This window comes from Mesoplodon bidens, assembly GCF_964165515.1.
Source record: "Mesoplodon bidens genome assembly, chromosome: 4".
NCBI classification, from domain to species: Eukaryota; Metazoa; Chordata; class Mammalia; order Artiodactyla; family Ziphiidae; genus Mesoplodon; species Mesoplodon bidens.
In genome coordinates, this window is record NC_138160.1 from 172,156,613 (window position 1) to 172,220,455 (window position 63,843).

At 40.4% G+C, this 63,843-nt stretch overlaps 2 protein-coding genes across 2 annotated transcripts; one reads left to right on the forward strand and one right to left on the reverse strand.

The window, feature by feature from the left end:
- Positions 1 to 10,086: 10,086 nt before the first annotated feature.
- Positions 10,087 to 11,612, reverse strand: OR11L1 (olfactory receptor family 11 subfamily L member 1; the record flags this gene model as incomplete). The annotated part of the gene is given in 3 exon segments (XM_081232681.1): positions 10,087 to 10,752; positions 10,756 to 11,061; positions 11,607 to 11,612. Coding segments are annotated over 3 exon segments (978 nt in total).
- A 9,328-nt stretch (positions 11,613 to 20,940) lies between these two features.
- Positions 20,941 to 34,918, forward strand: TRIM58 (tripartite motif containing 58; the record flags this gene model as incomplete). Its single annotated transcript, XM_081231965.1, has 6 exons — positions 20,941 to 21,363; positions 24,381 to 24,476; positions 27,820 to 28,050; positions 29,939 to 29,961; positions 30,058 to 30,158; positions 34,173 to 34,918. The coding sequence occupies 6 exons, from the start codon at positions 20,941 to 20,943 to the stop codon at positions 34,760 to 34,762; spliced, it is 1,464 nt and encodes a 487-aa protein (XP_081088091.1). The 3' UTR covers positions 34,763 to 34,918.
- Positions 34,919 to 63,843: the final 28,925 nt, after the last annotated feature.

Below are 63,843 nucleotides of genomic sequence, written 5' to 3' on the forward strand. Positions count from 1 at the left end.
AGAACAAAAAATTTCAAAATTTGTTTGGAAAAACGAAAGACCCCGAATAGCCAAAGCAATCTGGAGAACGAAAAACAGAGCTGGAGGAATCTGGCTCCCTGACTTCAGACTATACTACAAAGCTACTGTAATCAAGACAGTGTGGTACTGGCACAAAAACAGAAAGATAGATCAATGGAACAGGATAGAAAGCCCAGAGATAAACCCACACACATATGGCCAACTTATCTTTGATAAAGGAGGCAGGAATGTACAGTGGAGAAAGGACAGCCTCTTCAATAAGTGGTGCTGGGAAAACTGGACAGGAACATGTAAAAGTATGAGATTAGATCATTCCCTAACACCATACACAAAAATAAGCTGAAAATGGATTAAAGACCTAAATGTAAGGCCAGAAACTATCAAACTCTTAGAGGAAAACACAGGCAGAACACTCTATGACATAAATCACAGCAAGATCCTTTTGGACCCACCTCCTAGAGAAATGGAAATCAAAACAAAGATAAACAAATGGGACCTAATGAAACTTCAAAGCTTTTGCACAGCAAAGGAAACCATAAACAAGACCAAAAGACAACCCTCAGAATGGGAGAAAATATTTGCAAATGAAGCAACTGACAAAGGATTAATCTCCAAAATTTATAAACAGCTCATGCAGCTCAATAGCAAAAAAACAAACAACCCAATCCAAAAATGGGCAGAGGACTTAAATAGACATTTCTCCAAAGAAGATATACAGACTGCCAACAAACACATGAAAGCATGCTCAACGTCATTAATCATTAGAGAAATGCAAATCAAAACTACAATGAGATATCATCTCACACTGGTCAGAATGGCAATCATCAAGAAATCTAGAAACAGTAAATGCTGGAGAGGGTGTGGAGAAAAGGGAACACTCTTGCACTGCTGGTGGGAATGTGAATTGGTACAGCCACTATGGAGAACAGTATGGAGGTTCCTTAAAAAACTACAAATAGAACTACCATACGACCCAGCAATCCCACTACTAGGCATATACCCTGAGAAAACCATAATTCAAAAAGAGGCATGTACCAAAATGTTCATTGCAGCTCTATTCACAATAGCCCAGAGATGGAAACAACCTAAGTGTCCATCATCGGATGAATGGATAAAGAAGATGTGGCACATATATCCAATGGAATATTACTCAGCCATAAAAAGAAATGAAACTGAGCTATTTGTAATGAGGTGGATAGACCTAGAGTCTGTCATACAGAGTGAAGTAAGTCAGAAAGAGAAAGACAAATACCATATGCTAACACATATATATGGAATTTAAGAAAAAAAATGTCATGAAGAACCTAGGGGTAAAACAGGAATAAAGACACAGACCTAATTGAGAATGGACTTGAAGATATGGGGAGGAGGCAGGGTAAGCTGTGACAAAGCAAGAGAGAGGCATGGACATATATACAGTACCAAACGTAAGGTAGAGATATAGTGGGAAACAGCCGCATAGCACAGGGAGATCAGCTCGGTGCTTTGTGACTGCCTGGAGGGGTGGGATAGGGAGGGTGGGAGGGAGGGAGATGCAAGAGGGAAGGGATGTGGGAACAGATGTATATGTATGACTGATTCACTTTGTTATAAAGCAGAAACTAATAATAAAAAAAATGAAGATGTGGTACATATATACAATGGAATATTATTCAGCCATAAAAAGAATGAAATAATGCTATTTGCTACAACGTCGTGGATGGACCTAGAGATTATCATGCTAAGTGAAGTAAGTCAGAAGAGAAAGACAAACATATGAGCTCACTTATATGTGAAATCTAAAATACGACACAAATGAACTTGTCTACGAAACAAAAACAGACTCACGGACATAGAGAACAGACTGACACGGGTTTGGGTCTCTCAGGGCCTTCGCTGTTTTATCAGTTTATCAAGCCTCTCATGAACCATGCTTTTAAAGAGTCTGAAGAGTTGCTACGATACAATTTGATTTTACAACACTATCCCCCAAATTTAAAAACAATCTCAAAAGCAAGCCAATCCCCACTCCTAGAAGAGTGAAACTAGGCACAATTTTGTTCCCAGAATCCAGTACAGAATTGGACCAAAGAACATAGCAGAAACTCAATGCATTTGAGAGAAAGAGGAAGTCTCTTTGGTTTTCGCCTCACTATGATGTCCATTAGTCTATGCCATTTATGTGAAATTTCTGACCTACGAACTTCAAACCAGGAGGAATCTTTTAGCCTGATGTTGACTTGTCACTATGAATTTGCCATGTGCAGTGCACAGCCCTGAGCATCTATCACACGTGGACTCTTGCGTTATCCTTCCTCTTTGATGACCTTGTGCTTCACACTGCAGTACTGAACTGATTATGGGTTGTGTCTAGTGACATTTCACCTCCAGTTCTGATGCGTAGATTTGACAGTCGTATGCCACCATGGCCATTTTCACTGCCTCCTGCTATGGAACTGCCTAGACCAAAGGCAGCTGCCTTTAAGAGAACATTTTTTTCCCTAACATAATTGACAAATCCAGTGTCAGCTTGGGTCCACATGTAAGGGAGTCACTTGAGCCTATGGTAGACCATATGTGTCAATGCCGACAAGTTCTATAAAACATGTTTTCCTTACATTTGAGTCTTTGTCTCAGTCAAGCCTGCTTGGGAAAAACTGTACCTGAAGGGTAAGGCAAGGTGGGCAGCTGCCTGAGACTTTTCTGCCCTGTAAACTCTTGCACACTCTCAAGTCAAGTGCCAGGTAAAGGTCTCTGTATACTAAAGACCCTCCAGGTGCCTTATTCATTCCGCTCCAGGTATTGCTCAGTCACCTGCAACTCCCTAACACCCCTTTTCTTTAGGTCAGACCTTTACTTAAGTGGCTCTAAAGAAACAGCCACTTTCCCACACCAGAAGCTGCAGTCATCAGCCAAAATCAAAGTATCTTATGGCTGGTATAGTGGGTTGGATGGTGACCCCCAAAAGGATATATCCATGTCCTCATCCTTGACGTTTACCTCATTTGAAAAAAAATGTTTTTGCAAATGTCATTAAGGATCTTGAGATGGGATTTCCATCCTATATTATCTGGATGGGTCCGAAATACAGTGACAATTGTCCTTATTATACAAGAAGGGCAGAGGGACATTTGAGACAGACAAAAGAGAAGATACAGACACAGAAAGGGAGTGATGTGAAGACAGAGACAAAAACTGAGTGATGTGGCCTCAAGCCAAGGAAGCTGGCAACCACCAGAAGCTGAAAGACGCAAAGGATAGAATCTCCCCTAAAGCATCTGTAGGGAGAGCAGCCTTGATGACCCTTAGATATCAGACTTCTGGCCTCTACAACTGTGAGATAGTAAATTTCTATTGTGTTAAGCCTCCAAGTTTGTGGTAGTCTGTTACAACAAGCACGGGAGAATAATACAGCATGTCTTCAACCTTTTCTAGCCTTCAGCAGTTTACTGCACAAACTTAAATATTTTCAAACAATCAAAGGTCCCAACATTCCACCATACATTAAAGACCAAGGCACTGGACTACCTTCCTTGGCAGTACCAAAATATTTTCCACATGGACATTTTCCTCTCCAAAATGTCTTCTCCTTTCTTTTTATTTCTCAGTGTTCCCAGGTAATGCACCAAATGTTAGGGTCTTTTAATTACCTTTCAGCAACTACAATGCCTTAATTCCATTTGGTTTGGCATAAATTAGGAACTAAGAGAAAAGATGGAGGGCCGAATATTCCTGTTACTGTTGATAACCCTGGCTTGAGAATCCAGTTTGAATGAAATGATCACATAACTGAACCCCAGAAATGAGCAGATTTACTAACTAGTAATACACAGAATGAGAGAAACAGAAGACACTCACTCACACTCTCAAGGGAGAGAACAGAATTAGTCAAGGCAAGCATGCTCACTTAATTCTTTTCAAGCTTTCTATATAAGTCACTTGATCACCCTGGGGAAGAGTCAGTAAAGAAGCAGCACTGAAATGACCCTAAGAGCTCTCTTGACAGGACTGAAACATCAGGAGCAGGAAAGGAACATTCCCTCGCTCCCCACCACCACCACCCCCAGCAGTAAAAAACGATCATCCACATTGACAATGTAAAAGAAATCAGAAACTACTCTAACTCTGATTTACTCTTAGCATACCAATAGCTAATCAGGAGCCTTGTGCAAAAGCATCTTGATTGGGCTTCCCTGGTGGCGCAGTGGTTGAGAGTCCGCCTGCCGATTCAGGGGACACGGGTTCGTGCCCCGGTCCGGGAAGATCCCACATGCTGTGAAGCGGCTAGGCCCGTGAGCCATGGCCACTGAGCCTGTGCGTCTGGAGCCTGTGCTCCGCAACGGGAGAGGCCACAGCAGTGAGAGGCCCGCGTACCGCAAAAAAAAAAAAAAAAATCTTGATTAGTTGCTAATAAAACTCTTTAGAAGCAGAACCCTCCACATGTCTCAAAGGGAAGATGCAGACCTGTATGCTTCAGGATTTTCTCACCAAAACCCCACACAATTTCTTTCCTATTCCAGCCAAGTATGGCCTAGCCCTACCCTCATCCCTGTTTTTCTTGGTGTAGTAATAAAGAAACATAGATGGAAGTAAAGAAGAGATATCAGGTAGAAAGATATAAAATAGTGGGGAAAATAATATAAGTCAAGTCAAGTACCACCACCATTTACTAGAAGTGAACTTTCAGCACCAACATTAATATTTTTTCCTGTTATATCTGTAAATGATAATAATTAATATGTACATAACAATTTTCAATTTAATCAGGTCTCATTTTTATAACTAACTACTTCACAACAAGTAACATGCTAAGGCAACATCAATAGATGAAAAAAGGTAGTCCATGGCCCCAAGGAATGTTGCCCAGGAGAAGACAGAGATATGTAAGAAATACAATTACAATACAGTGTAGCGAGTGCAGCAGTCAGGCATGCAGAAGTGCAAGGGTAGCAAAAAGGAGCGTGTGATCACAACATTAAAAAGAAGACTGCACAAAAGACGTAATATGTAAACTGAGGTTTGAAAAATGAAGTGGGTTTCCCAGGTGCCCCATAGGGAGAAAGGAATTCTTGGAGGAGGGAAAAGCATAAAAGAAGACAGTGAGTTTTTCATATAATCCAGAAGTGAAGTAGGCAATGGCAGGAGAAATGATTGGACACAGGCGTCATGAATACTTGCGTGTCTGCATTTTAGCAAGTCCATTCTAAGGGAAACTTTGAGGATCAGCTCGGGGGTGGGGGGCTGCGGGGGGACAGAACTAGTCATTCCTGCCAGAAACACTGGAACCAGTTTCTACCAACCCACCAAAAACACGACTTCAAAGGCAACATGGTATCACAGAAAGGGCTTGGTTTTTTGTTTGTTTGTTTTTAGTTCATTAGGCCTCACTTAAAATTCTGATTCCACAATGCACTTGCTTTGGGATCTTGAACAACACTCATAACCTCTGCAAGTTTCAGTGTAGTAAGTTTATGTGATTACCTTCATCTGTAATATCCCTGCATTGCAATCTTAATGGAAACTCAAGTTCAGGTCAAAGACAAGTTTCTCTGTGACTTTTCCTCTGAATTGATTCAAAAGCCGTCTCTCCCATCCTCATTTGGCTTCTCTTATGGGATCTCATAAGAACTTCTATGACCTCTTTGGTTTTTTGTTGTTGTTGTTGTTGTCTGTTTGTTTGTTTTTTAATGGAAGTATAGTTGATTTACAATGTTGTGTTACTTTCAGGTGTACAGCACAGTGATTCCTTTTTCACATTCTTTTCCCTTGTAAGTTATTACAAAATATTGAGTAGAGTTCCCTGTGCCATAGAGGAGATCCTTGTTGTGTCTATTCTATGCCTTCTTTGAATGACCGTAGCACTTGTTGTCTGTATCATTTTTATGTCTGTGGTTGCTTTGTGACTGAAAATGAAAATTTTCTATTTGTTCATGTCCTGGCCCTTCCTTAAAACTGTGTTCATTTATCTATTTCCTATTTATTGACACATCTTAGACACCGTGTTAACTGCTGGTTCTACATGTTAGTAAAATATAGACCTTCCTGCTCAAAAGGTCACAGTATTTGTGGGAAAACAAAAAAATGAACAACCTATATCTCAAAGAGCTTTGTACTTCCCAAAGAGAACACACCTAGTAGGTACAATAAATACATGTATCATCGTAAATGTATAAATAGTTAATGGGATTAAAAACTAGAGATAACTGCTTTTCGATTCTGAGGAAATGATGATTATATTTCACCAGGAGCTCAATACCACTCTGAGAATGAGGGCTTAACCCCCGACCTGACTCACTGCATCACTTTCCTATATAAAAATACACAAGTCTGTACATATGCTCTAGAAAAAGGCTTATCTGGCATGAATTTCAGATAGCAAGAAGAAAACTTCAAGAGGTTCAGAGAAGCATCCAGAAGCTCACATGATTATCTGGCACTAATACAACTTTCTTGACAGGAAAATAGAGCTGTAAATCTCACAAAATTAGATGATCTTTGAAGAATTTCAAAACCTCTTGCTATTAATTGGAAATCCTAGAAGAATAGCTTCTTTGAAAATGGACTGATAATATGCTTTACAGCTTAATATTCAGCAGCCTAGCTTTTGGCTAAGTGAGCTTCAGGAAAGAAGGAAACTTGTGGTTTAGCTCCATTTACTTTGGAACCTCTGGTTCCAAACATCTACTTCTGTGCTCAGTCATCTTATCATCTGTCAAATGGAGGCAACTCTAAGTTACAGAGATGTTGCACAGTTTCACGTGTCATTGTCTTCATTTGTTTCAGAATACCAATAACATCTAAGCTACTACTGAAAGAGTGCAATGTTACTTGGGGTCATCTAGTGCAGCTCTGTCAAAGTAAAGAAAAGGAAAGGGGCCTACAATAACTATAATTTTCCCAAGAGGACACAATTATTTTATGGTAAATCTGGGACAAGAACCCTGATCTCTTTGATCCCATTCCATTGTTCTTTCACTGGGTTCTGAACAACCCAGAGAAATAAAGAGAAATAAAACTCCTCTGTGCTATGCCACTGGTACAGGACATGGCAAGATTGGAATTGGAGCACTACATATTAAGAGGTAACTGGGAAATTCTTCAAACTAATTGAGATATACACCAGGTACACAGAAAACAGTATGTTTTCTGAAGATGATTCTGTGGCATGAACAGAACTGGTAACTGAAGGTGTGTGTGTGCTGCAGTTCCAAAGAGGATGGGTGAATTCTTGTTCTGGCACCTTGAAGACTCCACCCCAATATACACATTAAAATAAAATTAACATTTGAACTGTGTCATATTTAATTTCAGCAAAATATTCATTTAAGTTGCCACTTACTTTTTAACTTGATTTTTAATTTCTAAAAGTCTTTCCAAACACAAAACAGAGGTTGCAAAATGGTATATGGGAAGCTGCAGAGATGAAATAAGCATATTTCATTCAGCAGAAAGATGAATATCCAAACAACTTCTTCATAGCTGAAAGTGTCCAAATCCACTGTCTTCATTTTGTAGTCAAGGCTTCCGGAAAAAGATGCTAATGGATTCCTAATTACCCAAATGTCCCATATCTGTTTCAGTAAGTATCATTATATATTATGGAAATTTTTCTCAGTGACAGAGAAAGATATCCTGGCTGAACATCCCTCTGCCCATGACACAGAGATGATGGCCTCCAGCTACCTTGAAGGCGTTGGAGCCCACTTTATCCATCACTAATATTAATGGAGAACAAAACTTCATATTCCGTTTGCTCTGTATTTGTTACATCACTTCTTCCCTTCATTAAAATGGATGGCCCATAATTCAGCCTGTAGTGTGTGTATCATTGGAAACGGAACAAATTTTTGTTGGTTTTGTTAATGTCATAGGTTTCTAGGGAGGGTCTACTCAATAACTAAGTCTAGTTTCACAGTTACAAATAAATTATAATGTAACTTTGAATAAATTAAGTTCATCATAAAGGAAAGATACTGAGAGTTGCTACTACCCCTTCACTGAGGGGCTCTTCTAAAGCACTAAATAAAGTAACAGAGGTGTATATGCATGCATATATTCTCAATGATATTTGTACACACTTAAAAAGAACTCTACAGAATGCATTATAAAACTCTTGATGCTGTGTGCCCCTAGTTCCCAGCTCTCTCATTCAAACTACTTAAATGGGGCTTCCCTGGTGGCGCAGTGGTTGGGAGTCTGCCTGCTGATGCAGGGGACACGGGTTCGTGCCCCAGTCCGGGAGGATCCCACATGCCGCGGAGCGGCTGGGCCCGTGAGCCATGGCCGCTGAGCCTGCGCGTCCGGAGCCTGTGCTCTGCAACGGGAGAGGCCACAGCAGTGAGAGGCCTGCGTACCAAAAAAAAATATATATATATATATATATATATATATATATATATATATATATATATATATATATATATATATATATATATATATATATATATATCATGTCTTTCCAAATGGATACCCTTTGATAATCAATGATTTTTTTTAGTGTAGAATCCAAAAACCCTACAGGGCTTTGAATGACCTACATGGACTAGCTCCTGCCTTTCTCTCCAGACTCATCTATTTCCTCCATCACCAGCTTCCCCTGGTTGCTTCTGCCATTTATGCCATGTTCTCTGCATGGACCACTATTTCCATTCTTATCCTTCTCATCCTGGAACTGTAGATTAAAGTGCTACATAAACATAGAATGCTTTGCTATTGATGCTAAATGCTAAATGATGCTAAATGAATGCTAAATGATGTTTTAGACCTTATTGTTCTATATTAATGTATAAGCTTACACTTTATTTCATAGCAATCATCACAAATATAAAGAAATCAAACATTCCTTTGATGACTCATTACATATTTCTCTCTCCCTCAAGACTATAGGCTCCCTTAAGGCAAAGTCTTCCCTGGCCATTTCCTGAGTAACCCAGACTGCAGCAAGGAGATTGGCATATATCAAGGGACTGAAAATATTTGTGGAATTAGTGAATAGAATAGTGGGCAGGATTAGTAGAGGTCTTCTAAATATTGATTGACTTAAAATATAAAAGTGTTTTAAGCCTTTTAATATAGAGACTTTGACTCCTAGAGCTCACGAGAACATATAATACTTTGGACTTTTCTTTCCCTTCACTTTTTTCCCTTCTCGTCCCTCTTCTTCCCTTCCCTTCTCTCTTCCTCCCTCCCTTCCTTCCTTCCTTCCCTTCTTTCTTTTGTCTTTTTCCTTCTCTTTCTCCTTACACCAGTTACTTCCCCTCCACCTATCTTCTCTCCCTGTCCCCCTTCCTTCTTTCTTTTCTTTCTTAGAATTGACAAAACAAACAAACAAACAAAAAAACCCTCCAAGTGACTATACTAAATCTTTGGCACTTCAAAAATCCTTCTTTGTTTTTTCCTGTCACTAAAAGATAATTCTGGTCAACACATATTTCACTTATCTTTTCTTTTTCTTTTTTTTTCTTTTTTTTGCGGTACGCGGGTCTCTCCCGTTGCGGAGCACAGGCTCCGGACGCGCGGGCTCAGCGGCCATGGCTCAGGGGCCCAGCCGCTCCGCGGCATGTGGGATCTTCCTGGACCAGGGCATGAACCTGTGTCCCCTGCATCGGCAGGCGGACTCTCAACCACTGCGCCACCAGGGAAGCCCTATCTTTTCTTTTTTTCATTCATTCATTCCACAGATATTTAACAAGCACTGAGAACACCAGGAATTGAGACTACAAGACAAGTCTCCTAACAGTACTTAAAAGATATATAATTTTCTGTACATAGGCTTTATGAACTCAAGAGTAATCCTTTCATAGAATCTGAAAATACTGTGTATGTAAACATCATGCCCTGGAATTATAAAGTCAGATTCCCATCAGAAGATGAAAGTGTCCAGGTCAAAGTTGTCTCCAAAATGTTTTGATAGAGGCAATTTATCTTCTGAGCAGTTGTTGGCAAGGGTCCATAAAGAAGCTGTTTTATTATGGCCTGTGGAATTTAAAGTAATGTCAGTGATGGCATTTAGGTTTGAAGGCTCTGAACCTGCCCCTCATTTATCCCTGAACTTAATCCACTCTGTATTCTGTGTGTTGATTTTCTTTATCCAGTAAAGAAACCTGCCTTCACTCTTACTCCATAGATGCCACAAGTCCTTCTCACGGCTTTTCTAACAGCGGCTTTGAAGTCTTTGTTTCTCAAGCTGTAGATAACAGGGTTCAGCAGTGGGGTGACCACAGTATAGAAGACAGAAATAATCTTGTTGATTTCTGGTGACACGTGGAGACTGGGGCAAACATACATGGATACTGTGGTTCCACAGTAGATAGTGACAACAGCCAAATGGGAGCCACATGTAGCAAAGGTCTTCACTCGGCCAGAGGCTGAAGGAATTCTCACTATGGAGGGCACAATAAAAACACAGGACACAAGTGTAAGAAAAAAGCAAATGCATAGCACAGCAGTTGACAGGGTAAAGATGACCATCTCGGTGATATAAACATTGGAACATGAGGGCTGCATGAGGGGAGGGAGGTCACAGAAGAAATGATTGATCTGGTCGGGCCCACAAAAATCCAACTTGGAAATCATCAAGGAGGGCAAGAATCCTGTGCTGATCCCTGTCAACCAGGAGATTGCCACCAACTTGGTGCATATCTCAGGACTCATCAGGAAAGAGTAGTGCAGTGGGCTACAGATGGCCAGATACCAGCCACAAGCCATCATGGCCAGAAGAAAGCACTTGGTAACCCTGAAGAACACAAAGAATTAGAGCTGTGCTATACAGTCAGGGAAGGAGATGGCTTGGTCCTGGGAGAGCAGGTTGGCTAGGAGAAGGGGCACAATTATGGATGTATACCAGATCTCCAGAAAGGAGAAGTGTTTGAGGAATGTGTACATAGGTGAGCGCAGCCACTGGTCCTGGCTCACCCCTGTAATAATGACAATATTCCCTGTGACTGTGAGGAAGTAGATGAACAAGAAAATGGCAAAGAGCAACGTCCACCACTCAAGAACATTCTGGAATCCTAGCAGCTGAAACTCAGTAACAATGGACACATTTTGGGACTCCGTTGCCTGTAGAGGAGAAAAACATTCTGGAAAAGCACTGTACATAAGGCATAAAAATATAACTAATGATGTTTGGAACTTCAGAGACTAATTTTTTAAAATTAGTTCAGATCTTTATGTACTGCATTTTAGAGGAGCAAATGTATAATTCCAACTTGCTTTTAAAAAATACATTTTGATATCAGAAGCTGAATATGGATATTAGGTTTTGGAAAGAACTTCAGCAAATTCCATTTGTTGGATTCTCTGACCTCTACAAGTGGTCTTAGGTCCAAAGACAGAGGCCAAAAAGGACTCCGATTGAAAGCAAACTTAGAAACCAAGAGTAACAACAAAGTTTTAAAAAAAGTCAAGCACATAAGGGAGCAAATACCTTCCTTTCCTCATAATTGGCTTCTTTGAAAAAGAAGTCAGATGCAGCATAAATCCTAAGATATCTTGGGAAAGCTTATTCATTCTCCCCTCAAACAATATTTAAGGATAACCTGCTCTTCGCATGCATGTGTTTGCATGTGCGTGTATGTGAAGCCCTGTGCTGAGATAACCTGTACCTCCATCGTTGTACTTTCTTGCCCAGTTAGATACCATGCTCAGCCATTCTGATCACTCACTCCTTCCTGTATACATTCAACAATAAATCTTTCCTTTGCTTTCATTTAAGTCATTGTCAAACCCATTTCTGGTTAGTCAACCTCCATCTGCCCTACATGAACTTCCATCCAGTAAAGGAGGTAACAGACAGCAATGTAGCCATTTTAAAATTCACAACCAGTAAATTCCAGTGTTTCCTTACTGCTTGGAGCAACCATTCTACATTTCCTTCATCTAATCACTTTCCATTCTTCTCAATGATTGTTTCATAATGTTCTTCTCATTTCAAACTTCCAACACTTCCTTGCTGTGTATCTATACCCTCAGCAAAATATCTATTGTACTATTAAACAGCAACAACAAATCCAGAAAAACAAAACTGAAATCCTCCAATGGGAATATCCAGACCCTCAGGCTACTAATATCCCCAACTACTTACCATTAGTTCCTGTGCATCTATTTGTCCAGGTTAAGGGAAATCCCTCCACATGTGCTTCCGGTGTTACACCCTCTCACATAGTTGAAGGTATTGCAGGTACTACACCCTCCTATGCCCCTGAATAAATAATGGGCCCCTCTCTGTTGCATCATTTCCTCAGCATGTCAACAGGCTGGCTCACTCCCTTTTAAAATGACACAACAGAGAAAAAAAAGGTCTTGTTGTTATTCTGTTCTTCTGCATTTTTCTGCTCATTTTTACTCCTTCCCTTCTTGAAAGTGTTCTGTCTCCTAGCTGCCTGTATTCCCACTTGAATCCACTGAATTATGTTTTCCCTCTCCACTACACCAAAATCACTCTGCTGGACCATTGCCTTTCAATCATCCATCCTCATTCCTAATCGTCCTGATTTGTTGTCAGCATTGCACAGTTGATTCCTCCCTCTTCCTGGATCTACTCTTGTCAATCAACGTGCATGACTACATGCTCTTTGAGTTCAACTGCAGGCTTGTCTTTTCACATTTTATCCATTTCTTCTTCTAGCAGCTCTACATCCTCCAACCTGCATATGTATGACCTCGGGGCTGAATACCTCTCAATCTACCTCACTTCCCTCATGGTTTCATGCAGTCTTTTGACTTTAAATGTCATCACTTGGCTTTCAACACCCTAAAGTGTGAATCAAACTTGAATATAAGACTCATGTAAACAACTCCCTATTTGAAATGCATACTGACACATTTAATCAGCATCTGAAACAACACAAACTATCCTGCATTCCTGCCTCACCCACCAGCCTCCCCTTAGCAAGTCTCTTCCTATGTCATTGGGTCCCTCCATCCTCCCACTTGCTCAGGCCAGAAACCTGGAATTTGATTCTTGTTTCTCTCACACCCAGTATCTGATTTCTTACGCAAATTGCCTGGCTCCACCTGAAAATATATCCAGAAGCTGATCACCATTTAACAACAACATTGCATCCTCCCTGGAAAAAAAAAAAGTTCCAACTCCTCTCACCTGGATTGTTCAATAGTCTCCTTGCAGCCCCTCCACATCCATCTGCCCTTCTTCAGTAAATACTCAGTAAAGCAGCTGGAATGAAGCTTTTAGAACAGAGCATGCCATTCCTCTGCTTAAAGCCCACTGCAACACCCAGCTTACACAAGGACTATAAATGTACTGTGAAATCTTCCTGATAAGTAAATAAAACAATGTGGCCAAACAATCAGCTTCTTCATGTCACAAATCCACTGTTCTGCTAATTCATTGTTTTTATTTTAGTTCTCTATTTTTGCTATGTTCTGTTTTCTCCTCTTGTACTTGGGTAAAATCACTGGGAATCTTATCTTCACTTGACAATGAAAAATCCAGAGAGAGTAAAAATGGTATTTTAGCAAAATCTATGCATTTGTTACCATATACTGAACTGTATGGTATGAAATTTCTTAAAGCTTTAGAAAGGGAAATATTGCCAAAGCCTTCAGTTTACCAGGCCCTACTTATTCTCTCTATGCACTGCCTCCCCAATCTCTTTCTCTATGTTCCTCCTTGCTCATTCTGCTCCAGACACTCTGTCTTCCTTAGTATTGTTCAAACTACACAGGTCTTGCCTCCTTTTCTATTCAACACATCCTAGTTTCCTGGGATATTGTCCCTGCACATTTCTAAATGGTTCATATATCATGTTCTTCCATTCTGCTTAGATACCACCTTCTCCATGATGCCTTCCCTGACTACTCTACCATCATTCTGGGAGCCTATGACATCAATTCAAGATAAATGTGTTGTGTGTATCCTGGTTCAAAGACAGAATATTCCAACAGTTCTGACTTGAAGCCATTGAATGAACAACTAAAGGATACTAGAATATTATTATTTAATAATAAAGATTGGGCTTCCCTGGTGGCGCAGTGGTTGAGAGTCCGCCTGCCGATGCAGGGGACACGGGTTCGTGCCCCGGTCTGGGAGGATCCCACATGCCGCAGAGCGGCTAGGCCCGTGAGCCATGGCTGCTGAGCCTGCGCGTCCGGAGCCTGTGCTCTGCAAGGGGGGAGGCCACAGCAGTGAGAGGCCCGCCTACCGCAAAAAAAAAAAGATTGATTCATCCTTTAAGCTCAAAGTAATTAAGGTAATTCTAACATTTGGAAATAATCAGTATTTAATTATTTCAATAGGTGGTGAGTTCCTCATTACAGAAAGTATTTAAGAAAAGTTGTTTCCTTGTGCACTTGAATTGCATTGTGGGAGGGATTCTGATTGATTGTTTGTTGATTGATTGATTGATTTGTTCAGAAAGAGAGATATGATGGAAGATTTCCTGAGACACAGCAATGCTCACAAATTCTCTTAGTAAAGTTACAAAGCCATTTTGGAAAATGATCCTTTTTTGCCTGCCTTTCTCTCATTTTTTGGTATGTATATTACCATGGGACTCAATCTAAAATAAACAATGAATAGATTAAAAAAAATTAAACATGGAGAACAATAAGGACCTAGTTTGGGAGCCCACAGGGAAAGCAAAACAGCATTGTATCATGAGACCAATTTATAAGGCATTTGGCCCAGTTTCCTAGTCATCTAAAATCTCTCCTATAATGCACATTCAAGTGCACAAGGAAACCAAACTCTACTAATCACCATTCTTTGCTTAAATACTTTCAGAAATAAGAAACTCACCTAATGAAATACTGATTATTTACTAATTATTTCCAAATGGTAGAATTACCTTAATTACATTGAGCTAAAAAAGAATTCTGATTCCTAAAATGCTGTGCTGAGTTTACTTCAGCACTAGAAAAACCAGTGTAACCTCAGATCTAATGCTGTAGCTTTATTATGCAAATTATATACATATGAAATTATGTGAAAATAAATATAATCTAGAATGTTATTGTCCTTATATGCAGTCTTTCCGGGAGTCAACTAAATGGCCTTTGGCATCTCAAGATTTCTTTTTTGGTTACTTTTTAGCTATTACAGTTGTATATGCTAAACAATTTAGGCAAGATAATTTAATTTGTTTCCAAGTAGATAGAGCATCAGCAAAGGCTAAAATTGCCTTGCCACAACAACCAAAATAACAGAATTTGTGTCATCAACACTAAAACACACGCCATTTGGATTTCCTTCTGAGAAATTTCGAGCCTCTCCACATGAACCTCCCCTACCTGTCAGTCTCCCCAGCATGAAGAGCCCTAAATCATGGATCCAGGATCTGCTTTGCTCTCTTGTAACCCAAATGCGGACTGTGCTTTTTTCTTGAGAGCAGGAATTTGCCGTATTTTGCTGGCGTTGGATGCTGCGTAAAGCAGACTTCTCCTTTCAATAACTCTGTGTTCTTGAGGACTTGGCTCTTCCAAGAATCCTGTCCCCCAGACATTCTTCTGTAATTTGTCAATCAAATAGTAAACAATGGAACCAACCTTCTGAGATTCAACTCTTCCCACTGAGGCTTAGGTGTCGGTAACACTCGGGATAGATGCAATTCTTACATTCTTTTGGAAGTATAATTTTAAAATTTAGCTTAAGGTCACTCCCAATGATATTTAACTAAAAATTAAATCAAATTAAATCAAATTAAGAAGTATCTTTTTTAAATCTAGCAAGCATGTAATTAGTGTGAGTGGCTACCCTGAGGACTGAATGTATGACAGCTGTTTTTTGTTGAATGGTATTTCTCCAACAAGCTTTAATTACAGGTGAGACTAAATTTTAAAAAATCATGACTGCAAATTCATTCATTCATTCAATTAAAGCAATCTGTACCCAAGCTCATTCTGAGTGTTAATCTGTCGATCTAACACAAAAATGTAATTTGAGAATTAGGAGATGAATTGGAAAAGAAAAAGTTCTTAACCCATCCATAATATAGCAGGATTAAAAAAAAAATTCAAGTGTATGGAAGTCTGTCTAATTAAGAAGACCAAATTTATTAATATTTCTAGTTAAATGAAGTTTGTCTTTTAATTTAAAATAAAATATTAAACGATTGAACAAATTAAACAAATTAAAGTTGCATTTATTTTGGATAGTTTTTGATGATCCATTTAGTCAGCAAATATGCATTTAGCACCTACTATGTGCTTGGGGCTCATCCATGCATTGGGATTCACCAGTGAATCACACAAACACTATAGCCTGATGAGGTAGGCTGGCATAATTCCTTATTTACTGATGTTTGATTTAATTAATATAATTAAAAATATATTCAAGATAATATGATTTCAAAATAATATGATTCATATATATATATTTTAGAAAACTTGGAGAAGAAAATACAGACAAAAATATATCTTTTTAAATGTTGATTGTACTGTCTCCCAGAATTAAACGTCTCATATCTTACCTTCCAAACTTTTTTGTGTGTGTCCCACATGTGGGGTAGTATAACTGCATTACTACTTATAGCCTATATCTTGGCATATGTGCAGGTAATTTTTTTAGCCTGTATCTTGTCCTTTTTTTTCAGATAATTTTACAGCTAATTTGCATCATAGGTCTTTTCTTGTGCTGTTGAATTTTGGAAAAATAATTAAATACCATTTATGGACTGCATGATAGTCCACTCTTTAGGGTAGGGTTTTTATATCTGATCCTAAATCCAGATCTTGTAATTCCTACATGTTTGCAGAAAGAATATGAGAGTTCTGATAGGACCTGCAGAGCACACCAGAAGCATCATCGAACACAAGACCTAGAACTAGAGGTAAGACAGGGCCCATTTCTACAAACCTGCATTTGCTCACATCTCGAATTTCTCACATTTAATATATGGATGTGGTTTACAACACCTCCTTCAGAGAGTGTTACAAACCTCACACAGGGCCTTGCATGTATTAATTTATTCCAGAAGCTATAGTGGCCCCTTACTCTATGCAGGCCCAGAGTGAAGGTACTTTGGAGTAAAATACGAATAAGATAACATTCTTGTCCTTGAACCCATCAAATCACTTAAAAAATTCTTAACATAAATTAATTTTGAATATAACATTACTGAATAAATCTACTTTTATTAACATGTACATGTGCTGATTGGAGCTCATATGCATGGGAAACAGGCCAAGGGCCAGCATTTTTCCCACTGCACTGATCAGTGTCTTAGAGACTTTCAGTGATCACTCACAGTCACAAGGAGACTTCTCTGCCCCAAACTTTCTCTGAATCCCCTCCATAGAAGCACCCCTTACATAGCCAGTGAAAGCTGAAGCTGTGTCTACAGAGGACAACCTTAAGCTCAGTGAATTATCAATATAGACTCAGGGGAACAGGAACAATAAAAATGCAGGATACAGCTGCTGAAATGGAAACCAACAGATAATGGAATACTACTCAGCCATAAAAAAGAATGAAATAATGCCGTTTATAGCAACATGGATGGACCTGGAAATTATCAGGCTAAGTAAGTCAGACAGAGAAAAACAAATACCATATGATATCACTTATACATAGAATCTAAAGTATATACAAATGAACTTATTTACAAAACAGAGATAGACTCACAGACATAGATAAACTTATGGTTATCCAAGGGGAAAGATGGAAAAAATTAGGAGTTTGAGGCTGGCAGATACAAACTACTACATATAAAATAGATAAACAATGTCTTACTGTACAGCACAGGGAACTATATTCAATATCCTGGAATAAACCATAATGGAAAATAATATAAAAAAGAATACATATGTATATACATATACATATATAGACACACATATGTATGTATAACTGAATCACTTTGCTGTACACCAGAAACTAACACAGCACTGTAAATCAACCATACTTCAATTAAAAAACAATAAAAAAGAGGAAAAACTGAGAAAAAAAACAACAACCAATAGAGATATTTTTAAAAACCACAAGCAGGAAGGAAAGTGCTGTGTCAGTTGCTTTTGAGGTTTGTGCTGGCTGTTTTTTTGTTGTTTTCATTACAGAGTGGGCTGAGCTTGGGGCTAGGAGATTATACATTCCCGAAGCTGAGGCAAAGGTGTGGTCAAGAGATCTGAGAACCTTGTTGAAAAAGATTCAGGCTAGGAAAGAAAATACGGATATCCTGGAGAGATGGTTCAGGAGCCCAAAGCCACGAAGTCAAAGTAGTTAGGAAAGGTGAGCAGGGAGGAATGGTCAGAGGAGGAGAATCCTGTAGTGTCAGAGAAGGCAGAACACACGTGAAGTGGAGTACTAGAGAAGGATGATGGCAAGGACTGAGGATATTAACTAAAAGATTTAGAACTATGCGATCTGCAAATGAATCAGAGAAAGGAGTCAGGGTAAGGATCCAGGAGTGGGTGCACCAAAATGTGGTTAAGATGTGTTTTATTCACCCCAGAAGAATGATCATGAGAAAACACAAATTTAATTTAGACCAATCCTATTAAATAAGAAAGTCTTCAGGAAGGCATTTCACATAGCATTTGTAAATACTGTGACATCTACTTATAATCCAGTCCACCACTTACCTGCACAAATGCACTGTAAGGAAAATTTGTTTTTTTAAGAACAATGGTACAGAGGTCATTCCTAGCCCCCCAGTGCTAGAGACAAAGCCGAGCTTAAATTCAGTGACCCTAGAACCAGTCAGGGAAGAAGTGCCATCTGATGTCAGCTCACCCACTCCATCTCACCCTCCTGAAAACCACTTTGACCCCCACATCCAAGGTCAGTGACCTTCCCTTAGCCTTTTAGGCACTAGGAAATCTGCATTCAAGTGAGCTGAGCTATTAATTCCTCCATACATTTGAGCAATAGGATGCTTTATTATGTCTCCAAATAACATAGAAATGTGTTCTAGCATCTTCAAGAGTCACAGCAATATAAGTCAAAGTCATATATGTAAAATGTAGAAAAATATGGATCTTACATTTGACATAATATAGTCACTGAAATGTTATCCCCCTTTAGCCTCTAGGATAAACTGTACTGATTCTGTTCATTCATTCCCACACTCACTTATTCAACAAGTATTCATTGGGTGTCTTTTGTGTCAGTTACTCTTCAAGTTACTAGGGATATAATATTGAAGAAAATAGAAAAAAAATGTCTCCTGCTTACATTCTAATTATCCATTTATTTAGCTATTTCTTCTCTTTTTCTTTAATTACATATAAATACTACATGCCAGAACCTGTATCAAATGTGTGACATCTATTAGCTTATTCAATCCTCTGAACAGCCCTGTAGGAGTGGCATTAACAATGTCCTCATATTTTAAAGGAAGTTTGGTACAGAAACTTGTCTAAAGCCCCTTATCTAGCAAGTGGCACAGTCTTCAGCCTGGGACCAGGGTCTGCTTTTCTATTGTTGAGACTTTTGCCCTTTTCCTTTCTTTTCTAAATTCACATCTTTGATGTTCTGCTCATAACTGTCTCTTCTTGTTCTCAAAGAATCTCTCTGTTTTAATTATCCACCTAACCTTTAGGTAGGCAACTTCAAAACCCTTTAGACCCTGCCCTCCACCAAAGCTCCAGGCCAAGCCCTGGGCCTTAGAATAAGGACCCACAAACCACACAGGAGCTGCAAGGACAAGAGTCATCTCTCCCTGCCTCCCACTGGGACCTTATCTTCTGCCGCTCATCCTCACCTCGAACACATACCAGCCTGCTTGGCTGCCTCATGTCCTGGGGCAAACCTGCTCCCTCCAGCAGCAGTTCATCTTGTGTACCCTGTGCCCTCTGACTGTTCTGCTTGATAGAGTCCCCTTCCTATGATCCGCCTGTAGTCACCCTTCAGTTATTAACTCAGAGACTCCCAAGGGCCCAACTCCAACCCCACAGGCTAGTTCAAAAGCCCTGTTATATTCTTGCAGCACTGGTGAGTGTCCTTTCTCCCAGGTATTAGTTTATACTTGTATGAGTTCTCCTGATGCATCTTAAGGTTCCCTTGAGAGCTGGGTCATTTGTCTCTTTCTTACCCTTGTGTCCGAGACTTGCAGTTTGTGCTGAGGAACACATATCAAAGGATTGAAGGATTTGCTACAGGCATGCCATGCCCATCATTGCTTCAAACTCAACAAAATGAAAATTACATTTTGTGCAGATGACAGACACTTTCCACATTTGTCTACTTTCTGGCTGACATAATGACCTCACCATATTCATCCCAAGTAGGGATCACATCCTTTCTGTCAAATTATCTCTCTTCTTCTATATCTTTCTCAGCCTTCACCACCTCACAGGTGCCACATATGCTTGAATTATTTCTTATAACCAATGCCTTAACCTACAGCTTTACCACCTCCAAGATATGCTTTGCAACAATCATAACATGTGTACAGTCATTATAGGACTCACTGCACTGGGCCAGGTATTTATTTAAATGCTTTGCATTGTTGTTGGGCTATAGACCCATCATTATTATACACACATTTTTTTTGGATCTCCCTATCAACCCATCTACCCAAATTTTTTATCATGGGCTAATTAACAGGCGGTAGAAAAAATAAAGTTTGGAAAAAAAAAACTTTAAGAAATCATTATGCCGTATAAGGATAAGAAGGTCATGGGGTAGTTAAGAAAATAATGGAGCTAAGCAATTCTCCAAATTTACTGACAGTGAAAACATGAGAATTCGGGTTCCAATAAGGTATACTATGAGGGATTCCGTTAGAAATGATCAGTTTCCTAGGAGGCTAGGGTAACTAGAATGTTAATTGTATCCTTGTGGTTGAGGGTGCCTGAGTTACAACTTTTCCCTGGGAGTAGCTCATCTGGACTCTGGCCAGCGGATAAAACCCATCTTGGGTCTGTTTCTCATGAGGCTGTGGGTTCTTCCCTTCTGCGCCAGACCACCAGGGGAGATAGCGCAGGCAGCTGGGGAAGGGAGCTCTGCTATCAGCAGGGCCAGGCGAGGCCCAGCCGGCCATGGCCTCGGGGGGGCCCGGGGAGCGGCTGTGCGAGGAGGCCAGGTGCCCAGTGTGCCTGGATTTCCTGCAGAAACCGGTCAGTGTGGACTGCGGCCACAGCTTCTGCCTCAGATGCATCTCCGAGTTCTGCGAGAAGTCCGACAGTGCACAGAGCGGCCTCTATGCCTGTCCACAGTGCCGGGGTCCCTTCAGGCTGGAGAGCTTCCGCCCCAACAGGCAGCTGGCCAGCCTGGTGGACAGCGTGCGGCAGCTGGGGCTCGGCACGGGGCCCTCGGGGGCGCGCCTGTGTGTGAGGCACGGCGAGGAGCTGAGCCGCTTCTGTGAGGAGGACCAGGAGGTTCTGTGCTGGGTCTGTGACACCACCCCAGAGCACAGGAGCCACCGCACAACACCGCTGCAGGAGGCCGCCAGGTGCTACCAGGTGAGAGGTGTTACCACGGCACGTGGAGGGCCACGATTCCTGGGTCTGGAAATGCTGATGTGTAACAGAGGAGCCGACTGAGTCAGAGGTGTGAAGAGTGCCTTGCTAGGGACAGAGGCAAATGCTACCATCTGATCTGAATGACCTGTGCCCTCCACACCAACCACCCTCCTGGCTCACATTCACCTTGGGGTCTCCATGCCTTTGCTCCGTGCACACCCCGCCTTTTGGGACCCCTGTTCAGGAGCTCAGACATACCATTATTTTAGGTTGCCCTCCTCTCCCATGAAATTCTCCCTGGACATTTAATTTCATGCTCGTCTTAATTTTCCTGATGTTGATAATCTGGGTTCCACAGCTAAAGCTCTGGTGTAGAGGGCTGTGTTGTCCAATGGGCTCTTAGTTACAGGTGCATGTAGTTATTGGAAACACTTCCGAATAACTATCATTTGTATAATGTCTTGCTTTTGCATAGTGTTTATCTCTATGTTAATTAATATTGTCACCAAAACAACCTTCATTTAAAAAAAATTTTATTTTTTATTGGAGTATGGTTGATTTACAATGTTGTGTTAGTTTCAGGTGTACAGCAAAGTGATTCAGTTATATATATATACATATATCCATTCTTTTTCAGATTCTTTTCCTATGTAGGTTATTACAGAATATTGAGTAGAGTTCCCTGTGCTATACAGTAGGTCCTTGTTGATTATCTATTTTATATGTAGCAGTGTGTATATGTTAATCCCAGACTCCTAATTTATCCCCCCCCCCGACTTTTCCACTTTGGTAACCATAAATTTGTTTTTGAAGTCTGTGAGCCTATTTCTGTTTTGTAAATACGTTCATTTGTATCATTTTTTTAGATTCCACATATAAGTGATATCATATGATATTTGTCTTTCTCTGTCTGACTTACTTCACTTAGTATGATAATCTCTAGGTCCATCCATGTTGCTGTAAATGGCATTGTTTCATTCTTTTTTATGGCTGAGTAATATCCCATTGTATATATGTACGACATCTTCTTTATCCATTCATCTGTCAATGGACATTTAGGTTGTTTCCATGTCTTGGCTATTGTAAAAGTGCTGCAGTGAACATTGGGGTGCATAAAGCAACCTTCATGTTTGAACATTTGCTAAGAATAGTGTCTGGATGGGCACAGGGCTCTGATCACCTTTAAAGCCTGCCAATGCATGTTACTCTGAAGTAGAAATCCAGTAGCTAAGCACACAGGCCCTTATGTAGTCAACACATATTTGTGGACTTATGATGTGAGCATCCTCAATGAAAAGGTGACTCATATTGGACTACCTGGCCCACAAAAGTGGCATCTGTGAAACCCTATGAATAAGATTCTCCCTGCTGGTGCTCATCAAAAGTTTTTAGACATATTCTGAACACATTTAAATTGTCAATATCTGAAACGGCTGCTAGCACAAAGGGGGTTAAAAATCATCTTAAATCTACTGACCTTTACCTGAAGTACTATCACAATGAAATAAAGTGCAAATATCAACTTTCTAAAATGATACTAATTCATTTAATTAACAAATTATTATTAATGATATATAATTTATAATATTTTGTATATTTATATTATGTATTATAATTTATAATAATAAAATAATTAGTAATAATAATAATTATTATTATTTTAACTTTGATTGCTCTAAATGAAGGTTTATGATTTTTTTCCCTCAACTTCCATCTGGACCTACCAAGAAATATCTTTCTTAGTGTTTCTTCTTGATTTTGGTTGTCTTCTGCAAAATTCAGTTGCTAGCTACTTTCTAGCTAGACTTTTGAAATATATTCCTGCCTTTTTTTCCTTTAATCCATAAGGTACTATATTGCATGGATAATGTCATATTTCTAAGGAAGTTTTCTCTATTTCAGTAGCTCTTCAACTAAATACCAAATAAATATCTTCTAAACTCCTTAGCCTATCAATCAAGACATTCTAAGGCCCTAAGTTTTCTTACTATAGCTCTTGTCTAAACCAATCATTCGATCCAGCAAAACTAGCCAATCACTCTTGTCCCCAAACATGCCCTGGTAAGCTGTGACAAAGCGAAAGAGAGGCATGGACATATATACGGTACCAAACGTAAGGTAGATAGATAGTGGGAAACAGCCGCATAGCACAGGGAGATCAGCTCGGTGCTTTGTGACCGCCTGGAGGGGTGGGATAGGGAGGGTGGGAGGGAGGAAGACGCAAGAGGGAAGGGATGTGGGAACAGATGTATATGTATGACTGATTCACTTTGTTATAAACCAGAAACTAAAAAACAAAAAACAAAAAAATACATGTGTTTACCTCTAGCAGGGTCCTAGGGTTGAAAGAGATTTACTTTTCATTAAATTATTTTTCTACCCCTTGTAAGATTTATGACATTCTGTATTTCTTTTTCATTTAGTAAATATTAACTTACAAGTTTTCTTCTGCCAAATATAATAAATACACTTCTGATTATAAAGTAATAAATAACTTTAAGCTGTTGAAATAAATAGATATAAGGAATAGCATCACTTTTCAACCAAGAATTAGTACATGAGATTTTATTGAATATATTTTCATTGGTCTCTGCCTAGTTTTTATATATTCATCATAAGCATTTTTATTTTTCAAACTTGGTGCAAAGTTGCATGAAGTATACTTATTTTAATTTTCTTTATACTTGTATTTGTTGTCATTAAATATTCTGCAACGCCGTATTTTAATTCCATCCTGTGAAAAAAAAATTTTCTCACTCCCGTATTTTTAACACTTTGGTTAATTACAGTTTTACTATTTAAAGTACAATGAACACACTTTTAGATACATCTTTGATTCCATCTGGCATCAACATTTAAAAACATATTTATGTTTAACAGTTATTCACGAGGTCGAACATTTTTATATGTTTTCTAGGGCCTGTTTTAGCTGATCTTTGTATTTCCCCCCATACCCAGTCAATATTAAGAACTGAATGAGGGTATCTGTAATGGCTGCAGCATATCTTCCCAAACAGGTAAAGCTTCAGATGGCCCAGGAACATGTGAGGAAAGAGATGGAGGAAGCCTTGACTCAGGAGGCCAGTGTGGGAAAGAAAACTGTCATTTGGAAGGTGAGAGAATATTGGGGTTCAGGAGGCTAGCCTATTTGAAGGATCCAAATTTGGGTCACTAAATCATTCTTCCACCAGCACTCCAGCACTTTTGTTCCATCTACATAGGTACTCAAGAAAAAAATCTCAGTTTCACCCTGGATCACCTCATCCCCTCAAATTATATTGTACAGTTGTGTTCTTTTTATCTCTGTTAATATTACCCCAATCCAAGTTGTAAATAAATTTTACTGATCTTGATCTTACTCACTCAGTTGACTTTACTCATCTTAACTCACTGCATCACCTAGAACAGAGTTTTGTACTGTCAGTGCTAGTTTAAAAAATATATATTTGTTAGATGAATGAAATAGTAAATATTTCACATCACTTATACATATGAAATACAGGTTAATAGTCATCATCTTACATATAGAAAGACAGTCTGAATTTTCAGTCTTTTTCAGTCATCCATAAATATTTTTTCTCTTTATCATACCTCATCAGCTCTCTTTTTAATTAATTAATTAATTTATTTATTTATGGCTGTGTTGGGTCTTCGTTGTTGTGCACGGGCTTTCTCTAGTTGTGGCGAGTGGGGGCTACTCTTTGTTGCGGTGTGCAGGCTTCTCATTGCGGTGGCTTCTCTTGTTGTGGAGCATGGGCTCTAGGCATGCAGGCCTCAGTAGTTGTGGCACACGGGCTCAGTAGTTGTGGCTCGCGGGCTCTAGAGCACAGGCTCAGTAGTTGAGGCGCATGAGCTTAGTTGCTCCACGGCATGTGAGATCTTCCCGGACCAGGGCTCAAACCCATGTCTCCTGCATTGGCAGGTGGATTCTTAACCACTGCATCACCAGGGAAGCCTCTCACGAGCTCTTTTTTTCTCTTACCTATTTATACATACACACACACAGACATACACAGAGTGATTCTGAACCTGGTGCAGTGTTGCCGTCCAAGAGATATTTTGTAATATCTGTAGATGTTTTTGGTTGTCACAACTGGGAGAGGGTGGGTGCTCATGTGTAGAGGCCAGAAATGCTGCTAGACACCCTATAATGCACAAGACAGTCACCTTTCCCCCAAAAAAATCACAGCAAAGAATCACCTGGTCTAATGTCAATAGGGTCAGTATTGAGAAGCTGTATATAGAAATTACATAGGTGTTTTTATTTATATAATATGTTTTATAATATATATAGAACCTATTTTATAAAATATTTCTCTTCTCTGTCCTTCTCCAAGGAACCCTTTTATTTTTATACTTCTTTCTTCTTTTCTCAAAAATTTTGTCTTGTGCTCTGTTTTCTGACAATATTTTCATAAGGATTATTTTTGCTATATTTTTGTTCTGTGATAAGTCTTATCTTTTCCCCTAGTTATGTATATTATATGTAAAGTTCATTGACAGTGATGTTTATTGATAATTTTTATTCTTTTCATGCTAACAATCCAAGTCAATTGTTTTTGTGTGTGTGTGTGTGTGGTACGCGGCCTCTCACTGCTGTGCCCTCTCCCTTGCGGAGCACAGGCTCCGGACGCACAGGCTCAGCGACCATGGCTCACGGGCCCAGCCGCTCCGTGGCATGTGGGATCTTCCCAGACTGGGGCACAAACCCGCATCCCCTGCATCGGCAGGCAGACTCTCAACCACTGCACCACCAGGGGAGCCCAAGTCAATTGTTTTTAATCCTGACCTGACCACAAATTTACAAAATCAGAAATTCCATATCTGAGATATGGGTTCCTTCATTTTTTGAACCCTCCGCTGATTATTCTAAAGTAGAGATGATTCTAAGATCCCTGTCCTAGGCCAAATAAACTAGCATGATTTTTACCTTTGAGAATGTATCTATGTGAGCCAAAAGCAACTAGTATGGGCTTAATAAAATAAATGCTAAATTCTGTGAAAACCCTTAGCCTTTCTGTATCTATAGATATAATTGTAGTACTCAGAAGGATGATATGAGAGAACAGTGAATTGCAACTAAAACCCTTCAAGACCATGTTATCTCTCATGACCCAAATATAATTCCACTTTTTTTCAATGACTGAGTTATTAGCACCACTCCTCAATAGCACAGCCTCCAACATGGAGAATGGGGGAGAAATTCAATTAGTTGTACCTTTCAGATCAGAATATGGAATTCACAGTTGGTTGACTTTAAAGAGGTCAGAATTATATGAATCTCGTTGTTTAGAAAGTGGCAGAAGGAGGTAGAAATGGGAAATTGGAGGAAAGAGTTGTGTCTTATGAAATTTCAGGAAAATCATTATTAGAATTCTTTTAAAGGCACTAGCTTGTGTTCTTAAATTGAACCAAAATGGTATAATGTTTAATAATGGACCAGAGGATTCAACATGTGGAGAGACTATGGGAGGGCAATTTGCCTCTTATTCTTAGTTTAAAGCTACATTTCCACACACCAGTCTCCAGAGAATAACATTTAGATATATTAATGCTGTATCAAAATGTGTTCCTTAGGTCTATTAAAAAATTATAGAGGTGAGATTTGGGTAGAAATCAAGATGAATTCCCTGAACCTTTGCAATAAGTGACCTGAGAATAACTTATTTCTTTCTTGGCTCTGCAGAGAATGTTAGCCTTATAGTTTCATGGTTACCACATTATTGAGGAATATTTTCTAATCTCTATAAACATTTTCTTATTCACATTTACAAATCCAGGTCTCTCTAATCTCTCTTCATAATTCAGTTATTTCCACTCATTCCAGTGACTAATAGTAAATTTTAGCTTCTATTGAGCAACTACTCTGTGTTAGTCACTGTGCTCAACAGTTTGATATTTAATTCTAATTCCCAGGCCCTTCTTCCCCCCACCACCTCCCCCCCCTTTTTTTTTTTTGCGGTACGCGGGCCTCTCACTGTTGTGGCCTCTCCCATTGCGGAGCACAGGCTCCGGACGCGCAGGCTCAGCGGCCATGGCTCATGGGCCCAGCCGCTCCACGGCATGTGGGATCTTCCCGGACCGGGGCACGAACCCACGTCCGCTGCATCGGCAGGCGGACTCTCAACCACTGCACCACCAGGGAAGCCCTCCCCCATTTTATATATGGTACTGAAACGTGAATATGAAAGTGCCTTGTCCTCAAGTCCATGGAAATGGGATCCCAAATCCAACAGTATTTCTCAAACTCTAAGTTTGAAAACTCTAGCAGGCCACTTCTCATGAGTATTCTGTGGCTTCTGCATGTTGTTAAAATGCAGTGGGTCCGTTCATAGAGTTATGAAGATGAGATCACTCCAGACATTGCCTTCTCCAGCTTCGTCATCCTATCCGTGAAGGTGGAAGCCAAATGCTCTGCCCCTACTGCTGATCATTTGATGCACTGTGTCACTCCAGGAGAAAGTGGCAACGCAGAGGCAACGCTTCAGGTTGGAGTTTGAAAAGTATCGTGGCTTACTAGCCCTGGAGGAGCAACTGCAGCTTAGAAGACTGGAGGAGGAGGAGCGAGCCACCCTGCAGAGACTGCGGGAGACCAAGAACCGGCTGGTTCAGCAGAGCAGGGCCTTGAAGGATCTGGCAGAGGAGCTGGAGGAGAGGTGCCAGCGCCCAGCCCTGGGTCTGCTGGAGGTGGGGCTGGGTGCCTGGGAGGGGAGGGATGGGCAGACCTGAGAACAAGGCGACAAATAGCAGCTTTCAGAGACAAACAGCTTAAGCATTTATGATCTTTAGGAAAAGGGCACCCTAGAATTTACTTGGAAAGCATCTTAATTCTTAATCCTAGTATCAGAATCTGAAGGGATCCTAGAGAATCATATAAAATAGTTCATACTTAAGACAAAACTTAAATATTTTTAAAACTAAAATCAATTTAATGATTTACATATGACTAAACAGAAAAAGGCCGATCTATAACCTCAAAATCGGTCAATGATGATATTGCTGTATTTCAGGCCAATCTAAAAAGTCTTGTTAACCCATTTAAATGTCAATAGCCAAAAGTATGAGTAATATTTTTAATTGTCCACCTTGAAATTTGCATGTTAATGTTTAAGACAAATGCTAATTTTCTAGCCCGTATTGCATGACTATTCCAGGTGGAGTAGGGAGAGATTACCTGGACTCCATGCCGCTTGCCCACGCTATATTTGAGATTATAGAGCAAAGATACAAATAACAGGGAAAAGGAAATATTTCCTTTTAATCCTCCTTGAAAGCATTAAGTCCCCAGTGAATTGAGAAAGTCATCGTTGTTGCTGGATGCATGCTATCATGATAGAACTCATTGCAATAGAAATGTTCCGGGCACGCTTCATTGTACCTCATCCCCAGTGCCTCATTTAGGGATTTCTGAACTAAGTAATTCCTATCCTCATACAAGTACTGTGATAAATCGCACTGGTTACAGAGTGGGGGGCCATTAAATGAATGCATTTACAAAACATTTTTATTTAATTTGTCCCATTTTGTCTTCAATATACCTATATATCAGTAAAACTTGTGTTGTTGTTATTAGTACTGTTATTATTTTTATTAGTATTGCTATGCCCACTTCCTAGTGAGCAAACTGTCAGAAAGGAATAAATTTTCTAAATTTCAGATAGTAAATAAACACAAGAACTCTGGCATTTTCAATAATATTCATTGTCTCATCTTACCATATCTCAAAACACAATGTATATAAAGTTATCATTTATTAGCACTGAAGAAATGTTAAAATGTCTTATAATATAAATCTTAGGGAGAATATATTCTCAAATAATTTAGTTTCATTTTTATACCCTCTTTTCCGTTTCTTTCTCAGTACCAGTAAGCTATATTTCACCTGCAATGGCCAAAAACAAGGCCTGTCATTCCGATGAAAAGTAAAGCTAATCATTTCCCTGTTTTTATGCCCTGTCAAAATTAATCTGACAGGTGGCTATTTTTTAGAGGGAGAGGGGAAATGCAATGCAGGTGATTTATTTAATAATCTACTTTGAGATAAAATGTTGCTAGATATTAATGACTTCTATTTTTATCCACTTAGGTAATTTAGACATGGTATGTCGGTTCAAAGAATGAGGAATTTAGGGTTTTCTTAAAAGGACATTGAGAGCAACATTTTATGTCTAACCTTTCACTGTTACTCAAATAAATTCTGCAGATACTTAGAATCTGTTTTTACCCTAATTGCATTCACAGAATGTAACTCTTTACTAAAATATCCAAATGTCAGAATTATCAATTCAGAAAATAGTTAAACCAATAGATATTATAGGAATTAACCTAAACTTTGTATGGTCTGATTTTATTTTAATAGAGGCAAACTGATTATATTATTTTAAATTCATGAGAAAACTCAACAACAGCCTGTTTTTATCTTTTATTAAGAGAGAGTCATGTTTCTTATAGTTTTACCTTAATAGTTAATGATTTCCAATAATTCCTAAAGAGATGTTCATGGTGTGTCCCCAGTCTATCAAAAGCAGTTCAGAGGTCTAACTCACACTTACTTGTGTTTCTCTTTCACTTTCAGGGTGCGGGAGGAGCCTTGAGCCGGTATGTTTACTTTCTGAATCAAAGAATGGGTTGGGAGAGGCTGGGGAGGTTGGTGGATAACCCTACTGAGAACTATGGGTTCTGTGCTCTTCTCAGAAGTAAGAGTGTCACACGGCTGGATCCGGAGACCATCCCCATGGAGCTGAAGACAATGTGTCGCATCCCTGGGATGAGGGAAATGTTGAGAAAGTTCCAAGGTAGGCTGCATTTTAGAGCTCGAGGAACTATGACACCTGGAATTTGGCTCTTATTGCAATTTGTTACTGTACCAGTCAGGCTATAGTAACAAACAGAACCCAAAGTTTAGTGGCTAAAATCAGAAAGGTTTTATTTCAAGATCATGTTTTAGGTTGATTACTAGATTGTGGAGGCTTTAATTTCACATAGTCTCAGCCTGGGAACCCGTGCAGACAGAGCCCCACCTCCTTCCTGTTGCTGGTAGCCATGGAAAAGGGCAAGATTATGATGAATCATGCACTACTCCGAAGTGGCACACATGGCTTTCCTGAAGATTTTATTGATAGAAGTGAGTCACACGTTTATGCCAAACTATAAGGGAGGAAGGGAGAGAACACCGTGCTCCAAAAAAAAAAAAAAAAAAAAGAATGTTGGGATACTTCTGAATAGTCTGAAAGAATATCAGAGTCACTGATACCCATATAAGCTACATTTGGTTAGAATGGTGGGCTTGAAAGTGATATTAGCTGTGATATAAGTAACATTAGTTGTAATCAATCTCCATTTCCTTGTTTATAAAATGCTAAAAAATTGTATTGTTTGGAGGACAAAATGAAACATATTTGAAAACAAAAAATCATCAATATATGAAAGCATTGCAGTGTATCAAATAATATAAGGTTTGGATTATTTTATTATCTGGCAATTTGATGAATTTCTTAAATTAGATAGTTAATAAAGCCAAAAATATTCGGTCAGTTATATTTAAGTACTCTCTGTAGGCTCTGTGGTGTTACAATTAGTTTGTTTGGTCCTATTATGTTGTTTTTTAAAACAGTAACGGTTCAATACTTTTAATTTCTTTTTTATATTCAATTTATACCAAGTAATGAAAACAGACAGTGGCTAAATAGTGGCTTTATTACTTACAGGGAAACCACTTTGTCCCATGATGAGAAAGCCCATCTTATCAGTCCTGTTCAATGATTTAATCAGTGTTCTGATGGGCAGAGTAATATGTACTAACTGCATGAAATGTTGCAAGTTACTACTCTCATAATCAGTGTCTCCATATTCCCACTTATTTTTACTGAATTAACTAATCAATTCCACAAATATTGTATATTTTATGACAGCCACTCTTCTAAACATTAGCATATAAAATTGAACAATAACATCAACTTACAAATCTACAGCTTCATGTTGCATATATTTGCTTAAATTATGCAAAATACACAGAATGTTAGGAGATGATACAGAATATTGAAAAAAAGAATAAATTAAGGGTGGCCAGAAGTTCTGGGGTTAGGGCATCTAATTTGGAATTTGATCATCAAGGAAGACGTCACTCAGTAGGGGATAACTCAGCAAATATCTGATCTGGAGGAAAGCATTCCAGGCATCAGAAATGAGTGCCAAGATGGAAATATGGAAGATGCATTCCAGGAGCTATGAGGAGTTCTGTGCGGCTGTGGTGGAGTGAGTGAGGGGAGAGCTGGGGAGGCCAAGAAAAGTCCAAGGAGCACAGGACCCAACAGGCAGGCCACTGTGAGCAATGCTTTACCTCCAAGTGAAATAGAACATCAGTTAAAAGCTGTAAATGGAGGAATAGGATGATTGGATTAATGTTTTGTGGCGATCACTCTGTGTGCTTTATTGAGAATAAATTACAGAGGGGAAAGTCTTGATGTGGGAAAGCCAGTTAGGATCCTTTGTAATAATTCATTCAGAGACGATTGTCCATTGGACAAGGGTAGTAGTACTGGAGGTGCAGAGAAATGGACAGAATCTTGGTATTTTGAAGGCAAAGCTGGCAAGATCTGCTGTTGGACTAGATATGAGGTGTCAGAGAAGGAGAAAAGTCGTGAATGATTCCAAGGTTTAAGTCTCCAGAATTGGGTAATGAAATTGCTGTTTACATTGACAGGTAAACTGCAGGAGAGGCAGAAAAATGGAAATGGGTTTTAGACACATCAATGCTGTGATGAATGTTAAATATCCAAAAGTTGATGTCAGGTAGACAGATGAATTTACAAATATGGAGTTCCAGGAGAAAAGTCTAGGCTAGATATATATATTTAGAATTAGTAAGCATGTGAATGGAATTTAATTAATGCAATGTGTCTGCCAGCCCCAGAACACATCAGAAGTGCTCTGAGAAAGAGGCAAGAGGTCCCAATCCTGAGACCACTGGCTTCTCAAGTAGCAGTGATGGAGGAGAAGAGGAGAAAACAGCAAAGGAGACCAAGAAGGGGAGGCCAGTGGAGAGGGAGGGAAAGCATGATGACTAGTGTCTTTGGGAAAGAGAAGTGAAGTTTCCCAGGACAAAAGGATTCTCAACAGTGTTGAGTGCTACAGAAAAGTCATTTAAGGTGAACTTTAAGGACTGATCATTTATCAGTGCCTGGGGCACTGGGAAGAAGGAGTCGTTTGCTTAAGATATTATTCTGTCTTGGTGAGCAACTGAGTTGAAGAAAGAAGAGGTAGGGAGAGGAACTGGAGATAGTTGTATTAACAACTATTTCACAGATTTATTTTCTTATAAATGGAGCAAATAAGCGTGCTGGAGTGGGAATGATGCATGATGACATGACATCTGTTAAATAGGCCTAACACAATTCCACGGAGACCCACTTTTCAATTCCCATTATTTATGACAGGAAAATCATATAATTTGGGAAAATCGCATAATCTCCTGGACTCTGAGTCTCCTCATCTACAATATGAGGATGATAGTGGCACCCTTTTGTTATCTCCAGGAGTTATTAGTGGTTCCATGGGATAGTATAGATGATGTACTACTTATGTGACCCATTCAGCTTTGAGTATCAATAAAAGATAGCTAGAAGTGGTTTAGAGGCAAATAAGAAAAACAGTCAGCATATTAGTATTTGTTATTCGTATATAAAAAATTAAAATATGATTAATGAAATTTACTATTTTTTAATGTTTACCAAAAAAAAGACACTGAATATTTTACATCCTCCCATCTTCACTGAGGTCATTTCATTTGTAGATGTATTTATTAATTATACGTACAAATAAAATTTCATGTCAATCTCACTGGGACTTCACAGTATTAGTAGTAGTTTTCTATTGCTGCATAGCAAATTACCACAAACTTAACTACCCAAAACCACATCCATTTATTGGCTCACAGTTCTTCGGGTCAGATAACCACATGGGATCAGCTGGCATCTCTGCTTAAGATTTCATAAGATCAAAAATCAAGGTGTTGACCAGGCTGGGCTTCTCTAAAGGGTCCAGGGAAGAGTCCACTTGGAAGCTTATTCAGTTTGTTGACGTAAAGCAGTTCCTTGCAGTTGTGGGACTGAGATTTCTATCTCCTTGCAGGTTATCAGTTGGAGATCACTCACCCTTCTCCTCAGGTGGCCCACTCCATCTTCAAAGGCAGCAATGACACATCAAATCCAATCTCTCTGATTTTCACTTCTGGTGGCAGCCTGATAGCCAAAGAAACCTCTCTGATTTTAAAAGCTGATTTTATTAGACCCATTCAGATAATCTCCCTCTTGTTACATAATATAACAGAATCATGAGAGTACCACCAGGGTCTGAAGGTCATCTTAGAATTCTTCCTACCATAGTAACATAGCTTTGAAAGTGGTGGATTTTATACCAATGAATTTTTCCTATAGGCTTTGAGGAGAAAAATAATCCCAAGGGAGCTGTAAATTTTATTTTAAATGCAGATCTTCCGATCTTCCAAAGTGCTCTAGATAGAGATAAAAGGAATCTAAATGGTTATGCACATGGTTTGTCTTATCATCAATGGTTATGTTTGAATTGGGGCAGCAATGAGTCCTGGATTATGCAGACATAGCAGTGGAATACACTCAAAAGCAATAAAGCATACACTCATCGACCTGCAAGGTGAAATACATATTTTGTTATCTCCAGGAGTTATTAGAGGGAGAATGAGGAATGGCGTGACAGTTCTCAATATCATGGCTTCCTAAATTTTCACCAGTCTTTTCTGTTCTTTTACATGTTCCACAAAATTCTTTCTGCAGTTGACATAAAACTGGATCCCGCCACAGCACATCCTAGCCTCCTCTTGACTGCTGACCTGCGCAGTGTGCAGGATGGAGAACTATGGAGGGATGTCCCCAACAACCCTGAGCGATTTGACACATGGCCTTGTATCCTGGGTTTGCAAAACTTCTCATCAGGGAGGCATTACTGGGAAGTCATGGTGGGAGAAAGAGCAGAATGGGGGTTAGGTGTCTGTCAAGACACAGTGTCAAGAAAGGGGGAGACCACACCATCTCCTGAGAACGGGGTCTGGGCCATGTGGCTACTGAAAGGGAGTGAGTACATGGTCCTTGCCTCTCCACCAGTTCCTCTCCTCCACCTGGAATGGCCTCGCTGCATTGGGATTTTCTTGGACTATGAAGCAGGTGAAATCTCCTTTTACAACATCACAAATGGGTCTTATATTTACACGTTCAATCACCTTTTCTCTGGTTTTCTTCGACCTTATTTTTTCATTTGTGACACGACTCCTCTTATCTTACCGCCTATGACAGAAGTGGAGTTAGAAAATTGGGCATCCAGGGGTCATTTTCACCCTGCTTCTAACATTAGAGACGATCCTTCCTAAAATTCTGTTGCTAAGATACACCCCAAACCTAGCAAAGTTTCCTGGAGTAGAATGGAGTGTATACATATGTGAAGGCTCAACAGATGTCCCCATTTAGGTCAGCACTTCATTCCTTGTCACTATGGACATTTTCCCATAGGAGCAAAAGAGAAAATATAAAATATTTGTGTTTGGACAAGGATTGTATAGAATAGTAATTTTAGAAATGGAGCAGTCTTACCACTCTTTTCCCAAATGGCTCCACATACTTTCTTTTTTTTTTTTTTTTTGTGGTACGCGGACCTCTCACTGCTGTGGCCTCTCCCGCTGCGGAGCACAGGCTCCGGAGGCGCAGGCCCAGCGGCCATAGCTCCCGGGCCCAGCAGCTCCACGGCATGTGGGATCCTCCTGGCCCCGGGCACAAACCCGTGTCCCCTGCATCGGCAGGAGGACTCTCAACAACTGCGCCACCAGGGAAGCCCCTCCACATACTTTCTTGCTGTGTTTTGGACCTCATATTAAACAAAGATATCTATACATTTATTTTAATGTCTCATTCCTTTTAATATCTCTTCATTCCAATCTTCCGTATACTAAGAATTAGAAATGGCAATTCTTAAATTGGTTCAGAACAGTCCAATATTGTTCTAGCATCAGCTCCGTAATTCTTTTTCCTCCTCCTTATTTTCCTTCTCTTATTCTCTCCTCTTTCTCTGTCTCTCTGCCTCTGCATCTTTCTGTCTCTGTCTCTCTCACTTTTGCTCTTTATAGCTTCTTTCTTCTTTTCTTGCTTTATACCTCTTATTGTTTTAACCTTCCTTTTCCTTCTAGATTAATATATTCAGAACCATCCCTTTATATATTCATGATTCCTAATTTAATAGTCATTCAATTACTCTTTAAATCCTCTTCACTCAGGGGTCAATTTTTGAGAATGATGAAATTCATTCCTCTGATTCTAATATTACTGAGCCCCATGCCTTATCCCTTACAACTTTTTCCTTTATCTTTGGATAATTTTTTTAAAATTGAAGCATAGTTGATTTACAATACTGTGTTAGTTTCAGGTGTACAGCATCGATACATTTTTTAGAGTAGAAATTTCTCAGAATGCTGATTCAACTAGTTCTTTGACCTAGTTATTTACTAGTTGTAAGACTTCAAACAAGCAACATCTCTCTCTCAGTCTCAGCTACTTAGTATGATTCCCGTACATGGAACAATGATATTGACTTCCCAATGTTTTGGGAAATAAGTAAGGTTGTGATTTACATGATTGGTTTAAATTCAACTTTATTACTTAAGTACAATGTAAAAATGACCAGAATGATGAAATGATAATAATATTTGACTTATTTTAAAAATATATTCTGTACATTTCCAACAAAATTCTTAAAAATTATTGAAAGCTAACTCTGCTACCATCTTTCTCTATATCTATGTCTAATAAATAATTGCTAACCAAATGCTAAAATGCTAAATAATTATTAATTAATAGAAAATTAGGTAAGTTTATCCTGATAATAATCCACCAAGACTTTAAGTCTCTACTTTAACTCTACCTTGACTTTTAAGGAGCTTTTCTCATCTAGAGAGATTTCTTTGACTAAAATCTTTCATATACTTTGCAATAACATTACTAATATAGTTTTCTTTCTATATTTTTTAATATATTTCTGTTCAGACTTTTTACATTTGGAGGAACATTATGGAGTATAATAATTTTAGAAATAGCAAAATTTTATCAAACTGTATTTCCAGATGGCTCTACATATTTTATTGAAGGGACCTTGTATTAAACAAAGATTTCTGTATATTCATATTTGATACATGTATGTTTGATCATGAACAAACAATTCCCCTCTTTGTCTCTTTTGGAAAAAGAGGTAATAATGATGTACCCTTACACCCCTCTTGTTGATATTTTATATACCATGAATTCTCTAGGCCTTTTCTATTCATGAACTAAGTAGAAACTGGCTCATGCAGTGGGTCTCAGTTCATGCTTCCCCATCATCAGGGCTTTAATGAGGCATGGCAACTTATTGTAACACCTGAGTGTTCATGTCACTATAGGGCCAGCAATTATGACAGGAGTCATGACAGAGAACATACACTCAGAGCAGTAGACCCCCTTCCCCATAGGGATCAAGAGGGACAGGGTCACTGGTCTAAGATCATGTCACCCCTGGGGGCTCCACCCATCCACCAGGACAAGGAAGTCTCATGGCCTCAGGCCTGCTACCCTCTTCAAGGGGTGAAAAGGGAATCCCAAGAATGCCTCCTCCCTACCAAGAAAGCTAACATCCTAGTCTCCACTGTCACCCTTTAATCCTATTATCTCAATGTGCATCTTATCATGATGTATGTTAGTTACTAAACCAACTTAAATTTTCATCCCTTGCATTCCAAGTTTCACAAAGCTTTGTGCATCTCCTATTATAATCCCTACTCCTTCCCTTCCCAATTCCATACACACACACACATATACACACACTCACTCACACACACACACACACACACACACACACACTCACTCATACACAATACACAGAATCTTTTCCAGTGGATAAAGACTCCATTTTTCCAGTTACTCAGGCCAACAATCTGGCTAACTCCTTTCTTGATTTTACTTTTTTATATCTAGTCCATCAGTAAGCCCTGTTGGCTCTACCTTCAGCATATATCTAGAGTTCAGCCAGAGCTAACCTAACCACTCTGCTGCTATAACCATCGTCTTAACATCCATTCTCTCCCTCTGGGTTATTTCATTAGTTTCCTAACAATAATCCTGGCTTTACCTCGGCCACTTCTGTGTCCTTTCTCAATGCAGCAGCCAGGCTGATCCTTTTAGCACCCAAGATTGTAGTACCATTGCAGTTACCTTCCGTCCAACTTATAGTTATAGCCAAAATCTTTACAACAAACCCTCAGACCCTAGAAGATCTGAGCACAGGTTCCTACTCTGATTCTGACTCCCTCCCCTTACTTCCCCTTTTATTCTTCTCCATCTGTTCTGGCCTCCTGGCTGGGTTTACCACCAGGCACTTCCTACTATTGGGCCTTTCTCCCAGCTGTGCCTTCTATCTGCAATTTCCTTTTCCCAGATGCCTCTTTAATTCATTCCCTTTCTTTCTTTAAGCCTGCTCAAATCCAGCTTCTCAGTGAGAACCATACAACCTGACCTACCCCCAAACCCACCCAGAGCTTACCTTCCCACTCCCCTTCACTGGGCCCAATGGAGGCTCTCTTCTTCAATATAATACTTATCAGCTTCTAATATATTTAATTGTTATCCTATTTATTGGGTTTATTTATTTTTATTTATTTATTTTTGCTTTTGCCTTTTCTGGATAGAATGTAAGCATCCTGAGGGGAGGGATCATTGTCTATTGATAATGATATATCTGACATATCTCAAACACCTCAAGTACTGGTTTGTATGTGGTTATCACTCAATGCATATTTGTTCAATAAATAAATGATTAACTTTTGGTGGACTGAATTAAATTCTGGGTCTGAAAATATTTTGTGAAATGTAATATAGTGGTATTATTATTATTCATTTATAACTAGACAACCACTGACATAAAGCTTAATGTCAAGTTCTAAATGAGTAAAATCAATGCTTAAGTGTAGAGGAAATTTGAATAGAAGGCTACATTTGAATAGAAGGCTACATTTGAATAGAGGAAATTTGAATAGAGGTAATGATTCTCATGACATGATGAATTGCTGTGCCCAGGCACGGTTCCACTAAGCCTGCTGTAACTTTGATTCCCTATGACAATACGACACCTTTGACTCATGCATTGCCTTGTATGCACTCCATATGCAAATTCTCACACTCACTAAGAATGTGGGGAACGTTATATAAAACTCTATGGAATAAACATTTTATAGAAATTGACTCTTTTATGCTTTATGAGCCCCTCTTCATCTTAACTGCAAGGTAGAGCTACCTCTTCTACCTACAGGATGTCTTTGGTCTGCTCTCCCCACCATCACTCCCCTTCTTCCAGGCATCCCTCTGTTACAGCTGGACTTTTTTCTGGCACAAATAATTATAAAGAATGACCAAAATCATAAAGAATGATTAAAAAGTCATTCTCAAACATTAGTTTTTCTGAAGCTGTAACTCTCCAGAGCTATGTTTATAGTTTACCAAAAGACTGGCTGATTTATTCAAATAACTAATTTGATCATTTTCCCCACCACCCAATCATGTGACTGATTTGTCAAGTGAATTAACTAACTAAACTAGCTATCCTAGCATGATGGAAAGGCCCTGAAGGAAGGGGACTAGGAGGAGGGTGATATGTGGGGCTGGCTGGGAACAGGAAGTAAAACAGCTTCATCAGCAGGCAGAAGGAACTGAGCTAATTTACAGTGGTGATTTGACACTTATTGTCCCAAAGGGCAGAGATATTGGGAACACTGGGATTTATTAAATCTGTCTGCTTTCTGAGAACCGACCCCTCCATGCATGTTTTCTGTGTGCTTCTGGGGTCTTCTGTGGATTTACTCTTTTATTATAACAGGGAAGGTTGGAGGTGGTTGGCATATAAACACATATATGTATATATATCTGTATAAAAAACATATTCCACAAATCTACAAGTTCTAAACATTTACCTATATGGTAAATTTTTACTCCTTTACTCCTTGACTCTGTAACTGTGTGTATTCCAAAGAACCCAATAATTATCTTGATAAATCTCTTAGCCAATTGATTCAAGCTAGCCTGTTTTTCTCTGATATTGCATGGCTGATTGCAGGGACTCAATTTGTATTCATTTATCTATTATTAGTTTTGTTTCAGCCTTGGCATGCCTCTGTAAGAGCATTAAAAACACAGTCATATATACACAGTCTAATAAATTAGGAGTTCATGATACTTGCTCAATTTCCCCCTAGTTAGGTTTTGAAATGAAAGTATAAATCCTAACTAACTAAATAAAGCAAAATTGTTCTCCCTGTCAGTTTCTTAAATTAGTAATAAACTTTCAATTGATCAATGCACCTAAACAATTTTTCAACTATCTAGGACAATGGGTTCTTTCTTTTTCATACATAAAATTCTTAATAAAACAATGTCTGAATACTTCTGCACCATTTTCAGTAGGTCTAAGGGGAAAAAAGTGCTTCTTTCCAAGTGGGATGGGACTGATTATACCTCAGTTGTTTTTTAGTTACATAATAATTCTTGGGAACAGAGGAAGGAAGCAAATGATCCATCAGTATTTATGTTTATAGAACAAAAATGGATTGAGTCCCTGATTTTGCTTCCATGAAGTAATAAATTCTTTCCATATCAAGGGACAAATTTTCATGGGTCTCATTTTCTGTCTGGACCCTATGGGAGATTATAGAGTTTGCTGTGATATATACCTACAGCACACCTCAGTGTATGTACTAATGACCCCTGTGGGTTTAGAAGTTTCACCAGAGCTTGGGGCCATTGAGAAACCCAGACCACCATCATGGTCCCTCTCAGTCTTTCCTCAGGAGAGCTGCATTTTACTGTCATTGCCATATGCTCCTCTGCACAAATATCATGGTCCCTTTCATTTATAGAGGGATGGGCCAAGACCAGGAGAAATGCCTTCATTTCCTTCCGCATTTGGATTTGCACCTGGCTGGACCACCTGTGTGCACACAGGAGGGAAGAAGAGATCACACAATCCCGTGGAAATCCTCCCATTAGATCCACAAATTTTGACTTCTGATTTTTAATGATACCTGGTGGCATACAAGTAAAAATGGTGAGTAGATTTCTGGATTTAGGAGCTGTGATATTGTGACTTGTAAGAAATATATGTTTGGTCATTCAAATTACCAAACATATATTTCTCACATATGTTGGTCTTCATCCACAGTCCCTGGCTCACAGCTCCCAAACCGTTGGAATTTCCTAAGTGTTCAGAATGATAAAGATGTCTTTTGTTATATTAACAAGGTGAGTTTGGAAAGCACCTAAAGCACAGTTGCCAACGGACAACCATGTGATTAGAGGGTTGGAATTTTCAGTCTAACCTTTAGACCTCTGGGGAGGGGAGAGGGGATAGAGGTTGAATCAATAGCCAATAGACAATGATGTAATCAATCAATCATATCTGTGAAAGAAGCCTCCATAAAACCCCAAAAGGACAGGGTTGGGAGAGCTTCCGGGTCAGTGAACACATAGAGATACAGGGAGAATGCCCTTCCAACATGCTTGCCCTATGCACCTCTTTCACCTGGATGTTCCTGAGTTATATCCTTTTAAAATATACAGGTGGTCTAGTAAGTAAAATGTTTTCCCGTGTTCTATGAGTCACTCTAACAAATTAATCTAACCTGAGGAGGGGGTCATGGGAACTTCTGATTTATAGCCAGTTGCTCAGAAGCACAGGTAACAACCTGGACTTGTGGCTGGAATCTGAAGTCCAAGGAGGGGATTGATGGAACCTCCAGTCTGTAGCCAATTGGTCAGAAGCACAGGTAACAGCTTGGGTTTGCAACTGGCTTCTGAAGTGGTTAGGGGGTTGAGGAAATCTTATAGGACTGAACACTTAACCTGTGGAATCTGATACTTTCTCTGGGTAGTTAGTGTCAGAATTGAGTTGTACTCTTTGACACACTGCTGCTGTCCAGGGTTTGTTGGTGTGGGGACCCTCCCCATCCACCATGTTTGAAACTGGGTCTCAGAACCTCCAAAAAAGGAGCTCTACTCATAAGTCTGCACTTCCTTGTTGTTTTGTTAAGTTTTAAAAAAATAGGAAATGAATCAAAGAAATAGAAAAATAGAAAATGAGGAACATCCTCCTTGCTCTTGGAAAGTTTATGGATTATGACTGATATACCAAGACACAAACCTATAGACAAATACATACATAAAACTCTTATTTTTAATCACAAGGAAGCAATAAATTTACCAATGCAAAATAATTTCTTTGATTTGTTGTTTGACTGTGGGTATTTCTGAGGTGGAATTGTGCATTTGGGGACAACAGTTCTCACACTCTGACCAGCATCTACAGGGAAAATAAAGTTACCTTTTGGTACACTGTTAGCACACACTTTCCTAAATACACAAATTAAATGTTTTACAAATCAATAGTTTTCATGTAGGTGATCTGCTCTGCTGTCTCCAACTCATGCAAAATCATATCTGAAAAACTGTGAGTTGTCAGTCATTGGATTCATTTCCTGACCTTTCCATGAGTCATTGCCCATGTGTGTGGGGAGAGCTCCGATCTCTCCAGTTTAGCACTTGTTACCGCCTTTCAGTTTTTCTAACTTTGAGCAATGAAGAGGAAGTGTTTCCCCAAGGCTGAGAAGACTTGTACTACCACATTAAGCAATTAATTACTCATTTTTTTTTAAATATTTATTTATTATTTATTTATTTAATTTATTTTTGGCTGTGTCGGGTCTTAGTTGCGGCACGTGGGATCTTCGTTGAGGCATGCAGGATCTTTCTTTGGGGCGCGCGGGCTTTTCATTGTGGTGCATGGGTTTCTCTTTAGTTGCAGTGTGCAGGCTTCTCTCTAGTTGTGGCACGCAGGCTCCAGGGCACGTGGGCTCTGTAGTTTGCGGCATGTGGACTCTAGTTGAGGTGCACGAGCTCAGTAGTTGTGGTGTGCAGACCTAGCTGCCCTGTAGCATGTGGGATCCCAGTTCCCCGACCAGGGATCGAACACACGTCCCCTACATTGTAAGGCTGATTCTTTACCACTGGACCACCAAGGAAGTCCCTAATAGTTCATTCTTTGAGCTTCCAAGCTGTGCCCATGTATATAAGATGAAAGAATGGTTATTGCCCGATCTCCCTCCTCACCAAGAGAGTGATGACAGATCCACATGACATACAGAAAAATTCGTTGCGTGCAAGAACAAGTACACAATTAAATTAAATATGAAGATATTCACAGGGGCTATAGAAGGTACTTATGAAGTGTAAACTGCAGGTGGAGAAGTGGAAAGGGTGGGGAGACTGTTAATGCTAGAACAGTATGCTTAGAAGGACCTCAAACAGAGAAAAGAAAACTGATTATATTCCTTCCAAAGTTTTAATTTAAGGGGAAAAACTATTTGTCTCTTCCCAGAGCCATTTAGAAAGTGAAGGTACTCTGTATCCCACCTGAGAGATGGGTTTCTTCCATGGACAGAGGTGTGTACTAGAAGCATGGCTTGAGGACACTCCGTCCCAGATCCCCAGTGGCTAAGACAAGTGCTCCAGTCTTGTTCCAAGAGGAGAAAAGGGGCAACACCTTGGTTAAAACCTAGCAAGCTGTGAGTTATTAGCAAGAACGTTTTCTTTCAATTGTCTCAAACCTTCCCGTGAAGAAGCCATTCTCACCTCCACATCAAAGTTGTGAAAACGATTCAGGAGATTGGAACTCCAGTTCTTTTGAAAACCAAACTCATGCCCTTTCACTGCATTTGGCTCATTTTCAGCTCCTCATTCTCAAATTTCTCGTGTTTCATGGGATTTACAGTTTTAAGACTGTGAAATTGTGCAGCAGTTTGTTTTAAAACACTGGTGTTACTATGGAGATTGAAAATTCCTTTCAGTCTTTTTTCCTTCCTAACTTCCTGTCTTTCTTCCTACTTTTCTCCCTTTCAGTTCAGTTTGATAATTACCAAAAAAACAAAACAAAACAAAAAAACAGAAAACAAGGGGGATGAGGCAATGATTTCTGTAAAGAAGGAATAACAAAATTAAAAAGATATATTAAGAGATTTTTTAAAAAGACAGATAATCACTCATAGGGAAATTTCCTAAATATTATATTATCTTATATGCATACATGTATATGTATTCTTTTCTAATTTCTTAATGACTCATGATTATTGATTACTATTTTATAAATGAAGGATAGGTAAACATTAAAGTCTCCCTTAAATTCCATCTCATGCTCTAGAAGTGAGTCTTTTTGACAGTTCAGTCTATATACTTCTAGATACTGTTTCTATTTTAATCTAAGTATTCATATATAGAGAGATTCTGTGACCAAAAATATGGGTTATCATGTTTTTATCACACTACATAAAATCTCACTATATATTATATTTTGCCTTCTCCTTGTTTGAAATTAAAAAGATTTTGGGAAAAATTTCCAAGTGAAGCCACATAACATATACTATTTTCATTTAGTCATTGTTTGTTTCCAGCTCATAAGGCTTATTTATTAAATAATTTATAAAATCATTTCAATAACTTTGAACATATACATTGTTTCTGAGTATTATCCATTTCATTCAATGTTATAATGAAGATTATGGAGGATTTATATTACATGTTGTGCAATAATAAATGCAGGAAATAGTTCAACATGCAGAATTAATGGGTCAAAAAAACCCAAGTAATTTAAACATGTAATTTTATGGAGGATAGATGTTTCTTTTGTTAAAATAACATGAAGAATGTCAAAATATATGTTATTTGCAATTAATTATCTTTTCTAAGATCCTGTCGAAGATACTATACCGATTTAAATTCCTATCAAGAATTAATGGGCTCATCTCCCCACACTTTTCCCAGCTCTGTATATATCATACCTTTAAATACTTACATATCTAAAAACGCAAATATCTTTATATTTACATTTTAATTTTATATACTCAATCATCAGTGAGAACAATTCTGATGTTTTAAAGTTACATTGTTGTAAATAATTGTTTTTCTGTGAACTGCTCTTCAAACATTACCTTCTTTTGTTTTGTTACATCTTTTCTTGCCATTTTTGAAAAAAATATTAAACAAGGTAGCCTTTAAATTTTCATGCTGAATTTCTCTAGTACTGACATTATTCTTTAGACTTTGTTAGTCATCTTTCTATAGTATAGATTTGAAAAACAATATGGAATCAAATTTATTTATATTTTGCATCATAGCTTTCAAAAATTGCAACTTGCCTAGTGAGATCTACCTAAATCCAAGATGATGAGGAAAAAAAAGAGAGAGAGAGGTGTATTGAACAATGATCATGCTTTTTTATAGTGGCTGTATTTTTTAACGTTTTTAAATATTTAATTTGTAATTAGTTTTGGTGAATGGAGTAATTTAAGGATCCACACTCCCCAACCCCAAGTACCTTGTCAATGGTCATGTTTCAGTTATTATATTTTTAGTGTATGTTTGGATATATGTTAAGGATAATTTCTCCTCATTAGACGTTTTTTTTTTTTTCCTTCAGAATTTTCCTAGACTAGATTGCCTAGCCTCATGGGCTTATTTTCCCATTCCACTTGTATGTCATATAAGTTTTATGTAACATACCTATAAACTTTTATGTTTACCAACTTTCTTTCATATTAATAAAATATTAAAACATATCTGTAGGGCTTCCCTTGTGGCGCAGTGGTTGAGAGTCCGCCTGCCAATGCAGGGGACAGGGGTCCGTGTCCCGGTCCGGGAAGATCCCACATGCCGCGGAGTGGCTGGGCCCCTGAGCCATGGCTGCGGAGCCTGTGCTCCGCAACGGGAGAGGCCTGTGTACCGCAAAACAAACAAACAAACAAACAAACACACAAACAAAAAACATATCTGTAGTTTGACTGTTATCATTTTAGATAAGAAAACTATGTAAAGGTAAGTGAGCTTTCTAAGATATTGTGATTGTATCTTGTTGGCTAAGGGATTGTGACAGGGGAGATTGGGACTGTAGCCCAAGATGTTTTCAATCTACTCCTCTATATCTGCCTGTAAGGCTTATGGTTTGTGTCCTCAAACATAATTTGCTTTGAATGTGATATGTTCTTGGAACATGCTCTGCGGCATGTGGGATCTTCCCGAACAGGGGCACGAACCAGTGTCCCCTGCATCGGCAGGCAGACTCTCAACCACTGCGCCACCAGGGAAGCCCTGGTTACTTATTATTGATTCAATTTCTGTAACAAAGATAAGTCTATTCAGACCGTCGATTTCTTTTATGAGTTTTGACAAATTGTGACTTTTAGTGAATTGGCCCATTTCATCTAAGTTATTAAATTTGTGGACATAGAGTTGTTCATAGTATTCTTTTATTCTTCTTTTAAAGTACATAGGCTCTATAGCAATGCCCTATGCTCTTTCATTTCTGATAGTAATGTCTGTATCACTATTTTTTCTTAGTTAGCCTAAGTAGAGGGTTATCAGTTTTATTGATTTTTTCCCAAAGAACCAGCTTTTGGTTACATTGACCTTTCCTACTGATTTTCTATTTTCACTTTTATTGACTTCTGCTCTGATTCTAATTATTTATTTTCTTCTGCTTACTTTGGATTTAATATGCACTTCTTTCTTTAGCTTATGTGTGTGTGTTTTAAAAATATTTTTAAAAATTTATTTAGTTAGTTAGTTTTGGCTGTGTTGGGTCTTTGTTTCTGTGTGAGGGCTTTCTCTAGTTGTGGCAAGCGGGGGCCACTCTTCATCATGGTGCATGGGCCTCTCACTATCGCGGCCTCACTTTTTGCAGAGCCCAGGCTCCAGATGCGCAGGCTCAGTAGTTGTGGCTCATGGACCTAGTTGCTCCGCGGCATGTGGGATCTTCCCAGACTAGGGCTCGAACCCTTGTCCCCTGCATTGGCAGGCATATTCTCAACCACTGCGCCACCAGGGAAGCCCTAGCTTATGTGTGTTTTACACCGCAGAATGTGGTCTATCTTGCTTCATGTTCCATGTGAGCTTGTAAAAAATGTGTATTCTGCTGGAAATGGCATTCTAAAAATATGCTCAAGTAGCCCACAGGAAAGTAGTAAAAAGAAAACAGAAACAAAAATAGAGAGAACAAACACATGAAAACTAAGATGGCAGGCTTTAGTCCTAACAGTAATTACATTAAATGCAACTGGTCTAAACAAACCAATTAAAGATAGTTTGACAGAGTGGATTTAAAAACGTGATCCATATATATGCTATCTACTAGAAACTCACTTCAAATGTAATAATATAGGTAGATTGAAAGTACAAGGGTGGAAAGAGATGCAAACATTAATCCAAGAAAGCAAGAGTGGAGAGACTAATATCAGATAAGGTAGGCTTAAGAACAAGAAAATATTTTGAGACACAGGGAAATTACATAAAGAAAAAAAGTTAATTCAACAAGAAGGCATAGCAATCCTAAATGCGTATATACCAGGGCACAGAACTGTAAAATATGGGAAGCAAAACATTTGTAGAAACTGAAAGGAGAAATATACAAATCACAAATGTAGATGAACACTTTGACATCCCTCTTAATAATTAGAACACAGAATAACTAGGCAGAAGATCTGCCAGGAAATAGAACTCAACAACCTTATCAAACAACAGGATCTTTATCAACACTTATAAAATACTTCATTCAGCATCAGGATATACTTTTTTTTTCAAGTGCCCACAGAACATATAGCAAGACAGACTCTCCTGGGCTATAAAACAAGCCTCAGCAAATTTTAAAAATTGAATCATATGGAGTATGTTCTCTGGTCTTAATGGAATCAAACTAGAAAATCAATAACACAATGACAACGTAAATATCTCCAGCTCTTAGAAACTCAATAACACATTTCTAAATAACACATGGGTCAAAAAACAAGTCTAAAGAGAAATTTTTTAAAAACTAAAATAAAAAATAAAACATATTAAAATTCATGGGACACAGTGAAAGCAGTGGTGAAAATAAAATTTATGGTACTAAGTTCATTCATTAGGAAAAAGGAAAAGTCTTTAAATAATAATCTAAACTAGTACGTCAAGAATCTAGAATAAGAATAGCAAACTAAACACAAAGGAAGCAGAAGGAAGGGAATAATAATAGGAGCAGAAATAAAATTATAAACAGAATAGAGAAAAGTCAATGAAACAAATAACTGATTCTTTGAAATGATCAAGTAGACAAACCTTGAGCAAGACTAAGAAAAAAGGGACAAGACAAATTATCAATAGCAGGAATGAAAGAAGGGACATGACTACAGGTCCTGTAGATAGCAAAAAGGAAATGGAATACTGTGAATGATTGTATACATATAAAACTTGACAACTTAGAGGAAATAGACCAATTCCTTAAAAACACACAGACTACCACAAATCACCTAATATGAAATAGATAATTTAAATACCCCTATGCTATTAAAGAAACTGAAAAAACTATTTTAAAATTTCAAAAGATGAAAGAAATCAATCAATCAATCAATCCCCAGGCTCAGATGGTTTCATTGGAGAGTTCTATCAAGCATTTAAAGACTTAACATCAGTTCTACACAATATCTTCTAGAAAATAAAACAGGAGAGAACACTTGCCAATTCATTTTATATAACTAGTATACCTTGATCCCCAAACCAAAGACAGTACAACAAAAGAAAACTCCAAAACAGCATCCCTCTTGAATATTAATGCAGAAATCACTAACAAAATATTGTTAAATTAAAATCAGCGATATGTAAAAAGAATTGTATGATGAATAAGTGGTGTATTTCAGGGATGTAAGACTGGTTCAATATTTGAAAATCAAAGATTAAAGTGGAAAACATCAATTTACAGGATTTCATAACTCATTATACAGCTAAGTAATCAAGACTGTGTGGTATTGACAGAGTGATAGACATGTATATCAATGGAACAATGTAGAGAACCCTTTAATAGACTCACATAAATATGCCCACCTAAGTTTTGACAAAAGTGAAAGAGAAATGACAATATCTTCAAAAATAGTGCTGGAGGAACTGACATCTATAGCAACACACACAGAAATGAACTTGACCTAACCTCACACCTCAATGAAAACTTAACTCAAATGTATTATGGACTTAAATATAAAACTGTAAAACTTTTTGAAAAATATAGGAGAAAATCCTTGGTCTAGGAAAAGTGTTCTTATGTTTGACACCAAAAGCATCACTCATTAGAAAACTGATAAATTTGACCTAATCAAAATTTAAAACTTTTCATCCTCTCCATATGAGCTTTCACAGAGGAAAAAAAAAGTCACAAAGGAGAAAATATTTGCACAAGGCACATCTCATAGTAGACTAGAATAAATAACTCTCAATTCATAACAGTGAAAACAATCCAATTAGAAAATGGACCAAAAACATGAGGAGACCTATCACTGAAGAGGATATACAGATGACAAATAAGCACATGAAATGATGTTCAATGTCATTTGTCAATAGGGACTGCAAATTGAGACCACAATGAGATATCACCACTTTGGGATGACATGCAGGGAAACCTATGGGCAGAGGCCAAACCCTTCATTCTAAGCTCTGCTCAGAGTACACTATGATGGGCTGGGTCTGCTGATGCCACTCACTAAAGGACTGTCAGAACTGCTAAAATATAAATTGTGACACCACATAATGGTGAGGAAACAAACAAAATCATTCATACATTGCTGGTGGGAGCCTATAATGATACGGTTATCTGAAAACTGGATGGTCAGTTTCTTTAAAAAACTAAGCATGTGATTGCCATACATATCGATGTTGCACTCCATTTATCCCACACAGGCTTGTGGTTACAAAGTCTGTACCTGCATGTTTAAAACAGCAACAGCAACAACTTAAAATAACTCCAAACTAGAAACAATCCAGATGACCTTCAATGGGTGAATGGTTAAACTGTGGTACAATATCCATCCATCTAGTGGAACACTACTCAGCAATAGAAATCTCAATGAATCCTGAGATTATCATGAGTGAAAAAAGCCAGTCCCCAGAGGTTACATACTCTATGATTCCACTTATATAAATTCTTGAAATGATATATAGATGATGGATAGATAGGTAGTTAGATAGATAGATAGAAATGGAGCACATCTTAGTAGTTGCCAGGAGTTAATTAAGGAGTGAGTGTGGGAGGGTCACGTGTGTGACCATAAAAGGGCAAAATGAGGAATCTTGTGGTGATTCAGTATTTTGGCTGAATCTGGTCAATATACCAGTTATGTTATTGTACTTTGGTTTTCTGAGATGTTACCATGAGGGAAACCTGAGTAAAGGATACAAGGGATCTCTCTGAGACCTCTCTGTATTATCTGTCACAACAACATGTGAAATTACAGTGATCTCAAAATTAAAAGTTTCCTTTATTTAAAAAAAAAAGGAACATCAAGTGATTTTGTCATGTGTGTGTTTATATCCTAAAACTATCTTCTGGGCTTCCCTGGTGGCGCAGTGGTTGAGAGTCCGCCTGCCGATGCAGGGGACACAGGTTCGTGCCCCGGTCCGGGAAGATCCCACATGCCGCGGAGCGGCTGGGCCTGTGAGCCATGGCCGCTGAGCCTGCGCGTCCGGAGCCTGTGCTCCGCAACGGGAGGGGCCACAACAGTGAGAGGCCCGCGTACCGCAAAAACAAAACAAAACAAAAAACAACAACTAAAACTATCTTCTGACATAAGAAACACCATTTTAATGGGAGGAATTTTAGGCTCAGAAACATTAAACAAGTTCTGTTATCACACAGTTAGGAAATGATGAAGGCAGGATTGAGCACAATTATCTCTGAATGTCTAAGTTTTCCCTGATGTTAAAGGATCCTCCATGCAGGAAGCATGATGGAGAGAGTAGAGAGAAAGTTTAACAGGTCCCAAGTCACCTGGAAAGTGAGCACTCCCCTGCCCCTTGGACTCTCTATAATCCTGGGTCCCATCCAAGCATCCAGCACAAGGCAGAAAGGGATGAGGGTCACAGTCATTTATTTTCACATTTTTTTCCCTCATTACATTGGGCTAGGAAAAAAGAAGTCATGAGTGTATAGAATTGTGCTAGTCCATTGTCTGTCCTTTGAATCAAACTGGGATTCAGGTTCCAGCTGTAAGTTCTCAATCTGACTCAGTGTCAGAGAGTTGACCACTGTTGCTGGGGGCCAGGGTGTAGGGAGAAAAATGCAGGAAACAGGCATGGACTTGACTGTGGAAGGTTCATGTTCCAGGGCTCTCATCTGGGTACCTGAGGATCCTCTATGTAGATTATGTGGGGGAGCCCACAGCAGCTCCTCAAAGCAATCAGGGATGGCACACGCAGGGGGCTGGTACTCAGGTGGTGGGACATCAGCCACTTCTGCACAGGGAGGACATGAGAGAGAGAGAGATGACATCATAAGGACATCACCTACCCTCCTCCTGAATCTATGCCTATTACTTAGTCTGGCCCAGGGGGCCATGTCTATTCTAAACCAGGCCATGAGGAAAGTCCCTCATTGTTTTGGTGACAAAGAGGAGAAATAGAGGGGAACAGGTGGATGCTCAGAACATCAAGTTCTTTGTGCTGTGTGCAGGGGGTAACCTGTGGGCAGGGACCAGTCCCATCATGCTGTCCTTCTCAGGAGACAGTGCAATGTCTGGGCCAGCTGATGCCACTTACTAAATAACCATGAAGATGAATATAAGAGACAAACCTGAGAAGTCCTTGTTCTCCCCTCTGTGTTCTAGGATCCTGTGAAGGGCCTCTCCATAAGGACATGGCAAGGGTTCACTCCTTGGTCTCTGGTTGGCTTCATGAATGGTCCAATATAAGTCCTGCATGTTTATTAGCATCTGGAGACATTTTCTCCTTCTCTTATTTATGCCCCTTTGCTTGAGATGCCTGGCAATTATTCTTGATGCTAAGTGATAATTCTTCTTTAACTCTTCACCTTCAAGGAGTTCCCATTCTTGTAGGAAACTCCTAATCTCATGGTTGCTCCAAGGTTTAACACACTGGTCTGGAAAGGAGAGAGGGATGTAGATATGCTCTGGCATATCTCACATGCACACTTGAGGGTTTCTCAGAGACCCTCCCTCTACACTGATAGGTCCAAACGTGACTCTATCCAGTTAGTGGGAGGTGACAAAATGTAACATGAGATGTTGAGGGATTCATCATCAACCTGAGTCCTAATGCCCAAGCCATAGTCACTGGAACAGGTCAGGAAGCATCTGAGAGCCTGATGTTATTCCAGTTGCATAAGTTAATTTCAGAGAATATTGACAGGGCTTTGATAGTTCATTTACTTCCTGGGAGGGCCTCCTGAAGAGGGGTTCACTTCCCACCCCACAGTGGAGCCTTTCACTGCCTCCGGTCACCAGGGCTGGGGGCGGGGACAGAGAGGTCCCAGGACTCTGAGGAAGCCCTGTCCTCCCTGGGGCCTGAGATGAGCAGTTCAGACTGGGAAGCTAAAGGAGGTGAGACAAAAGTTTTCTCTAATTAAACATGACTAAGAACATCTTACCTGAGGGCAGTTCTTCTCCCTGGGTTTCTTTTACCTTCTCTACTTCCTGGAGGTGTCTAGTACTTTCAGCCTGAAATGTCACTTTCTAATGAAAAATAAAATAAAAGATGACTATTGACACAGTAGGTAATCTCTTAACAACTTAATTGTGATTGCTTAAATAATTATCCAATCACAGCAATGAAAATAAAAATCAATCTTAAGAACAGATCTAGAAAACATTCTGCGATAACAGAATATTAGTTGCAAACTATTAACAAATGAGTTATTTCAGAACAAAGCAGAGTGCTTTCTTTATGCACCCTGGCATTGAACCAGGAGAAAGCCAGAGGAACTATTGAGCCAAAGGTTTTCAGATACAGGACAACAGGAACACAGGACAGTGGTTTGAAAGAAAAAAAACAAGTGAAGGAGATCCACAAGGGCCACACAGTGTGCCTCAGGGTGTCCAGACCTTAGAGCAAGGAGAGGGATCCAAACAGGGCCTGGGAGTCCAGGCTGAGATCTTGGAGGAGTGAATGCTGCTGGATATCCTGTATCACAATGGCAAGTACAGGACAAGGAAGCTGCACAGGAGACAGACAGACAGACAGGGACAGAGAGATGAAGGGAACTTTGAAGATTACAGGGAGGTCCCCTGCCTAAGGACATATGAGCCCTGTGTGGGCAGGAGCCGCCTGGACTGAGTAAGAGCCACTGGAAAAGAGCAGTTTGGGAAATTGCTGGGGTCACTCAGACCAAGAAGAATCTTTGTCCCCAGCAGCCAGAGTGTAACCAAAAACCCTAATCCAAGGTTTTCATACATAGACTGCTCAGAAAAGGTATTGCCTCAGTAGTGTGGCCAAATTATCCAGACAGAAGCCTGTTCTGGTCCCAACTAACAAAGATTCAAAGCAATCCTCAAAAGGCTCAAACTGTTTTGAAGTACCTTCTTGGCACCAGAACAAAGTCCAACATTAGTTCAAGGAACACAGAACATTTAGCACTCCAAAATGCACAATGTGGATCTCCCACTTAGAACTACCTGGAATGCAACAAAACAGAAATACAATTCGTCACTAGCAGAAACTTGATCCATAGACTCAGAAGTGACACAGATGGCAGAATTAGTAGAGAAAGGCTTTAAAGCAGCCATTAGAAACAGACTCCCTGTGATCAAGTGTGGAGAAGCAGTAGCATAAGGAGATAATAGGAAGATATAAGCAGCCTATATGGAACTTCTAGAGATGAGAAATACTCTACCTAAATGAAATATCAAAGTAGACACATAATCCCATTAAAACCATAAATTTGTAAGAAACATCCATCAAGCACGGGAGTGGCAACTCAGAACATCTGTGAAGGTCATGAACCCAGGAACCACAGCGCCGGCTTCTCATTCCTAGCTTTGAAGTTACAACTGTGGGTCCCTGTTCAGGGTAGTTGCCATGCAGTGCCTTGGTGCCTTCTCTGTGAGATGAGTATAGTCATAACACTTCCATCAGGCTTTCTTTGAGGAGTAAATGAGTGAATATTTGCAAAGAACAGAGAAGGTTGTGGGTGTACCTTTTTTTTTTTTTTTTTTGCAATACGCGGGCCTCTCACTGCCGTGGCCTCTCCCGTCACGGAGCACAGGCTCTGGACACGCAGGCTCAGCGGCCATGGCTCAGGGGCCCAGCCGCTCCACGGCACGTGGGATCCTCCCGGACCGGGGCACGAACCCGCATCCCCTGCATCGGCAGGCGGACTCCCAACAACTGCACCACCAGGGAAGCCCTGTGGGTGTACATTTTAATGACTGCAAAAGTTCTTATGAAATAAAATGAAAGACAACTAACCCAGCCGTATTCCCCGAAACACACAGGAATCAGGTTTCCTCCAACTTACCTCCATTTTTATTCTGAGTTTTCTCTGCAGCCTCAGGGCCTAATCCAGGAGCTGAAGAGAGCTGGCACTTACTCTGCTTTGCTGGAATTCAGGAGATTATGTGGTCTCCTGAAATGTGTCTGCTCCTCTCTGCTTCTGGCAGTCTCTGAAGCTCTTGGGAGGTCTAGCAGCTATTAAATACCTTGGGTGTGATTGAATCAGACACACCCAGTATACTCTCTTTGGATTAACTGAAGATAAACTAATTTAGTACTTTTATTACAACTGCAAAGTCCCTTTAATGCAGCACCTCTAATGCAGTTTGATTGGATAACTGGGATAGGATTAACTAGAGATTAATACTGGATTAACTCCATTATTGATTCCAAGGATCTCTAGGCCCCAGTGTCCTCAAAGGCAAAGTGAGAGTTTGTGACATTCCTACAAATGAACCACCCTCCCCTCCGTGAGTTAGAGCTAAGGGTCAGGGAAGCCCTTTGGGTTTGGCTCAAGGACAGTGTGTGTCACGTAGAGGGTGGTTTCAGTGGAGGGTTAGGGGAAGAGCCCAGGCCTCAGCTGGTGAGGGTGGTCACAAATTCTACAGATGCATGTGGGACACTTTATGAAGGACTTAATTTGAAAGAAGGGTTTAGGGAGGGGAGGAGAGGGGGAGTGTAAGGCCAACTGGCCCGAGGCAGGGGAACGCAATCAGATTCACAGGTTGCGTCAGACCGAAACTCTCCGGACCACCCAGTTCCAGGAACTGACCTGGGGGCTTTCCACCCGGCCCAGCCTTCCCCGCCTTTCGAGGGGCGGGACTAGCGGTCCCAAGACTGATGTAACCGGCACCAGATAGTGCCACGATACCCGAAGAGACCACCAGATAAGGAATACCCTGCGCCCTCCCAGATTCACCACGCCCCTTTCCCTTCTTCCCCTATAAAATCCTGCCCAACCCTCGCCCGGGTGCGACCTCTCTGGCCCCTTTCTCTCGGCCCAGTGAACCTCGCCCGGGAGCGCCCCCTAATAAAGCTTACTTGAAGCTTTCCTCTGTTTCGCGGTGCCGTTTGTTAAGATCCGACCTTGCATTTGGTGCCGAAACCCGGGAGGGGTACCAAGCCCCGCGGGTTACCGCGCGGGCCGCTCCTCCCCTCCCCCAGGAGACAACTAGGGAACCTCCACTCATCCACCCGATCCGGCAGAAAACGGGGTAAGTCCCCCTCCCTTGTTGCCTCCGAACCCCAGAGTCCCTACCCACTGGACTCCCTGTCCCTAATCGCGGCCGCGTCAGGGACTCCTCCGTCCTCTCTCCGGGCCTCGGGCAACTGTGGAGACGTCCCAATCGCCTGACCGCCCTCCGACCTGCAGTGAATTGGAGACTGAGACCAGGGACGCCTCTCTCCCTCTCCATTCACTCAGGGACAGACTGGGGGTCATGGGAACCTCACCATCGAAACCAGATTCTAAGACGCCCCTGGGGTGTCTCCTAGCCAATTTTACAGCCCTCGGTTTCTCCCAAGATCTCCGTCGCCGACGGCTTATTTTCTATTCCACTGTGGCCTGGCCACAGTATCCTCTAGACAATCAATCCAAATGGCCTCCTGAAGGGACTTTCGATTTTAACATCCTCCGTGATCTAGATAATTCCTGCCGCAGGACGGGCAAATGGTCCGAGGTCCCCTATGTTCAGGCCTTCTGGTATTTACTCTCCCGCCCCTCCCTCTGCGTCGATTGTTCCACTTCCCAGATCTTTCTTGCCCCTAATTTCCTTTGACGATGACCCCTCTCCACTAGCCGACCCACCCGAGTCTCTCGCCTCTCCCCGCTCCAGAGCTCCTCTCCAGCCTCCACCCCACCCTGAAGCGGTCCCTCCTCCTCCCGAACCCGCCATCCAACCACTCCCCCGCCTCCCTCAAGGGTTTCTCCTCCCACGCCCCTTGCGTCGCCAATTAGTGCACATACACGCTCTCACGACTCCCAAGATCCAAATCTCGTCTGCCCTCTGAGGGAGGTGGCAGGAGCGGAAGGAGTAGTTAGAGTTCATGTTCCCTTTTCCCTCCAAGATCTCTCTCAAATAGAAAAGCGATTAGGCTCCTTTTCTGCCGACTCTTCCCGCTACATCAAAGAAGTTCGCTACCTCTCTCAAGCTTACGATCTAACCTGGCACGATATCTCTGTGATCCTATCTTCTACTCTGACCCCTGACGAGAGGGAAAGAATTCAAACTGCTGCTCGAAACCATGCAGATCAGGTTCACCTTACCGACAACTCCATGCCTGTCGGAGCGACTGCCGTACCTGGCACCGATCCAGGCTGGACTTATCAGGATGGCCAAGATGGCCGTCGTAAACGCGACCTCATGATCCAATGCCTCCTGGCTGGCATGCAGGCTGCCGCTCATAAGGTAGTCAATTTTGAAAAACTAAAAGAGATAACCCAAGAACCTAACGAAAATCCAGCTATCTTTCTCAATCGCCTTACAGAGGCCTTAACTCTCTACACCCGGCTGGATCCCAACACCCCGGCAGGGGCAGCGGTCCTAGCCACCCATTTTATCACCCAATCAGCCCCGGACATCCGAAAGAAATTAAGACGGGCAGAAGACGGCCCTCAAACCCCTATTCGAGATCTGGTAAAGATGGCCTTTAAAGTCTACAATGGCCATGAGGATTTGGCAGAATCCAGCCGACAGGCTCGGATGCACCAGAAGGTGGCCCTCCAAACCCAAGCTCTTGTAGCCGCCCTAAGGCCGGCCATCTCCCATGGATCACAGCATCCACGGGGTCCGCAAAAGGCAACCCCGCCGGGGGCCTGCTTCAAATGCGGAAAAGAAGGCCACTGGGCTCGCCAATGTCCCAATCCCCGACCTCCTTCTAAGCCCTGTCCCAGCTGCGGGCTAACGGGCCACTGGAAGAGCGACTGCCCTACGACTGGCCCTCCCTCAGCGTCTCCACGCGGGGGGCAGGCCGACCCAACGGCATTACCACTCGAACTGCTGGGATTGGCTGACGACTGACGGCGCCCGGACTCGAAGAACAGAGCTTTTCTTTTTATAAGAGAACATTTTTCAAAGAGAATTGTTTATGCTGAAGGAGGGACACAGAGGGAGAATGTGAGGCGGATTTATAGATGGGACAACTGAGGATGGGAGAGAAGGAAGGTGCTTAGATTGTCACCAAGAAGGTTGACAACACAATGCTTAGAACTTTTTGCCCTCAGAATCTCAGGTGTAGTCTAGGCTACTATGGACCTTACTCAGAATTAATTTAGAATCTTCGAAACTATCTAAGAATCATCCACAAATCTACCCAATGATTCAGATTTATGGAGTTTATATTATGACAAGACAGGGGAGGGGCATATACAGTGAGTGGTACCATCTTAAATCAGCTCAAACTTAATGTGTAGTGGCTCCAGAGTCATCCTTGATTCTTTTCATGTCACCTAAATAAATAAATAAATAAATAAATATATATATATATATATATATATATATATATATATATATATTTTGCAGGTAACTTCTTTCACCTGGTACGGGTTTCAGCATCTGCAAAACAGCTTAAAGGACATGGCTTAGAAATTATCTATAGCCCTTGAGGTGGAACTAAAGGTCCTTGACTTTGTTTAATGGCTAAACCATTATTTTGTCTTATTGACTGTTTTTCTTTCTGCATTCTCTCACTTCTGCTTAAATTTATTCTTTGGAACTTGAGGAAGGCCTAGGAGGATAAAGTTTTTCTACAGATAATAAGAGGCAGGTGGAGAACATGGGGGTGTTTCTGTCCTGGGAAGGACCCATAGGGTCCTGCTCAGTTACAGTCTCAGGACATGGAGCTCCTAAGGGCAGAAACTGGTTCCAATGCCCAGGAACTGACCACCATCCACAGTGGGCACTGGGTATCAAGGCTCTGGTTTTCATTGAAAGTACTGAGCCTCAGCACTCCAACTTGCTCTGTGATCTTGTATACATCCTATGTTTTCTTTGAGTCCTTGTATCTTCCTCTGAAAGGGGGTTAGGGAGGGGACTTAAATCTTACAAGTGATTGAGTCAGGTTAATCCAGTACATTATCCTTTTGACTCGCTGGTTACATCTGCCAAATCCCTTCAGCTGTACCTAAACTAGTGTAAGATTGGATAATTTGGAGATGATGTGCTTGATCTCAACTAGAGCAGTGATTCTAAAGGATTCTAGGCCCTGTACCCCACCTGCAAAATAAGCTGTCTCATCTCTACAAATGAACACCCCTGATTCTTGAATTCCTTAACTTCACAAAGAGCTCCAGTCAAAAAGAAAGTGATGAACCCCAGCCTCTATAAAACTGTGGAATTAGCTAGGTTTTCTTTACTCTGGAATTAAAATAATTCTGGCATTAAGGGTCTTTCCCATGGACAACAGCAATAGAATCCTCAGGGGCAACCTTGCTCATACAGTCCTTGATATTCACACCAAATCTCCTTACAGGGTCTTACTGGACAGAAGAAATTGCCCTGGGGAAGGGCCCCTGGTCAAGGGATGGTGGTGCTACAGTCCCAGGAAGGTGTGCCTATGCCCACACCTGTTGGTGACTGATGTGTGGATGGATTGCCCATGTCAATGGGTCCTGGCTGTGTCCCTCTGCTTGTGAGTTGATATACAAGTAGTGATTCTGAACCAATCCCACCCCCAGCCACTAGTGTTCTACTGTACCCAGGGGCAAGATAATGGGGCTCCTCTAGGGATCCATGAGCCAACTGAGCTCTCAGCAAGCCTATAGTCTCCCTGGGAAAGCAATATTGTGCAAGGACCTGCAGTACTAGTACTGCAGCCTTATTTTAGTCATTGTTAAACAAGTGAATTAATAAGGTTACATGTGTGTAAATGACAATAAAAGTTGTTCAAGGGAAAGATTTGTGAAATTTGGACCTACACAAAAGTAAAATAATGTTTATGAATTTGACCCAGGAAATGTGGAGACACAGGGTTTTTTTTTAATTTTTTATTAGAGTATAGTTGATTTACAATGTTGTGTTAGTTTCAGGTGTACAGCAAAGTGCGTCAGATAATGTGTATATAGATATATCTCCACTCTTTTTTAGACTATTTTCCCATATAGGTCATTACAGAGTATTGACTAGAGTTCCCTGTGCTATACAGGAGGTCCTTGTTATCAATTTTATATATAGAAGAATGTATATGTCTATCCCAATCTCCCAATTTATCCTTCAACTCCTTTTACCCCCTGGTAACCATAAGTTTGTTTTCTACATCTGTAACTCTATTTCTGTTTTGTAGGTAAATTCATTCATACCCTTTTTTAAGATCTGTGGATACACAGGTTTAAGAGACCCAATATAAATCATATATTCAGATTATCCAAAAAGTGAGTGCTAAAGTAAGAAGCATCAGCTGCAACCTCACAAGCAGGCAATTGAGGTCCAGGAACATTAAATCACAGGATTCTGCTCACCCAGCCAGAGAATGCTGATGGAAGGATTCCACCCCATTGATTCTTTATCGAAAAGTTTTCCCTGATGCTTAATGACCCTCAAGTAACAAGAATGTTGGGTAGAGGAGAGTGAGAGGGTTGACAGGTCCCAAGTCTCCAGGAGGCTGAGCTCTCTCCCTGCTCCTTTGTCTCTCTACATGTTGGGGTCCCATCCAAGCCCTGGCCACACAGCAGAACTAGGGGATCCTCCAGTTCATTTCACATTTTATTTTCATTCCATTGGGTTTGAGGAAGAGAAAGTCATGAAATCCCTTGTCTGTCAAGTGGATTTGAGAACCAGATTCAAATTTTAAGTTCAAGATCTGTATCCAAGTCAGAAGAGGTGACTGTGTGTGTGGTGTCTGCTTGGAGAAGGCAGAAAATGGGCATGGAGATATCATGGTGGGGTGGTATCAGGGATACCAGGGTGCAGGGCTCCCATCCAGGTCCTGAGGATACTCCATACAGATCATATCTGGGGACAACTGCAGCTCCTCATAAAGACCAATTCCTGAATCCTTTTCCTCCCTTACCCACGGCATCCGCTTCACTAGAATATCTCATTCCTAGCATCTAAACATATATGAAATGAATTGGTTTTTTCAAATTGGATCTAAAATAGTGAGGCATTAAGGGTTCCTCCCACGGGACAATGGCCACAGCATTTTAATAGTGTCCCTGCCCTCATTGTACTTGGTATGCAGACCAAACCTCTTTTTATGACTTTTCAGGGCAGACATTTTTCACACCCTGTCAACTGATGGCTTCAAATCAAGATGATTTTTCTCTCGATATCCAGGCTCCAGCCATACCTACCTTCTCATTCCCTGAATACAGTGGGTGCAATTTTGTTTTAGGGTCTTTGCTTCTTCTGTGTTAGATGCTTCCCTACTATGATCTCCCAAAGCCATTCATCAAGCTGGTTTGCACTACTTGAGGATGTCTGTTAGTCACCCTGTGCACAGAGGCCTTCTCAGATGGTGACACCCCTCATAGGTGCCACCCCTTTTCAGTCCTCAAACTCGACTCACACTCGGTATGGTTCATGCAACTCCTGGGTCAGGTCAAGTCTAGCTCTCCCACTGTTCTCTAAGCTCAATGAAATCATGGATCCACAGCTTCCCACTCCTGATTCTACAGTCGATCAGCTGGAAGGCATTTCAAAGGCCAACCCCAGTGATTCAGACTTCATTATTCAAGGCTGGGACTCAGGGCTCTGTGTTTGTGACAAGCTCCCTGGGTGATTCTCACATGCAACCTGGGCTGAGCTCTGCCTTGAGGAAGAGCATAAGCTTTGTCATGAGCTGCACCTGACTTCAGGGGTCTCCTTTGTCCTCCCCCACCTCACGCTATACCATGGGGGTGGGGACTCTGGTAACTGTGAGTCACACCCAGGCTGCAGATTAGAACTTTCTGGAGACACTTTAATATTCTGATGAGGGTCCTTTGCAGAGATTAGTATATAATCCAAGATGGGGCTGAGCATCAGTCATTTTAAAGGTCCCAGATGGTTCTAATGAAAAATAAGCACTGAAAATGTCAGGCTTTAAGGCTTTAAGGCTTTAAGGCTAGGGTTTTCTTTTTTTGTTTTGTTTTTGTTTTCCTTGAGAAAATGAAGAGAGTGTTGAGAATCCCTGCAGATTGGGAAGAGGACTAGGGGATAGACTACTCTGGAAGGGTAAGTGCATTTGATAATGTTTTTAAGGTTTTGAGGGCTGTGTCTTAGATATATATGGAAACGCTACGTTCAGATTTAGAGCTTAGGGAAAAAATCAATACAAGAGAAACTGTTTCTATATTTCAGTGTAAAAACATTTTCAGTGAAAATATAACAATTCTTTGAATTAAAAACACTTTCTGTGTAAAAATATTGAAGTTTTTCAGCTGAAAATTAGAAATAGGAGGTGTACTGTCAGTATATTACAAGGAAAACTCCTTGAACTTATTGAATATATTAGGTTTTCCAGTGGAGAAAATTCTGTGCAAGTAAGAACTATGGGTCACTGGGTGAGCCAGTGCATGTTTTTGATGTGCCATGGAAATAACTTGGACGTATTTTATTTGCAGAAAGAAGTTCATTACAGATTCTTGAGTTACATGAGAAAAACTATATTTTAAAGGAGACTAACAGGGAAAAAGAGAGAGAGAGAGAAGGAAGCTGTTTGGGGGAATTGATGGCTATTTTATTCTAACTATGTGTGATGAGGCTGAGTGTAAGTAACACTGAGGGCTATGGAGAGAGGGCTCAGAACCACACACAGTGATCACCTGTGTGCTCAGGGAAAGCCCAACCCTGACCTCGCACCTGAGGGAGCCCTGCCTCCTTATAAACACTCCAGCCCTTTGGTCTCACTGGTGCCCCCTTGTGGCATCTGGCACCTCCTGCAGGTCTCTGGGGAAAGAGTGAGGAAGAGGTGCCCCTGATTTATGGATCATCCAGTTCTAAGCCTGGGGCAAAGCCGCATCACTTCAGTCCTGACTCCTCAGATGCTTCATGAAATCTGAAGGCAGCAAGTTGTCTCTGGAGACCTCTGGGTGAATGGGTGCAATGGAAGCGGGTATCCAGACTCTAGCTTCAGTATGAATTCCCCATCAGCCAAGAGAGGGGAACAAGGACCCTGGTGCCCCTGGAGTTGATTCCTTTCTGTGTCCTGAAGGAGAGTCTTTGAACGGCCAGGCAGGGGCAAGAACTCGTAGCCCAGGCCATGTCGGCTTCTGACACCAGTGTCTCCACCTGTAGCCAAAAAGGAAAAAAAAAAAAAAAGCTCCCAGAGGAAGGACCCTGTGAGCTGGGGTAGCTGCATTGAAGTCTCAGCAATCATGACAGTGCCCACGACTGTCCTGGCTAATCTATAAGTGGATTGCCACTCCATCAGGTCCTAGTGGAGTCCCTCTGTCTGGGCTTGACACTCAAGACAGAGGGTCCAGATCCTCACATACGTTCATTTTTGGATCTGTGGCCATTTCAAGGTGACCTCTAGTGACCAGTAAGCCAACTCAGTCCTCACAAAGCTTACATTCTCCATGGAAAAGCAATATATATCAAAGGACTGCAATCCTTATTTTGACAGATCTATTAAGTATTGGTTAGAGTGATAAATATGGTCAGATGTGTATAATAATGAGAAATTTTTAAAGAGAAAGACTAGGATAAGTTGGCATCTACGTAGGGGAGAAATATATTCATTTTCATAAACTTCTCCCAGGAAATGTAGAGAAAGAGATGTAAGAGATAATGAGTCTGCCATGTAAAAGATACAAATATATATATGTGTGTGTATAAGGCAAATATTCTTCCAAAATTGACTATTCAAGTCAGAAACCTCATTTCAAATTTAAAACGAGGGTAAAACGTAGTAAAGTTAAATTAAAGGGTGATGATGCCCTGCTAGAAAATGTTGAAGGCAGGACAGAAAGCCTATCATCTCTGAATCTACAAGTTGCCCCAGGATGGTCAGTGACCCTGAGCACTAAGAATGAAAGAGTGGGGAGAGATGGATGGCAGAACTCAAGGCACCCAGGAAGCTGAGCCCCTTCTTGGCCCTTGGCCTCTATCATTCTCTCTATACATAATTCTAGGTCCCATCTAAGCTACAGCCACTAGGATGAAAGAGATGAGGGTTGTCTCCTTCAATTTTACATTGTATTTTCATGACATTGGGTTTGGGGAAGGAGAAGAATCTTGAGTGTATGTAATTGTGTTGTTCCATGGGGTCTCAAGTGCAAAAGGGATCACATTCAAATTGTCTTTAAGTTCAGGACCTGGTTCAGACTTGGCAGAGGTTCATCTCTGCTGCTGGGGGTGATGGGGTGATGTCTGCCAGCAGAAGTACAGGAAATAGGCATGGAGATGACCGTGCAAGACCCAAGGTTCATTATACCTGTCCTCAATATACTGCGCTTTTGAGGGGGGCACCCAGAGCTCTGACCCTCAGGAACGTGGATGGACCAAGCCTTGAGCTAGTCCTGGGAAGTAGGAGGTGGCCATCATAAGGACCTACACTAGGTAAAATAATGATACTTGGTCCAACATGGCTGACTGTTGAATAAGAGGTCAAAAATCAGAGAGCAGAGGACACATTGGTAGCAGTGTATTATGCATGCCCAGCTGACCATGACACACAGGATAGCCCAGAGTGTTATGGAAAGAACTCTGCAGAAGAGCAAAATCATCATTGAGACCTTCATAGGTGGCTGCCAAAATCAAAGTTCAAAGGTACTGCTTTGTAACGAGAGCTACATGTATAAGTAGGGATGAAAGGATTCAGGAATTACCTGAACCATATGGTGCCGCAAACACTTCAGAGGCAATGTGAACATAATTTTCAAAATGGTCATTGACCCTGGCAATCTTAAGGTGAGATACACGTGCAGCCACCAGGGTATTGCTTTACTCATAGAAGCAACAAAGATAAAGACTTGGGGAGTGAAAAACTGTTGCCAAGCATGATCAGAAAAAACAAACAAACAAACACACAGTCAATCACCTTGTCTCTTGTTTTGAGTTAATTTTCACTCCCAGATTTTATCCAATAAAAAAATACCAGGTCATCCAGAGAAAGAGCTTTCAATACCACAATAATAACATTTGGTCACTATATGCCAATCCTTCTCAAAGAAACTTGCACC